The sequence below is a fragment of the Sceloporus occidentalis genome, unplaced genomic scaffold (genome assembly GCF_023333645.1).
Source record: "Sceloporus occidentalis isolate IW3139 unplaced genomic scaffold, rSceOcc1.0.p SCAF_178, whole genome shotgun sequence".
NCBI lineage: Eukaryota > Metazoa > Chordata > Lepidosauria > Squamata > Phrynosomatidae > Sceloporus > Sceloporus occidentalis.
Genome location: NW_028317158.1, coordinates 61,291 through 119,811, shown reverse-complemented (window position 1 = coordinate 119,811; position 58,521 = coordinate 61,291). Strand labels below are relative to the sequence as shown.

Below are 58,521 nucleotides of genomic sequence, written 5' to 3'. Positions count from 1 at the left end.
GTACTCGACAAATTTACAGACCTGTAACCTTTTTAACTTCTAGATGCTTTAAAAAAAAAAAAATGGAACAAAACATCACACGGCACCATCGTTTATGCTTAAAACTAAACACGGATCAGTAGAAACAGGCTGCATGTCTCCACCGTTTCACATATCAACATTTTCTAATTCCTCTGTAGGGTTTGGGACAATTTTTTTCCTTTTTTTTCCCCCATTTTCCGTTTCCCCCCCCCTTTTTCCTTCCCCCCCCCCCCCTTTTTCCTTTTTCCCCCTTTTCTCCTTTTTTCCCCTTTTCTCCTTTTTTCCTTTTTTCCCCTTTTTCCTTTTTTCCTTTTTTCCCCCTTTTTGCTATACAGCACTTGTGTAAATAGCTTCTCACAATTCAAAATGATTTTCTTCACTTTTACCCCCCACCCCACCCAAAGGATTGCGACTTCTACCTAAAACACGTTCTCTCCACCTCCCAAACACGGCTACGCTCCCGGGTTTAATGTTCTTATTTGAAAGGAAGATGGATTTTCATTACAAAATGTGTAAGAAATGGTCTTAAAGAAAACAAAAAGATCTATTTATTGGTTATATACAAGTCTTTTTTTTTTTTTTTCTCTTTTCCGGCGGGGATGCTCTGAGTTTATTTTTTTTGAACTGCTGCTACTGTAAAGTCACCAAATGAGGATGACACCCGGCTGTCGAACTGTTCTTTGCCACTGTGCCTACGCTTTGAATAAATTCACGGTTTGCTGCAAACTCAGGCGGTATCGGACATCGTGAGCCTCTTTATCGGTAGCTAGATTTTATTTAATTTTTTTATTTTTATTTACACTTCCCCTTGATACCAAAAATCCCATTGGCTGGCAATGAAATCGTGAAGATGGGCTACTGTGTATTTCGTCATTTTTGGCCAGGGTTGAGCCCTTATGTGCCCTGGTTTGGATAAACGTAACGTTGGGGTCATCACCAATATCCGCTAATGCGTCTAAATAGCTGTGGGACCCCCTGCTTGTAGAAAAAAATCATTGTGCGATTTAATTTTTATTTTTTTTTCTCAGAAAAATTTGGAACGTTTATTTTAAAGCCAAGGGGATCTTATTTTTTTTTTTTTTTTAGTTTTTTTTTTTGCTATTGTATTTTTGGTTTGCCGCGTTTATCAGTAAAAGTCTTGTAAAGTGTATCATTCTGTTTTTAATAAAACATGATGGTGTGTTTCATTTCTTTTTTTTTATTTTGATTATTTTTGCTTTAAGTGTTAATATTAGTATGGCAGGTTTTTTTGTTTCCCTCCAAAAAAAAATAAATCACCAGTATATATTGCTTTTATGGTTTGTTTTAATAATCTAGATTTTTGTGTACTTGCAGTATATACGTAAACTATCTTCTCTTTTTTTCCGTCATCGAGGTTTTGTATGGATTCTTTTATTCTCTGGACCAGCGTGGTTGGTAATTGTTTTAATGTAAGGATTTTTCTTAATGCTGTACACATAAAACTATATGTATAAGATGAGCCGCTCCATGACCGCGCTTAGCTGCCGATTGGAGTTTTGGCACTGAAATGTATATATTCTGACATTTTGTATTCATTTAAAGAAAAGAAAAAGTGTCCCTTATGATTCAAGTGTCGATAAGCTTCTAGACTCAAATGAAGCATGTTTTTCCAAAGTAGACTTTTGGGTGGAAAAGTTGTTTTTTTTCACACTTTAGGTACCTGGGTTAATCATCACATACTTTAGTTTCGTAATCTTCTTCTTCTTTTTTTTTTTTTTTTTACAAAAAATAATTGTCTTCCTGACATGGAAAACTTAAACTTTATTTTTAATTGTTCCACCGTAAGAGCCCAAAAAAAAAGAAAAATTGCATTATTATAGACACTTCATATTTATAAAAAATAGTTTGAACGGTGCATTTCCAGTGTTTTTGTTGTTTGCTGGTAATGTAGAGGTAATTGAACCAGGCAGAGAATTGTGTTCCAAATTGTGAAACTGGGAGTATTTTCATACGTGGCAGACAAAGGTAAAAAAAAAAGTTAATGTTTATCACCAAAAAAATATTTTCTGACGATGCCTTTTCCACAGCGCGGGAGGGACTGGCTTTAGAATCTTTCAGCGATTCTTATTTCCTAGAATTCTAGATTTGCTAATTGTTTAATAAAAATGGAGGATGTGTTAAACATTCTTACAGAAACATTTTTTTAATACTTTCTTTTGTCTGCTTTCACACTTCGACGTCTGTATGAGAGTGAGATACTTGATTGAGGCGCTGGTTCCGTAAGTGTGAGTGATCCCCTATCCATACAGACACAGGACAAAGGGCTCTGTAGAAACACCCTATATCCCGATTGTATTAATCATGTGCTACCATTCAAAAGTTTGGGGTCGCTGAGCTGTTTTCATGGGTCTTTCTGGCTGTAACATAATTGCAAAAGGGGGTTCTAAAGATCAATTAGCCTTTTAAACTTGGATCGGCGAACACAGCGTGCCATTGGAACACAGGAGTGATGGGAGTGATAAAGGGCCATTGGGACACAGGAGTGATGGGAGTGATAAAGGGCCATTGGGACACAGGAGTGATGGGAGTGATAAAAGTGCTATTTGAACACGGGAGTGATAAAGGGTCTCTGTACGCCTAGGAAGAGATTCCATAACAAAATCATCTGTCATTAGTCATTTACAGCATTAACCCCATCTGTGCTGGATTTCTGATCCATTTCTTGTTTTTATGGACAAAAGTTGCTTTTTTTTTTCTTTTCTTTTTTTTTCTTTTTTTTTTTCCTCTCTCTCTCTCTCTCTCTCTCAATTTCAAGTGACCCCAAACTTGTGAACAGCAGTATATATATTTGTAAATACATACATAATGGTGTAATCCAATTTTGTGCCTATGGAAAATGGTCTTTGCACCAGAGTGTAGCGATGCCCCAGCTTGGCGCGTCCCCAGCCCTCACACACACGAGCTGAAGGTGGAGAGGATGTGCGCTTATCCGATGTTAGATTAAGGAGGAAAATCCAAATTCTGAATTCTATTTCCAAATCCAGAGTTTAATTCAGGTTAGAATATATATATATATATATATATATATGGTCAGGGTAATTTCTCTTAAATAACATGAATTTGTTTATTCTTACTTTCCTCCTAAAACATAATTTTATGGCGTTAACTCATCAACCGCCACCGTTATTTATATTTGATGCCGCGTGAAAGGGTGCGTTTTAATTCTTTATACGTCACAGGGGTAAGTAAATACTCTGTGGCTCGGATCTCTCTGGCTCTCTTAAGGTTTAGTAATGGTGTCTTGCGCTGGGGTGCGTCCTCACTGCATATTAATGCCTGGAAACGAAGGATTTAGGGTGGGCATGGGATCTTATTTTATTTCTCCTCGTTTTTCCTGTACATCTGTTAAATGACTTTTTTGGTCTCAGATTTTAACAAATAAATTCTCTAAATCTTGACGTGCTCGTTGCGTCTTCCATTGACTGTTTTAGTACCGATCTTCTAGACGCGTGAGCATAAAAGAGCAGTAAGTGTGTGCGGTCCATGTGTGGCAGCGGCTTGAGCCTCCATCAAGTCTATTCTTTTTCTGCCACCCTATGCAGCCAAGTCTAGTTTCCTTCCCTTCTTCTATTTACCTCTACGTTGCAGTTGATGCCCTTCCGAGATAATTTTCCGTAGGCATTCCGACCTCGGAGCCTCTTCGACGTGGCCAGAAGATCGGACAAAGTAACGTGTCCTGGGAGTCTGGATCACAGGGATGCTCCGAACTACTGAGATAGGGAGTAGAGCGTGTTTGTGTGTGTTTGTTTATGTAAATGCTGGAGTGCGAAACTTCCATCACATGGCAATTAATAATTGGCCGTATCTTTGGCACCTTTACTGCATTTAATCATCGGGCCGATAAAACAGCTGATGTAGAACATTTGTATAAAATAGGGCATCTTCTCTTTGTAACCTATGTGTCTAACGAGGAAAGGGTAAGAACCTTTCAAACTTTTGCCACTAGTGATAAGCATGTTGAACAGAAATGCATTGCTCGTCTGATTCGTTTTAACATACGCTGGGCTTTATAAAAAGCATGGAGTTGGGGGATGCACGATACACCTCTTGGGCCGTTATTCTCATGCTGTGATATGGTGTGTGTGTGGCTGAGATGGGATGTGTCGGTGTGTGTCAGTGTGTGTGTTCGGCTCAGTGATACGTGTGCTTGGAGTGTGTGTGTGTGGCCAGTGTGATTGAGAGTCTTAATAAGCAGGGGGGGCTAAAATGAGGGTGAATTTGTTTGTTTTTTTGTTTTGTTTTTTGGGACTACAAAGATATTTTCATCGCATTAATGGCTGTATGACATTTGGCCCTGGTTTTTTTCCCCAATACATGCCTCCCTCTAGGCCCAGTGAGCAAGGACCTCCAAGCCCGGATTTGCCTTCTACCCCTACGGCTTCAATGGATGGATAAAGGAGGGGAACTTTTTTACAATCTAATTTGCTGCTGTTTCTATACACATTATCGGGGCTTTTAGGGCTGTAGAACCCTGCGATCCCCTCATAGCCAGCAAACATTCTGACCTCCTAGAAAAGAGGGGCTTGTGGCACCAGTCACGCAATTGCTTGCTTCTTCTTCAAAGAGGTAACCAATTTGACCCATACGTCACTCTAGGATGTTAGCTGATTGGTCAACAAGTTATTTCATTGTAACGAGAGGTCTTGATGTATAATGTAATGTATACTTAGAAGTGAACCTATCGACAAGCCCTCTCTGTACTCAGTGTCGCGTCTTTCGCGGCATCCCTTGTGGCCGGCCGCGGTTGCCTTGTGCTTTGACTGCCTTGACGTTCTTATTCATTGTTTTGTTTACTTTTGACGGAGGCTTTAATAATGTAAGAGATGTATCAATGCCTCCGGGCACATTGTGTGTTTGTAGCTATTCCTTGCTCCTCTCGCTGCCCCTTCCATGTCCCTTCGGCCTGCGATATCCGAACCATGGGGAACGCGTATGCGGTGTGTAAGCTCCGGATGCGGAGGGAGCGCGTACGGCAAAGGTAAGAGCGCCATGGATCCTTTCCGAATCTACAAAAGAAAGATGTTTCTTTTAAATCGATGCATGTTCGAATTTTTTCAGGGTTTTTTTTTTTTTTTTTATGTAAAAAATGATGTTTTTTAGCGTAGCGCTCGCTTTTTTTATTATCTAAAATTTATGGAGAAAGAAGACTCTAATACTAGAAAGGAATCCGTATGGGTCGCAGTAACAAAAAAAGCATTAAAGAGGCCAAGGTAGCTTCGAGCCCAGTGAGCTAGGCATCGACGTGATCTACGCCATCTTTTTGGAGACCCCGGTTATCATGGTTTGGACTTAAGAGTTAAATTGTTTGGTGTTTCCAGTGAAACAATCACTGCCCTGCGGGTAGGAGGTCGGACGACGCAATCTAATGACCTGTATTTGAAAGTGTATGCTTTGTTTGTGAACGTTCCGAGGAAATAACAGAATGGCAGCTAGATTTCCTTAACGTGCTAGAGAGGCCGTCTAAGTGGAACAGCACCTCTAACGATTTGCATGTAAAGCTCCCGACAGGAGGCTCAGGTTTGTATTTAAAAGACTTTTACTAGGAATTATAGTAGGAGAAGAAGGCTTTGTAGAAATAATATATTGTATCTGTATGAATTGCCACATTTAGTCGGAGACCAAAGAAAATACATCCATACCCCATCCAGGGGTGGATCATGGCCAGGTAGGGCTGTGGGGCTTTGTTGTTACAAGGGGCCCCTGGTGTGTGTGTGTGTGTGTGACCCATAGATATTGGGTAATGGCATAATCCACATAATGCTCCCGCTCTTACTAATAGTAACATGTGACTACAAAAGGAGCTTTTTACTGGCTGATCCCATCGCATGATAGGAAACATGAAGACCAATGTACCATCACTGATCATAGACCCTCCGTGGAATCGGTCTGTTTCTCTATAAATACCCCCGCTGCAAGGGAGCACCCACTCCACGCAACACAACCAGGGCACAGCATGAATACAAAATATATAAAATATACAAAATGTATAAAATATACAATATATCAAATATACAAAATATATAAATACTGAGCACCTTGCTCGATTTGCCCTACTGCTGTTTCGCCACTGACCGCATACCCGCTTTGTATTCTTTCATGTAGTATTTTTTAAAGCGTTATAAATTTACTTTCTCACTGTAGAAAACAGCCCTTCTCAAACGTAATTATCCTAATTGAATATAATGCTGGAGATTAGTTAAATTTAGTTTAGATTAGTTTATGGTCTTACACCTTAAAGAGGCCGTCCACTGATTTTAATACATGCAAAGCTCTTTGAATTTCTTTAGTTATTGACGTTGGAAAGTGAGACCCCTTCCTCCCCAGTACACTTCCGCTGTAGCGCATCTATTGAAATTGATGAGAAAAGTTGCATCCAATCACATGTAATCTAAATCAACACAAAAACAGCTTCCCATATGAATTAATTTTTCTTAAATGGATAGAGTGCTTTTAAATCTTGTGTGTTCTATTTTTTCCCAGTTAAGATATGTAGTATATTTTCATCTACTAGGTTCAAATAATATAACATCTTAATAAACCAGCCTAACAAGATACAGATGTGTTGCATCTACAAAAAGTTAAATTTAATTTTTAAAAAACTTCACCATTAAGACCTGAAATTGCATTGAGGAGCCACTAGAGGGCGCTCTTAGATTGTATGTTTCATATAATTTCTAAAGATTCTCTTTTTTTTTTTTTTACCTTTTGCTATTTCTTGCAAGTTTAGTAAATAGTCCACTTTCATGGATGTTCTATACTTTAAAACAAAAAAAAAAAGGTTAAAATGAATCAGTAGTTAAATGGTTACATTTGAAATAATCGTCAGTGTGGAAATGACGCTAAAAAGAGCACTGAGCTGGATCTCATGTTTGATACCCTATTTCAAAATGCAAAAGCTGAGAGCTCAGGCTGGAGGGATGTGTTTATTAAAATACTAAATAAGAAGAGAAAATTGTTTAAATAATGCTTGTTTTTTCACTTTTTGGACTTTTTGGAAAGAAACTTATTAGCGTTATTTTAAAAAATCGATCGTTTCCCTAGGTTAAACATGTATTAGAATGAATCGTTCTATTCCCTTTACAAATACCCGAAACAGAAATAGTAATGGATAGACTGTCCAGATACGCACACCTGAGTCAGCCTGTACACACACATTCACGCTTACCCTTACACACAAACATGCTAGCATAAACTCGCCTCACACTCGCTTACTTGCCCTAGCATACAAACTTTCATTCACATAAAAACTTGTAAAACTCCCTCTCTTCCCTTTATCCTTCTCCCTTCCTTTTATCTCTCTCTCTTCCCTTTCTCCTTCTCTCGCTTCCTTTTATCCTTCTCGCTTCCCTTTCTCCTTCTCGCTTCCCTTTCCCTTTCTCCTTCTCGCTTCCCTTTCTCCTTCTCGCTTCCCTTTCTCCTTTTCTCGCTTCCCTTTCTCCTCCTCTCTTCTCCTTCTCTCTTCCTTTTATCCCTCCTTTTTCTTTCTTTTATCCCTGGTGATCCTGTGGTGGGAGTCTGAGATCTGTTCCTACAGACCTTCAGACAGGATTTTTCCCCCCAAATCAGTGTTTGAATAGAAACCCCCCAGGTTTTGTTTAGCAAATAACCATTGTTAATTCCACCGTGATTTACGACGGATTGTTTGAACTGGTTAAACTGGATTGTCCGGGCCGGGTAAACAATATTAATGAAGTTAATTCTTTTCAGAGGGAGGTAATCTATTGATCCAACGAATAATATGTGACAAAGGTTATGATTAACCATTTCCTGCCTCTCAGCAGAATCATTATTTCAGTAATTAGAATTCCAATGATGGGAAACTGGAAAAGCTGGATCTCAAAGTTGTAGTAACGGCACCCGTTAGATGCGGAGGGTTAAATATACCGGGTGTGTATCGTGACGGGGTAATTGAGAAGGGGCCGTATTTGTGTAATTTTACTCCCCCGGCAGGAATGTCTTTAAGCCCCATAATTCTCGCGTTTCACCTGGAAAACCATTGTGTAAAATCTATCAACTCCCCAAGTATCCGTTCCATCTATAATCTGACATGTAGAAATATTTGCGAGGATAGCGATATGCAGATCACATGCATATTCAAATCCCCTCATTGTATTAGCCTCTACCACTTCTGCTGGGAGTCCACTCTCTCAGTAAAGTAAAACTTCCTTACATTCTATCTAAGCCTCTGATCCTCTAGTTTATGGCCGGACCTATTAAGATCCTCGGTCTTTCCAGGTCATTTTTATCCCACAAACCATTCTCCTCTGAACTCTCCCCAATGTATCCTCCTGGAGAGGGGGGACTCCAGAGCTGCCCCCAATAGTGAGGTCTGAGCAGAGATCTGTTAAGTTGCCGAACCCCCTCCCTGTTCCTGCTATTTATGCCACTGACCATACACCCCAGCACCCCGCAGCACTTTTTCTGATGCTTTGTTGCATTCGCTGCTTACCTTTAAGTCCTAAATGGTTACTCCCGAGCCCCTCTCATGCGTTGCCCCTGACAGGGCAGGGCCCCCCAATTCTATATTCTGCATTGGGATTTTTAGGAGTTGAACAGCATCTTCGTTAGACTATTACTTCAGCTAACATTTGTATTGGTTGATGGCGCATCTTTCTAATCTGTTCTTGCGAGAACATGAAATATTTCTCTGCTAAACACAAAAATTTACTTTATTTACCAAAATCTCTCTCTTTACAGTTTATAATCATTATATAAACCTCCGTCGGAAGCATAGGGGATATTGCTGGGCACAGCCCGGAATCCAGCGTGGCTGCCGGCAACTAGAAATACTTGTTCAGCATAAAGCATGATTTTTCCGGAACGCCCCATTCCTTTGACCCCCAACACATCTGTGTTCAAGCAGAGGGCACGATTCATAAACGAGGTTTACGTGCATTTTATTGTCGGTGCCATGTAGTGCCAGTTCTTTTATTACGAGGCTTGTTCCTTCTGTATTAGTTACAGTTTGTAGAGGGGGTGTTAAGGTGTCGAAATAGGAAATGTCTCTCACTAGAAAGGCGAGCATAGTGAGGGGATAGAGGGTGAGGAGTGGGTGAGGAGTGCGAGGATAGTGGGCAAGGAGTGGGGGGGAGTGGGTGAGGAGTAGGAGGATAGTGGGCAAGGAGTGGGTGAGAAGTGGGCATGGAGTGGGTAAGGAGTGGGGAGACAGTGGGGGGGGAGTGGGGGAGAGTGGGTGAGGAGTGGGGGGATAGTGGGCAAGGAGTGGGGAGACAGTGGGGGGGAGTGGGGGATAGTGGGCAAGGAGTAGGAGGATAGTGGGTGAGGAGTGGGGGGATAGTGGGCAAGGAGTGGGTGGGAAGTGGGCATTGAGTGGGTGTGGCTAAACATCAATCTTCTGCCCGGAGAAAAAAGAAACATATAATCTTCTCTAGTGAGGGTTTATTTTTCTCCACGGATCCGTCTGCGTTATTCTCGCCTCCTGAAGCACTTGCGCCTCGGAGCGGACACTCAGCATGCCCCATGGTTACAGCCTTTTCCCTCAATCTGGGGGGGGGGTGATTGTCACTTGATGTGAAAATGCTCCTGGAGGCCGGGTACCGCGGGGGGTCACCGGAGAAGAACAAAGAACGAAGACATGGAGGTTGGATAACGCAGCGGGCAGCGGAAAACAGAATTCTGAGCTCTTACCTTTGTTTTTTTCTGCTGGGGTCCCTCCTCATTTTCGTACAAATTAACAAAATTTACTTAAAGTTAACATTTGGACCAATTTGGACGAATGCTATTGCAGAAGTCTAGTAATTAGTGTAGCTGGGACCCCCCAGGCTTGCCTGGTGGCTCTGGAATCAGAGCTCACTAACCGGTCTACTGAGTGATGTCTGATCACTGCGCTCCTCACTCGGGTTCCTGACGCCATTGAATTGTAGACCGCTTCCCGGGGTCTCTGGGTCGGGTTCATCTTTCTCTGGGCAGTTGATCGCCGTTTGATCGCGCGCGCTTTCCCTTCCTCCTCGTGCTTTGATTTCTCAGAACATATTTTTCGATTGTGTTTTCACTTTGCATTTTATTTGATATTTTCGAAAGCCAGTCATGAATTTACACGAATCTTCGATAAGCGAGGCTTCACACCCTTTGCAGTTTTTGCAGTAAATTCCCTAAAAGCGTAATGAGTTAAGTGCCGATGACATCATATCAACTGCAAACATTCATAAAGTTCTAATGGGTTTTGTTATCAATGAACACGATAACCGTGATGTCATGGCGATGATAACCAGAGCTGGGAACGTATCGGGTTTCTTCTGTGGCTTTACGAGTCTCCCCCCACGCTCCTCTTTCTCCCATGCCCCCCATTTCTGGTGCCTAAATCTGGGAACCTATGTTGGGGGTGAGGTTAGTGGCAGGGATGGACATGGTCACAGCCAGTTGGGGGCTTGTTTGGGGCAGGATGACCACTCACCGTACTCAACGAGCCACCTTGCGGTGCACACCTAGTCAAGGTGGCCACCGAGGAGCTACAATGTCACTCTGCACCGCTCCCTGCAAAGGAGGCATAGTGCCTGAAAATTGGGACTGTCCTGAAAGAAACAGGACTGTTGAGAGATACATACATATATATGTTATATAATGTACATGTTTCATGAACTAGCAGTCAAAGGGCTGGAATGTTGACATATCGGTCTGTATGTAGATTACGTGTTTATTCTATGTGTGTCTTTAACATGTTTGAAGGGAAGGATCAGCCGTGTGGGAAGTGAACAAACTCTTCATGCACCAAAGTGGAATTTCCAGTTTCCCGTCACCTGTTTCTTGCCGCAGTAAACATATAAAAAATCCTCGTATTACTTGCTTTTGTCCGCACCTTCGCCCCGCGGGCGGTGTAACAGCCAACGTTCCTCCCGCCGGGGCCTTAAACCCAACTTTTTAAAGCTGATATTGGGGAAAAATGAGGTTTACATTTTTAATATTTTGAGGCAAATCCTGTATAATCGAGTAGATTATAGTCTGAACCCCCATTACTCTCAGCCAGCCACAGTGCCCTCTGTGAAGAGATATATACAGCTATGGGTGTTCTTCAGTCTCATAGATTAGAGAAGCTTTAAGAACGAAGACCAGGGTCCCCGTGATGAAGACTATTAGAAGTCTTGGAGTAGGAAGCTGAGGGTTGGGGGGTCGCTGAGTAGGGTAAAGGGCGCCATTTGCCCCTTGGGGGTGATTGGAAAATTTTGAGGCCATTAGTAGATACTCCAGGGGTCTTTGTGGCCATGTTATCCACAACATGCAGTTTTGGGCCATTTAGCTGGGCTTGTGTCCCAGGCTGGAAGTTGCCCGTTGAGAGAAGTATTTGGACGCACTTCTTCATTATTGGAATCAGGGTTTGGGCCCCTTACGTCCGGTGAAGGATAATGTTAATCTTCAGCACAAAGCGAGCTCCAGAAAGACACGGGCTGGATGAGTTTGGTGAGAAGAACTTTGCCGGCCGCACAGAGCCCCGACCTCAACCCCATCCAACACCTTTGGGATGAACCGGAACGGAGATTGCGAGCCGGGCGTCTCGTCCAACATCAGCGTCTGACCTCACAGACGCTCTACTGGATGAACGGGCAAAAATCCCACAGAAACTCCCCAAAATCTCGTGGAAATCCTTCCCAGAAGAGCGGAAGCCGTTATATCTGCAAAGGGGGGACCGACTTCATATTAATGTCTATGTATCTAGAATGTGATGTCATCAAAGTGCCTGTTGCTGTAACGGCCAGGCGTCCCAATAATTTTGTCCATGGCGTATGTTTGAATTTCCTTATATATACAGAGGCCAGAATTGTGTAAGTTTACTAAACTAAATAGTTTCATTATCTCCCGTGCATTTTTTACACTTTAATTTCTTGATGTGAGGATAAATCGTGGTGACGGCACAATGCCGGGAGGTTTCTCTCAGATCGTCGATAGCGTCTCCAGCTTGCAGCCAAAACAAGGCCAAGTAGAGATGGAGCCCATCCCCCTACAGCCAGCCCGAGGTAGACCTAGCCGGTCAAAGAGAAGGAGAGGTGGGGTGGGCAATGGAGTCAGAGCCGGGTGTTGGCCCTTCGGTGGGGTGAAGAAGCCTTTGGTCTGCAGTTCGTTTTGTAAATGAGATTCCATTCAAGATACGGCGAAGCCATGACCGCCATTTTCCGTCCTTGGGGCCGTTGGGAGGATCCACCAAGATAAAACTTTTTTTTGTATCCTGTTGCCAAAAAAAGATTTTTTTTTCTTTCACGGAAATAAAACCTGCAGAGTGGCCCAAAATGGGTAAATTGTACGAAGGGTCGAGATTGGACGGAGCCGGGACCCCTTGGGACTTCCGCCACCCACGGCACCGATATATACTTTAGGTGTTTTGTGCGCTCTGTGGAGAAATTTCAAGATCTTCACCGCCACGTTTGTGACTCCTACCAAGGCGTGAGTGTTTGGGAAATCTACCCTCCCTGAAGCAATAGCCCCCCCAGACTGCATCTCCCACCCCACCGCGGGGCGGAGGACTCGATGTCGAGAGGCTATTGATGAGCAACGAAGGTGTCCAGCAGGTTTCGAATAAGTTTGATCCTCACAGGCACCCTGAAATGAAGCGTCTCCCTTCCCCCCTTACTTCTGCCGCAGCCATTCATTTCCCCAAACAGTTTATTATTATTTAAATACTTCATTCAAGGCCTCTCCCACACGCTGAGTCTTTAAGAGAACGGCCGACGGGGTTTCCAAATTTTGAGGAATACAGTTTTGCCGGCCAGACCGCTAAAAATGACATCTGTCGAAAAATTTTTTTTTTTTTTACTAAAATTCACCTGGAATTCACATTTTTATCTTCCGTGTTCTTTGTGAACGAGAGACACAGGAGGTTGATAGAAAAGCCCAAGGGCTTAGAATAAAACGTCTTAAAATATCATTTTACTGCTAGGATTAACCCAGTAATTGCTGGCATCCTGCTTCACGTCCTTTTACAAACTGCACCTGGGTGTCAAGAATAGCCGATACATGATGTACCAACCCAGCGACCCTGTTCAGCAGGGTCAGTCCCTCTATAAGACCCAAATGCCACCATCCCCTTCCATTTAGGTTTCAATAAGAGGAGAGAGACTTGGGATGATGGGAGCTGTAAAATACACAATTACAGCCGCTCCGTAGGCAAATAAGTTGGGCTACCGTTCGTCGCGTACATTTATCACGATGATGGGATGGGCAGGTTTTACATTACTTTCTATTGATTGATTTATAGACCAGTCATTCATATTTAATACATATTACCCTTATCCTACACGCGTGTAAACACGGCTTGAGGAGTAGCGGGTTCCCTTCTCACGGTATAGGAGTCAGCGAAACACAGAGAGGTTTAAAGGTCCATTGGAAGTAGACTGTAGTTTTGTTAATACATAGCAAATAGAGCCTCTCGTGACCTCAGTGGATAACTGTTGGCTCAATCATCCTTCCCCTGCCGTTAATTAAACTCCGTAAATCTAAATTATACTGGGAAACGCTCAAAAAAAAAAATAACTGTCCTTAAATTGTGAGATCTTAAAGGTGGGTACGTGGATCACACTCCCAGCAGAAGTGGTAGAGGGTAATACAGTGAGGGTATTAAACATGCATGGGATAGACATACGGCTCCTGAATCTAATACGAGACTAAGGACTGCGGGAGATTAGACCAGCCTGTGATCCCCACCGCCAATGATCAGGAGAGTCGGACAGTTCCCGAACATCGGGGCTGTCCTGTGGAAAGCAGGACACTTGGGATGTATGCTTAAGCTATTTATATACATTGGAAACATTTTTATGTTTTATTCTTTGGATGAAGACCCTGGGGGAGGATAAACAATCATTAACGCCGTCACGCGGCAGTCTGACGCGGGTGTGAATGCTTAGCGTGTTTCCTAACCCGTATGTACGAGGCTTTCCTACCCCTCGGGCTCCGGCGAGTGTGGGGCTGGTGCCGTGCGCAGGCACACCTAATGGTATGCGAGGATTAAACACTAGAGTGACCAAAAATATACTCAACACAGGAATGAAAACACTCCCTGTATGCTGCGCCAACACCTATTATTTATTTATAGCGCCGTCATATTCCGTGGCGCTGTACAATGGGCATAACAAACAGTATGTAACATAACAATTCGACTTCCAGATACAAGAGGTAAAGAGGGGCCTGCCCAGAAGAACTTATTTACAGCCACCATATATCATACCTTCCATGTGTCCCTAGTTAGGTTGGCCAGTCCCTCTTTGCACCCAAAATCCCTGGAATTCTTAGCTAAATTCTTAACTAAGAAGGCGAGTGCTGGAGGTGGGCCAACTACACCCCCCAATCCATAGGGCCATTTCTATTGTGCAGATCGAGGGGGGTCATTTGTGGGACGGAGTTAATTTTTTTAACATAATACAATACAAACAATTTATTAAAATCTATATTTAAGTAAAAAAATTATATATTTCAGTATTTATTTTAGAATTTTAAGTGATATTAAACCGCAGTGGATTCTCACTGTATAGAAAATGTATATAGCTATTTCTTTATAATAAAATTGATTTACGGGAGCCATATGCCTATCCCTCACTCTATTAACCACTTCTGCCGGGAGGCTGTTCCACTTACCTACTACTCTCTCTCTCTCAGTAACATAAAATCATTGGAATGAGATCATGCCTTATTCAACCCTTTTCTTATTTCGCAATTCATTCTGAAGTGAGGCTTACGGGCGTCACTCAGAGGCCATGGGGCTCAATTCAGCCCCAACCTTAATTGGTGTGAATAAGTGGTTGGAAATGGATGGTGTTTGATTCGACTGTCTGTCTAAACTCAAAGATGTTGCTGCGGCCCCCAAAACAAATTGATTCATTGATAAATAACTTCTCCTAAGCCTTTCCATGGGGTGCAGGGATGTCAGTTCTAATACATTTGTAAAAAAAAACAAAAACCAAGGAAGCTCAATTGAACACCTATATAAAAAATGTTCATATTTTCAAGTGTTCTGACAGTGCTCCATTTTCTTTCTCCTTAATGTGGTTTTACTAATTGAGAACTATTCAGTTTCTGGCAGGATGCCGGCGTATTAGTAAAACTAGAACTAGAAACCAAAAAAAACAAGGAAGCTCAATTGATCACCCGTACATATAAAAAATGTTAATACTTTCACGTATTCTGACAGCACTCCATTTACTTTCTCCTTAACATGGCTTCACTAATTCCGTTTCTGGCAGGATGCCAGCGTCTTGGTAAAACCAAGTGAATTATGTTCCGAGAAGGATGAAAAAAGCTCTATTTTGTGAATTAAAAAAAAAAAAATATATATATATATATAATTGCTCATAAATTTAAATATTCATCAATTAATCTTAATGTTGGTGTTTGAGACTGGCTCCAGTATATGAAGTATATTTAATATATGATCTCCAGACAATACTTTTATTGGTCGCTTTTTAAAATTATAATAAAAAATAATTCCACATTTTCATAAATCTTACGTATTTTACAAGCCATCAATATGTAGCAACCAAGATGGTCACATGACATCATTTGATGTACATGTTTAGATAAGAAGCCGTCCCTACGAGTGACTGTAAATGTGGTAATAAATACCCCTCTGTTACGGCTATTTCAGAGGCATATCATTTAATGGGGCTGGGGGGGTTTTTTTGTTTTTTTTTACTGTCCCGTGATTGGCCGGAATGAGCTTTTAGTCTGCAATTTCACGACAAGTTTCATTTTTCGGATCCTTCATGCCTTCTGTACGCGAAGGAACTGAGAATATATCTAGAACACTTTGAACTATACATTTGGCTATACTCATGATCTATACGTTTGACTGGTAACTCTAGTCAATAGATCTAATGTTCTATTGGTCATCAGGAGGCCTGATCCTGCGCCACAAGTGAGACATGGAGAAAGAAGTTCTTCTCCGAGGGTCCAGCCGAGGGTCCACGCTTAATGCAGAATAAGCTTTCGAAGATGATGCCCCCCGTTAGTGATCGCAACCTGATGGGGAGCCAATGAGATTTTGCCTCTTCAAAATAATGAAAAAAGAAATAAAAAGATTAAAGGAAATTTAAAAATAAATACGTAAATAATAAAAAGGGGCCTGTGATGTCATTGTGATGACATCATAGGTTCCTGCTATATGTATAAAAGGCATTCCCTGGGCTCTACAAGAGTCACGTTGAACTTTTCTCTGATAAAGAAAAGTAAAAAATAATGATGTGGAAAAGTAGAAAAAAGTATCCAAACCTCCCTCCCGGCAGATGTATGAATGACAGCAAAACACCTTTAGAAGCCCCTTTTTCTTGCTCACCAGCCCAAAACATTAAAATAAAGGGTTTGTGTAAAGGAGGGTTTTTATTCTTCCTCAGAGAATAAATAAAATGGACCCCGTTATAGGAAATCCGAAGCAAAATTGCAGAGGGTGTGTGAAAAATGTACGGTTTTATTTTTTGTCACATACGGTAGACGTTGGTGAGAAAACGGCTGCATGAGAAGAGGTGGAAGGACCTTCGTGGGGCAGGTTTGGACTTTATGGCGGCTGCAATCCTACCAAACTCATGACGATAATGTATATATGTATACTGTATATATATATAAGATGTATAAATATATATTGTATTCTTGAGTTGGCGGTGGCCACACGTGACCAGGAAAAGACAGCACGGGAAGGGTTAAACACATTCCTTTCCTGGTAAAAGTTTTGCAGCGCTAAGTCACCATTTAGTGCATAACTTGGGCAAAAAATGCAACCTTTGTACAAAGAACGGGGCATTGTAAGGGGCGAGGAGAGCGAAATTACTGATTTACTGGAATGGTCCACCTGTCTTCCCCGTCGACGTATGCCCCGGAGGGAAGGGGTGGGGTGGGGTGGGGTGTGTCGGTCGGGGCAGGTAGGAGGATCAGTGCAGCTCACTCCGATCTCACCTTACAGATCTGGGAAGCTCTGTGGACGCAGGCAGGGCTGTGGTGGTGCCGCTGGAGAGATCTTACAGGTAAGAAGACAATCTTTGGGAAAATTGTTCATTTTTTTTCTTTAATTTTGTATGTTTTTGGTGATTCTGGCCCCTGAGGACCCACAACGAGCGATTTGCACCCTCGATGACTTATTCTGCCACTTCAAGTCGAAGGGGGATTTATTATATTATTATTATATCATTATTATTATTATTTTTATTATCCCCCTCATACTTGTAATATTACTGAGATTAATATAAATTTAATTAATATAAGAAGAATATTGTAAATTATCATAGTAAATGTATCATCTACGCACAAGGTGCTTCTCCTCCCTACTACCTGCACTCCTACGCAGAAAGCATAACCAAGGACCAGCTGCACTTAGTAGACACGCGCTGACACCTTGTCCACAAAGCTCACAATCTAATTTTCAAAGCCCGACGCACTTGGGAGCGGTTTCATGTTATCACCGCCGCGGGAATCGATCCGGACTCTGCGTTCTTAAAACATCCAAAAACATTCATAAAGGAACCCAATTATAGTCTTTTTATTTTAATACATTTTTGGATATTATTATGTAGCTGAATGTCATTGGCCAATAGATGCATGAAATTTAGTGATTTTGTTTATTTTGGTCTGATTTTTTTTTTTATGAAATATTTGCATTTTAAGTTACAAAGTAATCGTCAGAATAAGATAAAAGTAAAGTGCCGGGCAGGCAGGATCTGGCGATGGCAGCCCCCGGATCCTGGATGTATGGGGGGGGGGGTAATATCGCATTTGGGGGTTTCTCTGGTTTTGCGTTGTTTGTGCCGGCCGACACCCTGCGCCGCCACCCAGAAACCAGACAAGGAGCCTCCACCCTCTAACACGCAGCGCTTATACCCCCCTGGGGGCAGATTGTATTTCCACTGTGATGTAAATAGGGTAGATCAGCCAATGGGGGAGGTCGCCAGCTGTTGTTTAACAACAACTCCTATGATGCTGATTGAGCATTATATATATATATATATCTCATATATCTGGGGATCTGCCTCCTGGTTACCCCGTTATATATTCTATATATACTGTATATATATATATATATATATATATATGAAGGATTTAAAGGGACATTTTAAGGTCCCTGCTGTAAAACACCCTGAATGTATCCACATCCCCACAGGTATCCGCCAGCATGACATATTAAACATATATCATATATCATATATCATATATCATACAGAACCCCTTTCATGCGGACGGGGGTTATAATGCCCCCCATTAAAAAGGTTTTACCCGACGGGCGGATGCGGCCGCTCTGGTCAGGAAAGCTGGCAGTTTAATAAGGAAACTTGGTGACTAATGTAATGTTTGCTTTTGGCCTCTGGTGGCTTCATTTGCTTAATAACGTCTGTCAAGGGGCCAACAAGGGGCCCTTAATCACCGTGACTCCATCGCTACTTTGCTCCAGAGGAACACCACCCCTTATATCAATCCAGAAACGACCAGGAACCAAAGTCAGCCATGACTATTTCTGATTGGCTGCAGTGTGTTGATTCAGAAGGAAAATCCTCATCTCCGATTGGCTGTGGGGTTTTAATTAAGCGAGCAGGGCAAGGGAACCATTACGTCTCCTCTCTGATTGGCTGCAATGTTTTGACTTAGCGTGCCGAGAAAATCTTTTCTCCTCATCTCTGATTGGCCGTAGTGTTTTGATTTAGAGATTAGAGGGAATGTTGGTGCTCGAAAGATTGGGAAACGTCCGGTGGGTCATTTTGTGTGAAATCTCTTTATGGTCCCGTTGAGGCATCAGCCATAACCGTGTGCAGAAAACGTTGCTTTTTCCACCCCAGCAGAGTTTGGCAAAGCCAAGTTGACATTTTTTATGTGCAAACAAACGCCCCCCACCCCCACCCCCACCCACCGGCTTAACGTCGGGCCTATTCTTTGTACGGATCTAATCCATAGCAACCGTTGTCAGGAGAGGCCGATCTCAATTGAGACAGTCGGAGAAAGTGAAACCTCCTTTTTTAGTTTAAAACTTAAAAGTCGAGGCTGTAACGGCGTGAAAGGGACAGGGTAATAAGTTATGGTTTTGATTGGAAGAAACACATTTGCCATCCATAGAGATTGTAATGTAGTTACGGCGTCTGTAGGCCTTAATGAACTGCAGCCTTCCTATACAGGAAGGTGAACAATAAATACGGTATATATATATATACACGGGATATACGATATATGATATCTATACGGGATATACGATATATGAAATATATACGGGATACGTGATATATGAGATATATACGGGAGATATAATATATATCATATATACGGGATATACGATATATGATATATATACGGGATATATGATACATGATATATATATATATACGGGATATATGATATATGATATGATATCGAGTCTGCTATAGATATCTCCATGAGAAAGTCCAGCTAAATCGAGACAGGTGAATCTTTCCAAAGTGCCCCCCCCCACACCACATCGATCTCTCTCATTCTTGCTTTTTATAGGATACGAGAAGGGGTGTGTCTGCAATAAGGGGGGTGGGGCTACCCATGCATATGGGAGGAGCTAGCCCCCAGGAAACTTGTTTAAACACTCGGTATTCATGTATACCCACCAACTGTCCCAGGTTTTTGTGAAATAACCCTGTTTTATTGCCCCGCTGTCACGTCTTTGCAGGAAGTGGACACCCATTGCAGCTCCCAAGACCACCCCAAAAAACCCTAAAATTCCTGATAAACTAATAATTTGGTGAGGATGAAACAGACGGGGAACATCGCGGGCGGTTTTTATTTTTGGCTGCAGTATATGTTGTATGAAGGAGCAGCTTTTTATTCCGTGACGAGGGTTCTATAAAAGTATATATTTTTTATATTTAGTGATGGTTCCCCTTTAAGCGCTCCGACGGCTCGTGTTTGCTCTCTGTAGCTGGTTATGTTGACATTGAAACGCCGCATTTCCCCGCGGGGTGTGTCCGGAGCTCGCCGGATACATCGGCAACAACAGAAAACCGACACATGAACAAAACAATCCCGACGTTTACCCCCTCCGCCGGAATCCGCACCGGGTGGGGAGGGGTAAAGCCAGCTGTATACAGCCATATAGATGCCGGTAACCCCCTAGACATTCTGCCGGCACAGATCACGGACACACGTCACTTTTATATGTTGGGGATGTAGAGAGAAAAGGTGGGTGTTGGGACACAGAACCCTCTGCTGGGAGGCTGTTCCACTCATCTACCACCCTCTCAGTAAAGTAAAACTTCCTTCCATCCCATCTCAGTCTCTGACTCTCTAGTGTTAGATTCTGGTCTCTTGTTGTAACTTTTCTCCTCCTTCTTTGAAATAAACGTCCCTCCTGTACTTTGTTAAATCCCTTCATGTATTTAAATTAGCAGGAAGTAGAACAAACTGCGTGTATTTACACCAATATGGCCACGTATAGAAAAAAATAATCGTTTCCAATTCCAACGCACAGAACAAATTCCGTGTTCTATATTTTTGGCTGGTAACCGGTGCAGGACTCTGGGGATTCGAGACGAATCCAGGGTTTGCTGATGAAGGTCCTTACCTGTTCCGGCGGCTCGTGAAACGCGTTTCCGTCTCGTTAAACGTCCGTCTCTAATAATCTTTTATTTAATTTTTTAATTTAGAAGAATCCCCAGTGACGGACGCTGACGCCATTCTTCCTAAATATTTGATGTCACGATAAATGTATAATTATACTAAACGATCCGAAGCGGTGTAAACAATCACTACATCTAAAATATTAATGCTTTCACGCCTCGGAGAAACGGATGTCGTCGGCCAACTGCCCGGATTCTGTTTTGGGGTCTCAAGGCCGTAAAAGGATTACTTTTAATGGAGTCACCGGAATTCGTTCAATGCCCCAAAATTCAGTGAAAGCAGCTCGTCATACTTATCATACTGCCTGTGCAGGACAATAAAATGCCTCAGTCTTAATCACCCAGCCAGATACGCTGACTAATGAAAGTCAATGGAGGAACAGACTACATTAGCATGAGTGTTGCGGTGTGTTGCTTTGTGTTACATTGTGTTTCATGGCGGTGTGTTGTGTTGCGTGGCGGTGTGTTGTGTGGCGGTGTGTTGTGATGCGTGGTGGTGTGTTGTGCTGCGTTGTGTTGTGTGGCTTTGTGTTGTTCTGTGTGGTGGTGTGTTGTGCTGCGTTGTGTTGTGTGGCTTTGTGTTGTGTTGCGTGGTGGTGTGTTGTGCTGCGTTATGTGGCGTGGTGGTGTTTAGTGCTGCGTTGTGTTGTGTGGCTTTGTGTTGTGTTGCGTGGTGGTGTGTTGTGCTGCGTTATGTGGCGTGGTGTGTTGCGTGGCGGCGTGTGGCGTTGTGTGATGGTGTGGTGTGTTGCGTGGCGGTGTGGTGTGTTGTGTTGCGTGGTGGTGTGTTGTGTGGTGGTGTGTTGCGTGGCAGTGTGTTGTACTGCGTTGTGTTGCGTGCTGGTATGTTGTGTGGCGGTGTGTTGTGCTGCGTTGTGTTGCGTGGCGTTGTGTTGTGTGGCGGTGTGTTGTGCTGCGTTGTGTGGCGGTGTGGTGTGTTGCGTTGTGTTTCATTGAGTTGCGTTGTGTCAGGGTAGACACTTTGTAGCTGAATGTATCACTGTGTGGCGGCTGAATGGAGTTATTGTCACAAGAAGAGAGGAGGCAGCCGCCGGCGCGCAGAACACACCGTCTGTTTACACAGCGCGGCGTCGAGCGGTTCTGTGCCAACGCGCTTCCTTTAACCCTTCGCGGGGCAGAATCCCTGCAGCACTGCGAGACGCTAAAGATCCGCCGGCGACCTTTAACCTCCGCGGGTAACGCTGTGAAAAGCCGAAACCAACCAGAGCATTCCTCCCGTCACCCGGGTCACACTAGTCCTATGATGTCATTATCTGGATTATTCCCACTCTGACCAGGTCCTTTTTTGGGCTCCTCTTGCATTTACTAAGCAGCAGCACTCATAATGAGGTCTTCACAAAGTCAAAGTGCCCCCCTAATGTCGTGACCTTGAGGTGCTGATTGTAGTAACGATGTATCGCTTGCTTACGTGTCTCAAATTCGTCCTTTTTTTTCAGATTTGCAAGCAAAATGAGCGCCCAGCCGTTGAGTAACATCAGCAGGAAGCCCGGCCTGCAGATATGGTCCATCGAGGTAAGAGAGAGAAGATTCATACCTTGTTCCTCCCCATGACTCCCCCGTCTTCTGCTTCAGAACGTTGACGGACAGATGCAGCGCCTTACATTTTACTATGTGGGATGAGGGGGTCTATTCGCTAAAGGGAGAGCTATCTTTTCAGCTCCTCGTCCTCACTCTTCATTATGAAGGTCCAACCCCAATGAGCTTCTGCTGTGGAAAGAGTTTGGCCGACCCTGTATAATGTATAATTAAATGGGGGGGGTCTTCCAAGTCTCCCAGTCCATTGAATTATGCATTATACAGGGAGCTCCCCCCTCCTCGTGGAGAAATGATCTTCTTTTGTATGGCCCCGCGTGCCAGGGGTGGTCCTTCATAATTAATTCTGACAAGTTGAGACCACGGCTCTCGAGCAAACCCCCCTGCCAACTCTCCCTTTAGTGAATAAAGCCCTAAAGTATGAAGATAATACCCAAATCCTGGAGACGTTCTGTGACCGGAAGCTCCTGTGGGGAGTTACTGAGGAGGCTCTCGGTGGTCACTGCGGTCTTGGAGCCGTCACGGTTTGTTTATAACCCCATAAAGGGGAGAAATTACCGGAATAATAATAATAATAATTATATATATTTATACATTAATGGTTTCTTTTTTCTCTCTTTTCCAGAAAATGAAAATGGTTCCTCTCCCTGAAAAGGCTTATGGAAGCTTTTTCGAAGGCGACTGTTACATCATCTTATACGTAAGTGACATCGTGAGCAGCGATTCCTCGTTAGACGTGACGGGTCAGGCGAAAGGAATCGTTCTTTAAAATTTAGGCTGTTTTGTTGCTTTTTTTGCGATTTTTTTTTATTATGGAGAGAAGGAATTTGGCGGTTACTGTTACCCAGGATTTCCCCGCACCAGCTGATGTTAATGCCTACGGTACCCTGCGGTGATAGTGGTCACGTTGGGACCCTTATAACTAAATGGGTTAAGTTCTCCGTGTTTTGTTTTCATGTAATTCAAGGTAACTATAGATTTTTGTGAGATTGCGTTAGAAAGTAGTCCATGCGCGGGAGAAGCGGGCGTATACGTGGGAATGCGTGCGGGACGGGTTCTCATATAGATTATAGGGCGGCACGGGGGATTTCATTTATTCAGGGTCGGGTTGTGTATAGAGGAGGAAGCTTTGTATGAGATGGTTGTTTGCACAGGGCCAGTAGCAGGGAGACCGCCGTGTCGTCTCTGCTGGGATCCAGGTTGTCGGGATCGGAGGATACGGGTGACCTCGGGGATGGAATGTGTCTGTTTGCTAAAGGTGACAGTAATGCCAAAGATAAACTGAGACGCTGGCAGGCCTTGGAACTGATCCCGGAACACACAATACTGGGCACGCTTCCCCCAACGAGTGCCATCGCTGAGCACGCTTCCCCCATCGAGTGCCATCGCTGAGCACGCTTCCCCCATCGAGTGCCATCGCTGAGCCTGCTTCCCCCATCGAGTGCCATCGCTGAGCACGCTTCCCCTAAGGAGTGCCATCGCTGAGCACGCTTCCCCCATCGATTGCCATCGCTGAGCACGCTTCCCCCAACGAGTGCCATAGCTGAGCACGCTTCCCCCAACGAGTGCCGTCTCTGAGCACGCTTCCCCCGACAAGTGCCATCGCTGAGCGCGTTTCCCGCTACCTGCAATGATTCATGCCCCTGATTGGCTGCTTGATGCATAGATTTTGGCAATAAACAAACCCCGTGCGGCTGGAATGTGCACTTTCTATATCTATTTAGCGCTAGAGGGAAAATCAGAGTGACTCATCAGAGGACCCGCCTATACGAGACGTTCCCAAAATATTCCCCCCCGGCTATAAATTATCAGATATCATATACATTCGAATATAACATGTGAGCTAATGCGGGATTTCTCTAAACACTGCCAAGCCGTGATCGTGGTTTTTTGGGTTTCTCTTGTAATACTGAGCCGAAAGACCAACAATTACAGACAATTCCCGCGAAACGCGTTGGGAGGCGTGTGTTTGATTGATTGGTGGGAGAACCGCACAGAGGTTTGTATCGAGGCCACTTCACCACGTAAAAGACTGTGTTGGAAGCCATTCTCTTAGATCGGACGGCAACATATTTTCTTCTGTCCCGAGTTTTGTATAATTATCGTTTATTGTACAGATTTTGCAATCTATAATGTTTCCAGGCAGCTGCATATCAGCCATTTGTATGATTCTCTCTCTGTTATCTGATCCCCGATCTACTAAACACCCCCACTCCTTATCATACTGCCTGTGGGGAACAATAGAATGGCTCAGTCTTAATCACCCAGATGGACTCTCTGACTAATGAAAGTCTATGGAGGAACAGACTTCATTAGCATTGCCATAAATTAGTTAAATTCCGGTGGAAGAGCGACTTTCAGGACCCCTTCTCAGCGCTTTAATACCCGAGTGTTTCAGGAGCTCTTATATTTTGTCTGATCGTTTTTTCTCGAGGCGAGGGAGGGGTGGACTCGTTATTGAAGATCGTGTCGGGATCTGTAGGATAAACATCTGTATTCTTCCTTGTTTTGTGTTAAAACTACTCAAAATATAGCTTTAATTTCACGGCGCGGCTTCGACGAAGTTTCTCCCTAAATGTAAATGCTAAGGAATGGACTAATTATAGGAATGTCATTTTTTTACATAAATTCTATATAAAAGGTTTTTTTAATATATTTATATTAGTTTATATTTTAGTAATTAAACATTTTCACAATAATCTTTGGAATATGAAACATCCCACAGCGAGGCCGTCTTTCTCTTTGTCTTCTTCCAGAGTAAGCAGATTGCCAACGGCCTGTCCAGCGATATCCATTACTGGATAGGGAAGGACTCCACGCAGGATGAACAGGGGGCCGCCGCTCTCTATACCACCCAGCTGGACGAGTCCCTGGGTGGAAGTCCAATCCAGCACAGGGAGGTGCAAGGACACGAATCGGAAACCTTTAAGAGCTACTTCAAAAATGGCGTCATGTAAGTACGGGGGCCGATCAATGAAACAACGTCCTCCTCTCAGGATCTCCATGATTGTTCCTCCTTATTAAGTTATCTCTCCCCTATTGTTACATTTCTGATTGGTTAAGGCAGCCTTTGTAAGGGTGGGTGGTGTGGGGGGGTCTTAGATAATGCTGGCTCTGCCGCAGGCTGCCACCAATCTCGACTTGTGGTTCCATTGTTGGGACATCTCGAGGTGAACATTGCAGGTCCGGCCACGATCTCCTTCTCAATACAGGCAGATTATAATATGGCCGGACGGATGTAATCGCTGCCATGTCCATGCGTAACATCTCTGAGTGTCTTCCATTAGCTACAAGAAAGGAGGTATAGCCTCGGGATTCAAACACGTGGAGACCAACATGTACAACATACGACGTCTGCTCCACGTGAAAGGAAGGAAACATGTCACAGCCACGGAGGTATGTACATAAGAGCGGGCAAACAGACTTAAAGTTTCCAGGTAGCCAAGAAGGGGATGTTACCAACAAACCACCCATAACGCGGCACATCATTGTCTAGACCTACATTCCACAAAAGCCACTGATATCTGTCCCAGTGTGCTGGGAAAATGTAATTATATATTTATCGTCTTGTGGGGCGTCCATCTAGTGGCCCTTAAGGTGCGAGCTCGGTCTGCATGCAGGAACGCCAGCCCTGTACATGTCATCCAACCATCCATCCAACCATCCATCCAACCATCCATCCAACCATCCACCCATCCATCCATCCAGAGCCGGCCTTAGGCGTTGTGGCGCCCTGTGCGGACTACTCCTCTGGCGCCCCCTCACTACCCCCCCTCTCTGCCCCTTCAAACTACCCGCCCTCTTTGCCCCTTCAAACTACCGCCCCTCAAACTACCCCTTCAAACTACCCCTCCCCTCTGCCCCTTCAAACTACCCCCCCTGCCCCTTCAAACTACCCCCCCTCTGCCCCTTCAAACTACACCCCCCCTCTGCCCCTTCAAACTACACCCCCCCTGCCCCTTCAAACTACACCCCCCCTCTGCCCCTTCAAACTACACCCCCCCTCTGCCCCTTCAAACTACACCCCCCCTCTGCCCCTTCAAACTACACCCCCCCCCTGCCCCTTCAAACTACACCCCCCCCTCTGCCCCTTCAAACTACACCCCCCCCCACTTACCTTGTTGCCGGAGTCCTGCGGTGAGAGCGGGAGGCGTCCGTCTTCTTGCTCTGCCGCGGTGCCGGCATTTCATGTTGAGAGCCGGAACCGCTCGGCGCCCCTGACCGGGACTTAGATTTAAGCATCGTTTTTTTTTTTTAAACTTTATTTAACATGAATGATATTAAATAAAGTTTAAAAAAAAAACACAAAAAAAAAAACCGATGCTTTAATCTATGTCCCGGTCAGGCGCCCCTGCAACCATGGCGCCCTGTGCGGTCGCACAGGTCGCACACCCCTAAGGCCGGCCCTGCATCCATCCATCCAACCATCCATCCATACATCCATCCATCCATCCATCCATCCAACCATCCATCCAACCATCTATCCACCCATCCATCCAACCATCCATCCAACCATCAACCAACACCTACAAGGACGGCCATTAATATGATTCGGGGTGGGGGATGGGTACGGAGTCTTGTTGTTAATACAATGGCGCTGCTTTGTCACTGATATCGGAATACCTGTGCTAAAGCAGATTAAGGTATGATGTCCGTTCAGATATTTACAAACCTTCCGATAAGTCTTCGTTTATGGGATTAAATTGTTTTGTATAGAAATGCTCTGTTGCCGCCGGTTCACCCGCTTTTTGCCGCAGGTGGATTTATCATGGAACAGTTTCAATAAAGGCGACGTCTTCCTGCTGGATCTGGGGAAAGTCATCATCCAGTGGAACGGGCCGGAGAGCAATAAATCCGAGAGGATACGGGTGAGTGATCGATGCCTCCTGCGGAGGTAAATCCAGCCGGGATGAGGTTATCCGGGATAGAAGACAAAGCCAAGGACTAAATCAGATTTGAGGTGGATGGGGTGGAAGATGATTTACCTGGGGGGACAGAGAAAGGAAAGGGAGGAGAGGGCTTTGGATGTGGGTAGAGAGCAAACAACGTCGGTTAGAGTGTCCTTGGTGTGAAACCTCTTTACGGCTTTACTAAAAATATACAAGATGAACTTATAGCCAACAAAAGGCTATGAAAAACCTTGATTCCTTCTGTTGCGGGTCAGAGGTTTACACGTAATGATAGCGTAGCAGATAAGGAGAGCAGCCGCCCAGCAGAAGTGGTAGAGGGTAATACAGTGAGGGGATTAAACATGCATGGGATAGACATACGGCTCCTGAATCTAAGACGAGACCAACAACTGATTAAGGTTTGAGTCTTTACAGCAGGAGAAACGGGCGACTAGACGGGGCCGGATGGGGCCGATCTGCTGGCAGGTTCTTTGTTTCTATTGGAAGACAGGAGAAAGATGACGTATAATGCTGTGTCCTCTCTTAGGGCTGCGCTTTGGCTCAGAGCATTAGGGATGACGAACGTGGTGGCAGAGCCCAGATTGGAATCATAGACAACGAGCCGGACTCTCCTGACCTGATGCAGATCATGGCGGCCGTATTGGGCGCGAGAACCGGGGAGCTAAAAGAAGCCACGCAAGACGAGAAAGCAGATGAACAACAGAAGTCAAATGTTCGCCTGTACCAGTAAGTCACCAAACACCCGGCTCAAGGGTATAGATATCGGTGGTAATTTATCAATCAATGCCTTCAAAACCCGAGATCCGGCCACGAGTAGCCGAGGTTCAATAACCAGCTGCCCAGCTCCCTTTCCATGTCTAGTAATAGCTCTGGTCAGATGGTCCGTTTGGTCCACATTGCGTTGCTCAGGTTCTTTCACTTTATTGCAGTGTTTTCGAAAAGGATGGGGACCTGGTGGTTCAGGAGACGGCCACAAAGCCTCTGACTCAAGATCTTTTACAGCACGAGGTGAGTGGACGTTGTTGGGAACCATTTGGTTGGTGGCTCCGAGCTGACCGAGGAGATGATTGCGTATTTTAAACACTCCAATGATGCAGAGCTTGCTTTACCAACCTGTTAAGGAACCTCTGGGGGTCACCAGCTTTGGAGGGTCCTACTCAGCAGCTATTCCAGATTAAGCTGGGTTAGTGCGCTAAGAAAGCACGCTGGTCTCCAGAAGCTGTTTCTTAACCAAAACAGACATTTTTTCATCTGTAACAATGAATTTGTGACGGATATCTTTGTTCTCTATAGGATTGCCATATTCTAGATCAAGGTGGAGTGAAGATTTACGTCTGGAGAGGGAAGAACTCAAGTCCAGAGGAGAAGAAGGCAGCTTTTAGCAGAGCCGTGGTAAGTAACATCACCGATCCAACGAAAGACTTCGCCGTCCGTAGAATCTTTCACTGGCAGCTGTCTAATTGGACATAAAATAAGATGTTCTGTCCAAATTAATCTCTATCTGATGGGGTTGTGGAGGATGGTGGTACGTTCCTCTCTGGTCTAGCTTGAGAATCCTGTTGATGTCGGCCCCGTGGCCATCGATGAGTGGAACAAGTTGGCACTAAAATAACACCAGTTGGTGGAACTTGGTTGTCATTATGGTGATCACCCTGTGCCTTATTTCCTAGGGTTTCATACAAGCCAAAGGCTATCCGGCCACTACAAATGTGGAGGTAATTAATGATGGAGCAGAGTCCACCATGTTCAAGCAGCTCTTCCAGAACTGGAAAGATGTCGGAGAAACACAGGGCCTGGGGAAGGCTTACCAAGTTGGTAAAATCGGTGAGTGGTTTTGGTATTTCCGCCGGAGGCATAAAATTTACAAACTGAACTAAACAAAAAAAAGTGTTTTCCATGCGAAGATTCTATGCGTCTCTCACAGTTTGACACAGAGCTTCCGGTTTCTCTGTTGAAAGATGGTGGCACAGCCGCTGCCTATTCTAGTATTACCCATTATACACCCTGTCCTGCCCTGTTTGGGTCTCATATTATGCAGTAATCATAAGGGAAAGAGAAAGAAAGGAGGAAAGATAGAAAGGAAGATAGAAATAAAGAAAGAAAAAGAAAGAAAGGAGGAAAGGAAGAAGGAAAGAGAGAGAGAGAGGGAGAAAGAAAGAAAGAAGAGGAAAGAAAAATACAGAGGAATAAAAGAGAAAGAGGCAAAGGAGGAAAAATAGAGATAGGAGGAGGAAAGAAGAAAGGGAGGAAAGGAGAGAAAGTAAAGGTTTACAGAAAAAAGAGAAAGTATAAAATAGTTTGTGTCACGTTTCTAATCATTGATTTTACACCCCTTTTCTCTGTATTTTATTTATTTAGCACCACCAGATGTACTTAGTACTTTTCTGATATTTATCGCTTTTTGCCTTTTCCGTTTTCCTATTTCCCATTTTTTCTTTTTTTTCTGTCTTAAAACAGCCAAAGTTGATCAAGTGAAGTTTGACATCAATGAACTTTATGCAAGGCCAGAGTTAGCTGCCGAGCAGCGGATGGTGGATGACGCCTCGGGGACGGTAGAGGTGAGTGGGCGGAGCCAAATAACACGCGTGATATATATATAATATAATATATAATATATATAATAGACACCAAGTATTTTATACAAATGCTGAATTTTCTTTTTCTTTAATGAATTTATTGAAAACGATGTAGAATTTGTGATTTCTCTTCTGGACAGGTGTGGAGAATAGAAAAACTAGAACTGAAAGAAGTTGATCCTAAAACCTACGGACGTTTCTATGGCGGGGACTGCTACTTGGTGCTTTATACGTACATAAAGTCTGGAAAACCAAATTATCTCCTTTACATGTGGCTGGTAAATTTATCACAGAATTCATAGCTAACCAGATAGATTTTTATACAGGTGAAATACACACCGTGATCGATATTGGGCAAAAATATCGTATATAATATAAAATATATTAAATATCGTATATAATATAAAATATATTAAATATCGTATATAATATAAAATATATTAAATATCGTATATAATATAAAATATATTAAATATCGTATATAAATATAAAATTATGGGGGTTTTTTAAATTAAAAATCCTAAATTTTACTGGTAACAGGAATTCCATTTTGTACATTGTTTTAAAAACATGCTGACCCGGACTGATGGCTGATTTACCGATTGGCGCCATTGGAACAGTTGGGTCTTCCGATGGATACTGCGATGGGTATTTAAGTTAAAAACCCTTTAGTATTTGGAATATTCTTTCATTTTACAAGGAATCCTGAACAGTTACACACATTCTAAACATAAAACATAACGATGATGTCAGCAGGAGCTTAGAGCTTTGCGGTCTGATCTCGGGAACCGTATTAAACGTCTCCGCTGATTCGTGCCGTTAACCGAGCTACTGGCGAGTATTCAGGGGTCATCAGGCCCCCCTCTGACTGAGTCTTTGGGTTTTAAATCGGGACGCTTTTTGTTTCAGGGGCGTCACGCGACACAAGACGAGATCACGGCATGCGCGTACCAGGCCGTCCAGCTGGATCGCAAGTACCACGACCAACCGGTCCAAATCCGCGTGACCATGGGCAAAGAACCAAAGCATTTCCAGGCCATCTTTAAAGGGAAGATGATCATATATGAGGTGATACACCCTCAGCATCTAAACGTCACAGCGTTCCATTACGGAACCCCAACCAGTCCTTCCGCTTTGCTGTCGTATTCTTTAGATATTTTTTTTAATGTTATTTTTTAATTTTTTTTATGTTATTTCTTGATTTTTTTCCTCTTGCTAGTAATTATTTCAGTGGAGGCGAAACATTAAGGGCGATTGGGTTAAAATAGCGGAAGAGAGGCTAAGATGGGGTAGAAGATAGTATTTATTCGATGAGAAGGGGGTGGTTGTGTAACATAAAGCACTGAAGACCTTAGAATATCCATAATCTAAAAAAAATACATTTTTTTTAACAAAGAAGGTTTAAATCCTCAAAGTTTGAGACAACCCGTGCAGGATTAGGAAAAATATTGAACTTAAGTCAATGGACTTTAAAATATCCTTTTTTAAATAAAAAAAATCCTTTTTTTTTTTTTTTTTTTTGTCCAATACATCAAACAATTCTTAGAAAAATTCTGCGAACAGAAGTCTCTGTTTTTCCATATTTTTTTCCATCGTTTCTATATAAAAATATCATGGATTTATGTTTCTTTTCAAACCAGGGAGGAACCAGTCGAGAAAACAACAAGGAGCCGGAGCCACCAATCAGATTGTTCCAAGTCAGGGGGACCGATGAGTACAACACGAAGGCCACGGAAGTTCCAGCGAGATCTGTTTCTCTCAACTCCAACGACGTGTTTGTGTTAAAAACAGATTCCGTGTGCTATCTGTGGTGCGGAAAGGCAAGTTCGTTATCCCGCATCTCATCTGCCCTCGTTTCTGCCCTTCGTGGGGCATCACCCCGTTCCCGTTACGCCGTGGGGTACATTGTATCAAAGAGATCTATCATTACGCCAAGGTTCTGTTGCAGGGTTAACTTATATCTTTGCCCGATAGAAATTTGGAAGTAGATTCTTTTATGGATTGTGGTAGCTGGCTGAGCATGATGAGAGCGTTCCTCCCAAAAGTTTAAAGCGGGATTTGTTTTATGGAAAATGTAAGGAAATTGTGTTTTATTGTGATTTTATTGATCACCCAGGGCTGCAGTGGCGATGAGCGGGAAATGGCCAAAACCGTGGCAAATATCATCTCCAAGCAGGACAAGCAGACGGTCCTAGAGGGTCAGGAGCCGGCGGAATTCTGGGTGGCCCTCGGAGGGAAAGCTCCTTACGCCAGCGATAAAAGGTCCTTAACTTCTTTGTATCTCTCATATTGTCACGAGTTCTTTTAAAGCTGCTGCTTAGAGTTGAAATGCTTTCCGATATGCTGAACCGTCATAGGTGACATCACTGCGGGAGATTTACTAACCGTACTATTAGGAATTGAGCACAAAGGTTCGTCAAACACACACATACCATTCAAAAGTTTGGGGTCACTTAGAAATATGTCCTTGGTTTTTGAGAGAAATGCACATTTTGTCCAATAAAATAACATGAAATGGATCAGAAATCCAGCGCAGACGGGGTTAATGTATCACTCCCATCACTCCTGTGTCCCAATGGCCCTTTATCACGCCCATCACTCCTGTGTTCCAATGGCCCTTTATCCAACACGGTATCTTTGGTGTAACTAGAACAGAGACGGAACGCGGAACACGGAACACGATACTTTTCCTTATTCCAGTTCTACCCCTGGCCCCGGAACTTGATTTCTCACATTTTAGCTCCTATCATCACATTTTCATATAAGTCACAATTTCCCCACTAGATTTACTATTATTGTCTGCAGACCAAGTTCTCCAAAATCCCCACGGTTACAACTTTGAAGGCGAGCAAATCTGAATTATAAATAAAACTTTTCGGTACCTAGAACGGAGGATTTCCGTATCTCCTGTAGCCGGTTTGTTTGACGTGGCTTTTTTTTTTTCCTTCTTCAGATTCCAGGAAGCCGTGGTGCAGTACAAACCCCGGCTCTTCGAATGCTCCAATCAGACGGGTCGTTTCATCATGACAGAAGTGGTCGATTTTACCCAAAGTGACCTCGACGAAGATGACGTAATGTTACTGGATACGTGGGAAGAGGTCAGTTTGTGAGACCAGGCGTGATGTGACTAATGTCTGTAATTCAGAAGATACCATCCTTTACATGAAGACAGACAACATGTAATAACGTAACTAAAAGTAACGAGCTGGGGCAGGTAAAGCGATGGCCTCCAGCATCCACGAGAAGATGTGAGAGACCTCAAGGTCCATCGCAAAGTCTGTCGCTGTCAATCCAGTAACGAGGAAACAATTATCTGATACATCTCGTAAACTGTATCAGACAATTAAATTGTATCCTCATTACCTGATACATCTCGTAAGAGGTTGTGTTGTCTGCGATATCTCGGAAGTCTTGAAACCTTTTTGTGACTCTCATAATCTACGACTCTGGTCCACCAAATTTGGTTGAATTATCAAATCTGTGGCCAAAACAGAAATATCCACTTTTTTTTTTAAATCTCTGATTCATAAAAGACCCCAATATCATATATTTTAGAGTACGTCACCTATAAGGCCTTGGTGGTATGATATCCCCTACACATAATGCATCGACGTGGACATCGATGAGGACTCACTGGTTTTGATAACTTGTAGCAAGATCTACTTTTTTAACTTTATAAATGAGTTAAATACCCCAGTGAATCTCCGAAATACTCTATAGAGGTGACTGCAGGGCTTTCTTTGGCTAAACGTTCTCTCTCTTCTAAATTCTGGATAAGCAGAGGCCCAGCCCAAAATCAGGCATTTTTTTTTTTGGTTTTTTTTTTTTTTTATAGTAGACATCTACCTAATGGGTCAATTGATCATATTTTATTCTTATTTTCCCCCCTGAATTAGCTCTTCCTTTGGGTCGGTAAATCGGCCAATGAATATGAAAAGAATGAATCAATAAATTCAGCAAAAGAATACCTGAAGTCGCACCCCGCCGGCCGGGACTTGTCTACCCCCATTATAACCGTGAAACAAGGGTACGAGCCCCCCACCTTCACGGGCTGGTTCGACGCCTGGGACTCACACAAGTGGAGCGTAAGTAGAACCAGTTGGGATGTTACCGGAACATGAATGGTCCATGACTCCACCGGCTGGTAGGACCTGTCGGGTGGTTTTTAAGTATAGAACCAGAATTTGGGTCTTTGCCCCACTTATTTACCCCACGGATGGGCATTCCACAATCTCCTTGTTGGACGAAGACGCGTCTATTTCGTGCCATTCACACCCCAATTCTCATTCACGTTTTAGTCAGGACTGTCGTATGAAGATATGAAGAAGAATTTAGGAGACGTCTCGGCTATCTCGCAGATCAGCGTGGTGAGTTTGTTATTCCCGGGGTTATCATTTTACTGAAAATATAACTTAAAATAATATAACGGATGAAGACATCACTTATATATATATATATATATATATATATATATATATATATATATCAAATAACAGATGGAATAAGTATCTTGTGATAATACCTTTTTTATTGGACTAACAGAATTTTGGAATGACAAGATTTCGGGAGCTCTTCTCCCTATTGACACCACTGGACTAATACGGCTACAACCTCTACTCTACTATATATATATATATAGATATATATATATCTACATACTGCTCCGGTTTACTGAGACCCTTTGTAATCATTATTTATATGATTCCAACCAGCTACAGACAAAAAGGAACAATTTGCTTTTGAAATATAATTTAGCATCAGGCGTTCAAGGGTTTCAGGAGAATTTTTCGAGAAAAGTAGAATTACACAAGCGTCTCGGTCAGGGGACAGTCCCTGGGAACGAGGGACGATTGTTCACCCTATTGTACATGGGGTCTTCCTGTTTACAAGTTAAAAGTAAGGAACTCCCCGGAGCGAGAGACAATGAGGGGCTCTTTATTCTAATATGTCGGCCCCCTAGCCATGGAGGATGAGATGTCCTCCCTTGGACTCCATTGCTGGTGGCCCAGGTGGAACAGCAAGGAGATACTGTATGTTCCTCTAATTCGCCAGTAGACCCCCAAAGACTTGGGTCTCGGTGGGCGCTACAAGGATGGGCGCAAAGCTAGAAGAAAATCAATCAAGACCCGTTCTCCTGGGCTGGTTTGGTTGTCTCTGTGTCTTCCTAGTTTCAGCCGGCTCTATGTCTTGGCCGCCTTCTCCTGGGTTGGTTTGGTTGTCTCTTCCCTTCCAGTTCTCCAAACAGCCCGATGTTCCCCGTATCCAGGGAGGCCGCGATGCGCACCATAGACACGAGGGGTGAGACGTTTGGCGCTCGTAGGTTACAATGTTGCAAGATGACTTTATAGAAACAACGTTAACAAACACTCATTGTGTTTAATCGTTCACCGTGACACCAAGAACTCGTGACTCGGAACAATAACCGGATTTAACCGGCGACTGTCAGATTGCTGCTGATAATCCTGCTCCAACATAACAAGAAACCTTATGATTATTATCATTTTTTCCTCCCCAGGACCTACAAAACACCAACCTGAACAAAACCAGCACAAATAAACCCAGCGCCCCCCCCAAAACCGAAAACGCCATCTACAAGAGTCACAGCAATGGGAATCCGCAGAAGAGCAACGGTAACCTGGCGACAACCAATGGCAGCCAGTCCCCGGTCAAACAAAACGTCGGGCCGCTGCCCGAGAGCAACGGCAATCAGTGGTTTGAGAAATCCCTTATTCTTAACAAGACAGCGGAGGAACTGCCCGACGGAGTGGACCCCACCAAAAAGGAGGTAGGATCAAATATTTGAGAGGGTGGTAGATGAGTGGAAGCGCCTCCCAGCAGAAGTGGTAGAGGCTATCACAGTGAGGGAATTGACCTTTTTTTTCTTCTCCTTTGCCAGGTTTACCTCTCCGACGAAGACTTTGGCAGCATTCTGGGGATGTCCAAAGCGGATTTCTACCAGCTGCCCAAGTGGAAGCAGCAAAACCTGAAAAAACAGAGTGGCTTGTTTTAAAGAAACTTTGAAACCGATTTATTTGGACAAAAACCTCAAAAAATTCCCCAAAGAGAAAACACCAAATGTCGGCTTATTTACATTAAATTCGTCAATTTTATAATTTAGGACATTAAGACGACGTTGAGATGACATTAACCTGAATGAAAGCGTGTGAGAGGGTGAGCCCCTCATACATAATACCCCAGAGTGCGATTTTATGAATATATACATAGATATCATATATAATATATATTGCTTGTCTGTTCATATAGGAGCTATCCTTCGTAAGCAGAATTCCTGACCGAGCTTTCACATTTCAGGGTACTACACTGCGCCCCTACGCAGAGCTGAATTAAGACTCATTTGGACCCCACACGGGACCAGTTTTGGGCCCCCCCAACGCACACTCCAAACTTCCCCATTCTGTAAACCTTCCACAGAAGCAGGGTCGTATTTAGTAAACGTAAATCGAGTCTAGAGCGTTAGTGAAGTGGGTTCTAGACCAGCTTCCAAACCCAGGATCTTAGAACCCAGCATGTATTTCAAATAATGACCACTAGAGGGACCCTTTTCCTCATTCCGTATTTGTATCTATAGGGTATCTATAGGGTCCTCTCGGCATCATACACACTGACGTCATAAAATGTTACCCTATAGAGTGTGGTAGAAACAGAATCATTTATCATTTTATACACAGAGTATACAATTTTTGAGATTTTTACATATTCCGTGTTCTGTGCCGACGGCGAGGGACTCCCTCTACCGGTTCGAGAGAATATCGTGACTTTCCGCCAGGCTGCGCAGGCCTAGCGCCCTTTGCCGGTACCAATGGTCGATGACTTTGCCAAATGATAGCGTTGTCAGAAAATGTGCAGATTGTGTATTTTTAGGTCTCCAACTAACGTGAACGATGGGATTGTGGTGATAAATGTGCCACGAGCCACCTCTTATTTCAGAACGTGATCCTATAAAATCTAGAATCGTACAGAATTGTGGTTTTTTATTTAAATGTCGGTCTCTCTCTTATTTGCTTTAATGTCAGAGTTTCTTACGAGTTCCTTCAGGGGGGTTTATTCACTAAGGTAGGAGTCGGCGGAGAGCTGCCATTTCATCTCCCTGGCTTCACTCTACCTTACAAAGGATGAAAAGGCCAATGAGCTTCTCCTGTGGCAAAGGCTAAGCTGGCCCCGAGTCAAACTATTTAAAGCAACCTCCTATAGAACTATACATTCTGCAGGGCCGGTTCCCCTTTTCATGTAAAATAAATTTGGCTAGATGGACCAAATGGTTCTTAAATGCCCAAAAAGTCCATGTTTCTTTGTCAGCCCTTCACAATGCAGAGTGAAGCTGGCATGTTGAAACTGCAGCTTCCCTGCAGACGCCTGCTTCAGTTTGCAGATGGGAGGGGGGTGGATTTAGGAAATTTAACCATTAATAGAAGTGAAACTTCTGAACTAACAGCTCAAACCTGCCCTCAAGAAATGCTCCCAAACCAGGTGCCCCATCAAGTGACTGCACTGGGGTAACACGAGGTCTATAAGGTGCATTCACTAAAAGGACACCTGTGACCCGACCTTGTGAAAATTCACCCCACTTCTGAGCCATAAAGAGCTTGGCCGGCCCTGTATAATGTATATTACAATCTCTTCACCCATTAGAACATACATGATACAGGGCCGGCAAGCTCTTCTTGCTAAAACTAATCTGCCACTGTCGGCCCGTCATAATGAATACTGAAATGGGGGGGGTTTAAACTCATTTCAATGTTTTACCCCTTACAGGGTTAATTATTAATGTTTATTAGCATGAAAATGATTTAATATAAACCAATAATGGTTAAACACACACGCTGCCGTCTTTATGGTGTAAAATACCCCTTTGTCGTGAACTGCGGTTCTGTACAAAGTGGTGAAGCACTGAAAAAAGGCGTGTTTTATGTCTTATTGCCCCAATAAACATTTTTTTTTTTTTAACTGCAGACCAGGGGGTAATAAATGAAAATAAAAACATGATAAGGGAAGAAAATAAAGCTGGCTCCGAAATTTTTCCACCCCTTTTGGCCTAAATTTCACTTTTTTTTTTTTTTTATAATGTTTTCCGAAAACAACAAGCGCAAACTTTCATGTTTTTGCTATGTCTTTATTGAACTGTGGATTTCTAGCTAAGTTTAAAAGTAGGCCTGTCTTTTGAAATTATTATTTAAAAAAAAAAATAATAAGTTCCTATCAAAATAAATCTTAAAAAAAAATTATTTTTCTCAGATTTTATATTCTCTATAAAATCTGCAAACGAAAAAAAGAAAAGAATGTATAAATAAAAAAAAACAACAACCCATAGTAATTTACATGGAGCATTTTAAGACTTTCTATTTAACTATTTTTTGAGCCAATCTGTGCCAACCATTGCAGTAGAGAAAAATGTACCCCCCCCTTCTTAAAAACCACATTGCAATATTAAAAAAAACAAACCAAAAAAAAACAAAAAACACTGGTACATGCAATTAGAGAAAACTCATGATTAGTATTCATCAACTTTGTTAAATCCCTTTATGTATTTATTAAATGATTCTATCCCTTTGGACCCCAGAGATCCCCTCCCCCCACACCGCTGCCCATTGGTCATTGGTTTATAAAAAAATAAAATCACAAAGTCAGAATGAGGCTTTATAACTTTTATTTCCAGATTCGTACGGGGATTAAATCACAAGGCCTCGGGTTGAATAAACGTGAATGCATCAGAACAATCTGTTTTTGGTACAACGGAGTAAAAATCAACAACGGTTTTCTAGAACAACTAAGAGCTTCCGTGAGCATAAAACGTACGATCTCCCACCCTGAAAAAAGTAGCATAAAATAACCGTTCGCTTTTCTTTAATAAAAAAACGCAGAACCGGTAAGGAACCCCCGATGCGTTTCACGGACCAATAGAAAACAAGGACTTTCAGGTTTTTTTTTGCAATATGTAAAATTTCCTGCATTTCTAAAAGACTCAGTGATGTATATTGTGCTAGGTGAGGGGTAAAGGCACATATGGCACGATGTCGCCCGAGTAAACATCTAGAACCGACGGTATAAATATCTATTAAAGGGGAAAATATTCAGTATACTATTTACTGTATGGTTACCATGACAGCGAGTGCATAGATTATTACTTCAGACGGCTGAAGAAAGGCTTTGCCGGTTGGTTTATTCCCGAATTTTTATTTCTCAACATTTTTTTTTTTTTTTTTTTTTTTTTTTTTTACTTTAACCTATTTCTATCTAGAAAAATATATATCGCGGGACACAGAATTCAGGCGTCTGTTTATAAAGAGGGGATTCAGCCTGCAATACGGAAACCTGCCACTAGAGGGCGGCAGGGGATAAAGTGCCGATGAATACCTGAAGGTTGGGTTCTCAGCGCCAACCGACCAGAAGAAAAAGACGGACTGTTCCCTTTAAACCTGCTAGAAAAATACATCTAAAAACAACTAAAATAGAAAGTATATTTTTTTTTAAGAAAAGCTATTTAAACCTGAAAAACTCAGATGTAGGAGGAACTGCTTCTCCTTTAACTGTGATAAGCAGAATTCTGCTCAGAAAATAAAATCACAGTTTTCTGTAAAAACAAAAACACAGAACCGATACATTTAAAAAGTATTAAAATAAATGTAGAAATAACCAAAATTTTAACCGTAAATAACATTGTGATTTTTTTCTGCAATATCCTAAAAATTGCATGGTTTCGTTTCTTAATCCCCATACAGGCTTACTTATTTACGACATAAAAAAAAAAAAAAAAGAAAAGAAAAATTCAATTGACCCCCCCCCCCAAGACAATAATCCCACTAAACATGGCGGCTATATTGCACATATTGTTGTAAAGTCATTATAATCCCCAACCATCACAGACGTGCCCCGAAATTCTATTAAAGAACGTAGGGGATTTTAAGTAGGTGACAGCCCCCGCCGGTGAACGATACAGGCAAACAAAAACATAAAAAAACATTATCTCTGCCCCCTTACATCCGTTAACGTCTTACTAAACGCGAGTGATCGCACAGGAACAGCACGGATAACTATAAATAATAAAAACATGAACGATGGTAACAAGAGAGCCATAACGAGCGCAATAAAATAGCAACCAAATTAAAATAAAAAATAAAAAAAAAGGGCTTCAAAATGTATAGTAAATGTTCCCCGCTTTTGATAGGAAAAGGCACTAAACAAGCCTAACGTTGGTTTCGACCTGAATTTCTTAACTAAAAATCTTAAAAATATATATATCTAAAAAAAAATAAAAATAATAAAACGTAAGGCGTTCTTCTTCACTCCTTGCAGTCTAGGAGGGCGGTGTGTACAAATAACGTGGCGGACGGGTAGGGGTCTCCGTTCTTCGTGAGAAGGTGGATTTGTCGATAACCTAAAATACATTCAATTAATCGATATGAAAAAGTTATATATTTGTTGACATCAATGCTGAATTTTTAGAGGCAATCATTTTGGGAAAAAAATATAACAATGTATCGGCTGCTTTTACAGAATCCGGGTACTCGCTAAAATCTACCCCCCCCCCCCCCCCAATGATGAAGAACTGCCACCCCTCCTAGTGCACGGGGGCAAACGTGGTATCCAGAGGAGGACGTCCCGGTCCACCTGCCCCTGCGGTTGAGCAGCACTGGCACCAGGTGGGATGTATCTGGCCGGTCGGGGGACACGGGAGGTCTACCTGCCCCTCGTTCCCGTCTATAACAGACCTGGGGCTGTAGACGAGACCCTTGACGTTATCCCAGTAAGAAAAGCAGAGTCTATGAAGGAGAATCAGTCTCACCCATCTGTAAACTGGTAAGCGGGACGGTGAACTGGCCAACGAAGTCATTGCGCGTCGACGAATCATAATCTTCCACCACAAACCTCAGCAGCGCCAGCGACGGTACATCGATTTCAAACTGGAAACTCTCGTTCCATACGGGGTTAAAACCTGTAAAGGAAGAAGGATAAAGCAGTTCTAAACGATATGAGAAGTACATAAGCACCGGTGCGGTCCTCATCGGGGGGCTTCATCTCGTCCCGAGTGACCCCAGACCCTCCCTCCTCACCGTTATTGTTAATGACTCTCGTCTTCTTCTTGTCGTTATCCCGGGCCACGCCGTGAATCTCCACCGTTACGAACGGATCCACGATGGAGCTTTTCTTTTTGTTCACTTTTGGCAGCTGTTGGCCGGAGATCACCTGCACGAAAGCAGAAGGAGTGGGAAATAAAGCAAAAAAAATGGTTTAAAAACTCAGATTTTATGCGTCTCAAAACTGCAGAATATACAATCCGTCCGAGATAGGAACGTTAAGAATGATGTTTCATACAAATGGACATTTCTCACGGATTATCACTAATCCCCCCCAAAAATCCAAATTGTACATTAGAGATGGCTGGTTTGCCATCTAAATAGCTATAAATAATTTTTAAAGTTATATTAAATTGTTCCTTAATGATAACAAAATACCACATTATTAATAAAACCCCAAGAACCATAAGTATGGCCATCCCCTCCCCCAAACAGCTTGTCTGTTCCATTTCTTACCCCAATCTGACTGTCCCGTCTTTGCCCCCAAACAGCTTGTCTGTTCCATTTCTTACCCCAATCTGACTGTCCCATCTTTGCCCCCAAACAGCTTGTCTGTGCAATTTTTGCCCCCAAACAGCCTTCGTGTGCCATTTTGGAAAAGAGGGGTTGCTTGCACAGCCTGCAGTAAGCGGCAGACCCTCGCATGCCAACAGGCAGTCGCAGCGCGGCCCCAGTGCTGCCCCACCAGCCCCCGGACCGGCTGGACCGTGTATACGCCACGCCGACCCAGTAACGTGAAGGAGACGTTAATCGATGCTTTACCATGACATGGAGCGTTTTTGGGGTCCACCACTCCCCGTTCTGAATGGACTTTGGATTAAATTTGGACGTCCTCTGGCGCAGGAACTCCGGCTTGAGAACGTAGCCACATAACCCGTTCTCCCGGAAGCGGCCCTGGTACACATCCATCGGAGCCCCAGGGGTTTGGAAATTTAAAGCCACTGAAATGCAAAATACTGCAGGGTCATGGCCATAGACTTGCCTTTGTTAGTGTCAGACTGGGTGAATAAGACTGAGCCATTCGTTTGTTCCCCACAAGCAGTACGATAAGGAGTCATATCATAAATGAAAAGAAAAAAATTTGAGAGAGATTATTAATTGTTTTTACCAATCTGACATCCCACGTTCCACATGTCCACGGCGCTGTAGTTGGACGAGTCGGTCCTCATGCCGTCGGGGTAGACTCGCGTGAGCTGTTTGGCGTTGTGCCGAACGAAGCTCGGTCCTAACAACAGAAGGAAAGACAAAAAAACATCCCCGGAGTGTAACAGCCGCCTCACACTGAATCAAAAGGAAGAGATCGATAAAGCGAGAGCCTCACCCGAGTCCTGCGCCAGTTTCAGAGCCTTGCTCTCCGTGAGGGAGGACATCTCGTAGAAGGACTGGTGCTGAGCCGCGTAGTCGAAGCCGTGGAAATGAACGCTCTTGCAGTAAATCACGGTGTCCGACAGCTCTTTCGCCAGCTTCAGCGTCTTCTGAAAAGTAGTAAATGGTGTGGGAATTATATATAGCGCCATCATGATCCACGGCGCGGTACAACAAGTAAACAGGACATAAGCAGTCTACAACGCAACAATTTGACTTACAGAAACGACAGGTGAGGAGTCTACAGAAAAAAAAAAATAGTACATTTTGGATAAGTTATAGTTCTTACCATAAATATGCAGTATTGTGCCTATTTTTATGCGCGGTTACATAATATACTTAACAAAAAAAAGTAGACCGCTAATTTTATTACATTATTAAAAATGGCCACCCAAACCGCCTATCCTTTAGAGTGTCAGCTCCTTTGGTGTGCCCCCCCCCCCCCCCCCGTTTCCCTGATGTACTGGCCCGTCTTAGTCCGTCAGACCCTCTGAATGCAGGTAGAGCCGCTGGAATTTTTGGCGTCGTATAAATAAATAGAAAAAATGAAAAAAAAAAAAAAAATAATAATAATAATAATAATAATAATAATAATGTCGTGCATTTGGTTTTGTAAATGTTTAGTGATTGGCATAATGAGGTTATCAAGTATTTTTTTTTGTGGGGGGGGTTCAAGAATACACACCCCCTTGCCTCTAACCCCTCCTTCTAAGTGTGTCAGGACCAATCAGATTTCAATAAAACAGGTGGGCAACTTAAAGTGGGAGCGTCAATCATCCAGCAGTTATCTCTGGCAACAAAGAGCATGGGACCGGCCCAAAAGCGCCGCCGGTTGGGCCGCCGGCACGGTGCTGGCAGATATAGCGGCCACGCTTGTATCCGTTTAATCTCGGCTCGGTCTCTAAGCCGCGGGGGGTCCGCACTGACCTTGCCCTTTTTCTCTTGTACTTTTGACTTCACGGTTTCGTCCTCCATTTCCGCCGCCTCGTCTTCATCGGACACCTCCTCGGCCTCGCTGTTGCTCCCTCTTCTCAGGCCGTCTTCCAGCTTGTTCAGTTTTTTGCCTTTCACCAGCACTCTCTCTTTCAGTTCCTGAGATGAGAGGAAAGATCAGATCTGAGGATCCACGCGTTTTACACGTCTTACCGCCCCCAATACATCCCTCTACGCCTGTGGGGGTCCGGCCAATCTTAGAAAGTCTGCTCCCCGCCTGGCAGCAGTGATCTGCCGTGGAACATGCAGGTTGGTAACTGCCCGACAGCCGCGATGCATGAAAAAGACCCAATCTCCGGTTAAAGACACTGTGACATCACAGGTACCCCCCCCACACACACACACACCATCCAAGCGTTCCCCTCCCAGCTCAAACTTACAGCAATACACTGATTTCCTTTTTAACAAAAAAAAAAAAAAAATGTTTTACCAAACTACAAAATATTTCTTGCCTCCAAAACTATCCCTGCCCTCAAAACCCTGCTTTTACCCCCCCCCCCCCAAAAAAAACACACAGAAGGATCACAAATTCCACTTTTATACCAAATGTATTTATTTATCCTGTTTGGACGCTTTGGGGATTTCTCCCCAACAATGGAGACGTTACGTCCATTGTCTTCTACACACCGCCTCGCGGCGTCTGAACTCACCTCCGGGGATGGGAAGTCCTTAATCCTCCCGTTGACAGGTTCCGTTAGGAGCGCGCCCCCGAGGATGCTCCTCATGTGCTGGGTCATGGTGATCTGTTGCTCGAGGCTGCAGTGATTCTCCAGGGAAAGTATGACGGGGTAAGAGGAGGTCTGCAAGTGAACGGGCGACAAAGAGTGGGGGACAACGTTACTGCGCCCGCTGGAAAGTGTCATCATCATCATCATTATCATTATGGACATCACCTGAAATCACTAAACCGCCAGGGCAGCCACAGCACACATGGAAGCATGTGTGACCCTGGAGCTGCAGCTTCTCCTAAAGTCAAGCACTTCATTATTTTTTATTTTTTTTGAAGAATGTATATTAAAAGGACTTAAAGAGTAAGGTGATATGTATTTTTATTTTGAAGACACTGCCTGGGATACTAAACTGTCCCTTTAACTTCACAGCAGACCAATGGAGACTCTAAAAAGGTTCTAGAACACAGATATTAACACAAGTCTCTAACCTTCCGAGACTGTTCGGAGACCCTTCCCTGATATGAGAGCTCAAAAAAAAAGATAAGAGAAGCAGGCAGGAAGACGGAGACGTCGCTCCTCTCTCCATATTCATACCTCCTTCTCCTAAATGGAAAAAGGTTTGTCTGTAACAAAGTAACAGCGGCCTCCACAGACCGGCATCCCTGCTATCTATAGGGTGCGATCGTTTCCCTTTAGGTTGGAAAATTATTTGCGCCAATAAGATAAAGAACATAAAGAAGCTAAAGAAAGCAGATACATCCTGTGCTTAGAGAGCGAATCCTGTAAAAACACCGAGCCCTGATAACGGGCGACGTGATATCTGTCCCCAAAAGGGGTGGGCCCCGCTAGGGCGATTACCCTCCTAGGCGCAGATAAACCGAAACAACATTAGTAACCAGAGCGAGTCAATGTGTTCTAACTTCCTGTTCTCCAGACGATTATTCCTCCCCACTAATCATACCCTTCTAAAGGAGCTGATCCTATCAACCCTTTAACAGCCCATCGTGAAGATTCTATGTAGTGAGTTGCCAAATGTGTCACCAAAGTGGCTCTAATATGGGCTCATGGAAAATCTTGACTTGTTATTTGAAGATGTACTTAACAGAGTCACCTACATTCAAGCAGAAATATCGACCACAACATACTGGGAGCAGAAGCACCAGTAATGATCCACCCCTTCTCCCTGACAGTTGCCAGGTGTGCCATTAAGTTATCTCTCTCCTTCTGTTAAGATGCTGACTGTTAGTGATTGGTTCAGGCAGCCAACTACCCCTTAACCATTAGACATTAAGCGAGTGAACTGGTTCAAACTGGATATTATTTATTTCTTATGGCCTCTTCCTTAATAAGAGAAGCCGACTCTTTACTAACCTTAAACGCGTAGTCTTTAATCGCCGTTATGACGTCTTTGAAGAGGATTTTAGACGTCAGGGTGTAACCGTGATAAATGACAGGCTCTCCGTTCGGCCCGTCCCAACAATCAAGCTCCACGCAGCGGCAACCCCTCAGCAACGCCCTGGGTGAAATACCAAAAAAAATCCAAAATCAAGAAATAAGTTAAAAAAAAAAAACCTCAAAGCACCGACCCTTCGATATATATATTATTTCTAACATCTAATAATAATAATAATATCTAAACCCTTTAAACGGTTAAAGGGACCCCGCACCGACCTGATGTACGCCTCGGTGCTGCTCGGACCCTGGAGCTGGTCCTCCATCAGGTACGTGTTGTGGGACGAGGAGATGAAGTAGTGGGAAAGAGGCTGCGTCATGTCCTGGTAAACCTTGCGATGGGCTGGGTTGAATATATCCCCGTCCTCCGACAGCAGGTAAAGGAGGAGGCCATCTTTAGTCAGGGCATTCTGCTTTTTGGCTGTAAAGACATTCACCAGAAATATCGTGAGAAGACGGACACGCATCTTACGTGGGGCCGCTGCAGTGTCTACCCTTGTATCACATGACAATTAAGAATTCCCTGAGAAAATTGTGTTATTTAGCAGAGTGGGTGGAAAGGAAATTCGAAAAATATTTGCCCCAGTTTTTTGTTTTTTTTTATTAGCCAGCTTCCTTATATCTACAATCGGACACAAATTATTGAAAAAGCCGCACATTAATTATATTTACTAAAGTTCACCAAAGTTCAGCAGGACTCACCCTCCTCGCTCGGTTCGTATAGATGTATCAGGGATTTCACTCCCTCCAGGCTCACGTTCTGGTTCTGCTCCTTTAGGAGGAACCTGCGCAGGCTCTCGGCAGGCACGACGCCATTCCCGTCCGCGTACGCGCCGAAGAGAACGTCCACCTCCTCCCGCTCCGTCAGGATCTTGTAAAACTCTTCAATCTCGCTTTCTTCCAGCGTTCCGGTCCTGGATTTATCACATTGCTGGAAACCACGACGACACAAAGCAGTTACGGAGCGGCAGCAGCTCCCAGGACCCAGCAAGTCTTATGACGTATTATACAATGATGCACTACGCCAAGTTATCAGACAGCAGCTTCTAAACTGTATACACTAATATAACCCCCCCCAGCGCTGTATACACTAATATAACCCCCCCCCAGCGCTGTATACACTAATATAACCCCCCCAGCGCTGTATACACTAATATAACCCCCCCCAGCGCTGTATACACACACTAATATAACCCCCCCAGCGCTGTATACACTAATATAACCCCCCCCCCAGCGCTGTATACACTAATATAACCCCCCCCCAGCGCTGTATACACTAATATAACCCCCCCCAGCGCTGTATACACTAATATAACCCCCCCAGCGCTGTATACACTAATATAACCCCCCAGCGCTGTATACACTAATATAACCCCCCCCAGCGCTGTATACACACACTAATATAACCCCCCCAGCGCTGTATACACTAATATAACCCCCCCCAGCGCTGTATACACCAATATAACCCCCCCAGCGCTGTATACACTAATATAACCCCCCCAGCGCTGTATACACTAATATAACCCCCCCCAGCGCTGTATACACTAATATAACCCCCCCAGCGCTGTATACACTAATATAACCCCCCCAGCGCTGTATACACTAATATAACCCCCCCCAGCGCTGTATACACTAATATAACCCCCCCCAGCGCTGTATACACTAATATAACCCCCCCAGCGCTGTATACACTAATATAACCCCCCCCAGCGCTGTATACACTAATATAACCCCCCCCAGCGCTGTATACACTAATATAACCCCCCCAGCGCTGTATACACTAATATAACCCCCCCCAGCGCTGTATACACACACTAATATAACCCCCCCAGCGCTGTATACACTAATATAACCCCCCCAGCGCTGTATACACCAATATAACCCCCCCAGCGCTGTATACACTAATATAACCCCCCCCAGCGCTGTATACACTAATATAACCCCCCCAGCGCTGTATACACTAATATAACCCCCCCCAGCGCTGTATACACACACTAATATAACCCCCCCAGCGCTGTATACACTAATATAACCCCCCCAGCGCTGTATACACCAATATAACCCCCCAGCGCTGTATACACCAATATAACCCCCCAGCGCTGTATACACCAATATAACCCCCCAGCGCTGTATACACCAATATAACCCCCCCAGCGCTGTATACACTAATATAACCCCCCCAGCGCTGTATACACTAATATAACCCCCCCAGCGCTGTATACACCAATATAACCCCCCCAGCGCTGTATACACTAATATAACCCCCCAGCGCTTTATACACTAATATAACCCCCCCAGCGCTGTATACACTAATATAACCCCCCCAGCGCTGTATACACTAATATAACCCCCCCAGCGCTGTATACACTAATATAACCCCCCCAGCACTGTATACAGTAATATAACCCCCCCAGCGCTGTATACAGTAATATAACCCCAGCACTGTATACAGTAATATAAACTCCCTTTATCTGCAGACCTGGAGCCGCCATTGCTGTCAGTCATGTGATATTTTGGCAGGTCAAACACCACATTGAGCTGATGCTTTATGGCAATGCTAATGAAGTCCATTCCTCCATAGACTTTCATTAGTCAGAGAGTCCAACTAGGTGATTAAGACTAACAAGCAGAGATCGTACCTGGAATATGGCCTCGGCGTAGCTGTCGTCTGCCTGGATATTCACTTCTTTCAGGAAGTTTTTCAGCTCCTTTAAGCTCATTTTATTGTCTTTGTTTTTATCGGATTTTCGGAGGCAGGTGTGGATCCAGCTGGTTCCGTGGTTAAGGAGAACAATCGATTGTTACACAAAAATGGTCAACGCGGTAGAAGGACCAGAACGAGGAGAAGGTTCTAGAACGTCAGTCTAATCGCAGTGTAAGGACCAAGCCTAGAACCCGTTAGGCTGGAGCCAGTAATAAAGACTGAATGTAGATCCAGACAGTAACCACGATAATAAGGGCAGAGCCTAGAACCGGGTGCTTAGGCTGATCCCAGTAACAAGCACAGAGCCTAGAACCCACTGCTGGAGACACAAAAAAAAAAAAAAAAAAAAGGGGGCCCGAGCGGAAAACCAAGCGGGTGACCCCGGTACCGAGATGCGTTGAAGACCAGGCAGTAAGGCAGGACCAGTAATAGGGACCCACAGGAAAATATTTTAAGAGTCTTAAGGTCTAAATGTCTCAGAAACAGAGTTTAATGGCAGATCGGCCCCATTCGGCCCCCATCTAGTCGCCCGTTTCTCCTGCTGTAAAGACTCAAACCTTAATCAGTCGTTGGTCTCATCTTAGATTCAGGAGCTGTATGTCTATCCCATGCATGTTTAATACCCTTACTGTATTACCCTCTACCACTTCTGCTGGGAGGCTGATTCACAATAAAAGAAGACTGCCCTTTATTTTTATATTATATATATATATATACACACACATATACACATACACACACACACCGGTATATACATATTTATATCTAATTCCTTGCGGTGGGGCCGGCTCTCTCATCACAGTATTGGCCACTTTCAGAAACACTATGTTCCAAAATGAGGTTTTCGATTTTTTGCTTTATAAAACTTTTGTGGCAATTCTCATATTTTTTTTTTTTATTTTTTTTTTGCCGCAGTCTGGCTTGGCCGGTAACGGAATCGCCGCAGCGGCTCCTGCCAGCATTTAATTAAAAGCCTCGTCCGCCTTCTCTGTATTTTTATCTCGGAGCGTACGCCCTCTCTCTAGAAACTCCCTATAATTAAGGCCAAAAGTGTCATCTGAGGCCGAGCAAAGAACGGAGGCTCAGTAACCAAGGCGGCCCCCGTAAAATATCATAGAAACATCACCGACGGCGCCTATGGTTCTTATTTCTAATATATTTTCTATTACAGATCTGTTTCTTCTCTGTCCTCTGAGACGTTCCAGTATTTTATTATTATTAATATAATCTATTGTATCCACATTACTTACATTTTTTTTTATATACAAATATATAATATTATTAATAACCGGTATATTCACAAAAAAAATACATTAAAAATAAAATATCATTAATAATAAATTAGAAATAGTTTATTTGTTTGTCTGACTATATTCTTGGTAATCCAACCCAAAAACACGCATTAAATGGCAATATAAATATTTTTTTAGCCTGCAAGCTTCACTTTACAGCAGTTTTAAAAAGCTCTGCTCTGGGTCTCTGCCTCCTAAACGGCTGACCCTTTTAAACCTCTATGACATGTATAACGAACAGAGAAGACAGGAGGTAGATGGCTGCCCACGATGCTTCGATCCGAATGCGTCTCACCGCAGGCGAGCTGATGCTTCGCCGACCCGAAACGCCTGCTTTTTCCCCATAACATTCTTTGTGATTAACCATTAAAGTGCCGCATCGCGCACGGCCGAAAGGATACTGCTTGAGCTTCTGTTTCTTGGTCATGGCTTTGGTGTTGGTCAGGATCTTATTTAAGCCGGACACCCAGTGAGAAGCCTCCTTCTGGGTGATGGCGAATAAGTCCAGGTTCTTCCGCCGACCTTTAAAGATGATGGAAAAGCAGCGCTCTGCGGGGACGTCCGTGGCGTTCCTCTTCATCCCCTCCGTCTGGTGGCCGGGCCGGATATCTTCTATGTCATAGATGCAAACTGCGGAGAGAGGGAGGGAGACGGTGACACGCGTGTCCTACAACACGCATGGCGTGGAACAGGTCACAGGGACGGCAGCCCAAGGGGTAAGAAACCTTTTCTTTCAGGTCTGTGGCTGGCTAAGAGTTATAGGAGTTATACCCCAGACACTTCCAATGCCTGATGCTCAGAAAAACCTTTTAAAAGTAGATTTGCTGCCCTCAGCCTGTGTTAACCCTTTATTGGCAGATTTGTAAAGTTTAACCTCTTGAGAACCGCAGACGTTAATGGAGGGCCGGCGCGCGCCCTCCTCTCTGTAGTGAAGAGAACGTTGCGGATCAGACCAATCAGCAGCTTCACGTGGATTGAAACCCCACCCTGTACTGCCTCTAACCACACCCCCACCCACCTGTAGCCTCTAAATGTACCACCACATCTTAGGTGAAGCCGTGCATCCACTACGACCATCACAGAACCTTTACACATAGAAACATAGAATGTTCCGGTAGCTCAGCCGCATCGGCCCTGTTTCCTGCAGTAAAGACTCAATAATAATAATTAGAGCGTATATATACGCGGCGAGACACGAAGGGGTGCAAGGAACGTCTCTGCGGTAACGCAGCTTCAAAGGGACAGGTGCAGCTCTCAGAACTCGGCCTCCGACAGAATAACCCGTTCAGCCTCTCTGTGGCATTAAATTCTATACGATTATTATTGTTACTAAACCAGAAATATAAAATTAGAGCTCAAAACTCCAGGCCTTGAAAGACTGCAGACAGTCTAACTCACCTGTGCTCAAGCAGGGCTATTCTAATCAGCTTCGATAATATTGGTTTATTCACCTGTGATAAAGCAGGGTATGGAGGAACAAGAATAAACATTATTATTTATATTATTCTTATTAATATTATTATTATTATTAGCCAGCAGAGGGCACTGTATTCTAGTAAAGTCACTAAGCTCCCACAATACCCCACCCTGGGGTAACACCGGCAAACCACCAAGCCTTTAATGGATGTAGCTGTAACCAGAGGAGCCCCACTCTCTGTGCCCAGAGCCTGCGCGACTTATTGATCTTGGAGCAGATACAGAAGAGCCCGCTGAGGTCTCTTCTTTACTTCTGGAGCCAAAGTCCCCTCGTAAAACTTCTAAAGGGAGAGTAAACGCCGGCTGTAAAGCGATATCCGATTTCTCCGACGCACCCAGCCATTATAATACCTTCCGAGCTCGTCATCACATAGGCTTTGTCTGCTAAGCCTGCAACGCTTCACCGGCAACCAATAAGAAGATAAAGATAGCCAGCGCCGCAGATTTCCTGGGGCAAAACAGCAGATTTGAATAAATACCCCCTTTAGGGGCATTCCTTGTGACGGTGCAGCTACTCACATGTCTGCGATTCGGGGGATCGGAGGACCTTCTTGGAGTCGTGCCAGATGGTCCTGCAGTCCTCCTGCAGCTTGTAATATCGCGCCTTCCTCCATGACACCGACTTCACTTTGAACAGCGGGCTGCCCTGCAACAGGAACGTCAAATCCTCGTCTTCCTGCAGCCCTGCGAGGAGAAACAAAGACAAGGGTTAAACGCGCGGGAAACACACGTGTTCCACCAGCGAACACGCAGAACTATCCCAACCACGCAACCTGTACAGTGCGTTTTACTGCATCAGCCGCCGGGAAGAAGCGTTATTGGCGTTCATCCCTGTATACCCTTTTAACAGGGGCCGCGGGGGGATTTCACCACCTCTCAAAAGTTTGGGGTCACTGAGCTGTTTTCATGATAACAAGGAAATTTCTGGCTGTAACAAAATCACAAAAGGGGTTCTAACCATCAATTATCCTTTTACACTTAGATCAGCGAACACAACGTGCCATTGGAACACAGGAGTGATGGGAGTGATAAAGGGCCATTGGGACACAGGAGTGATGGGAGTGATAAAGGGCCATTGAAACACAGGAGTGATAGGAGTGATAAAGGGCCATTGGAAGACAGGAGTGATGGGAGTGATAAAGGGCCATTGGGACACAGGAGTGATGGGAGTGATAAAGGGCCATTGGAACACAGAAGTGATGGGAGTGATAAAGGGCCTCTGTACGCCTATGAAGAGATTCCATTAAAAATCAGCTGTTTCCAGCCTCAATAGTCATTTTCAACATTAACCCCGTCTGCTCTGGATTTCTGATCCATTTCATGTTATTTTAATGAGCAAAATGTGCTTTCCTTTCAGAAACAAGAAACTTTCTAAGTGACCCCAAACTTTTGAACGGTAGTGTATACGAGAAAATTAAGATTCCGTTAATCCGTCAGATGACGTCGGACGCTCTGCCATGAATTAGACGTTAATTAAACCAGACTGAACGAAAAAACAGGAAATCGTTCCCCGGCACAAAGCGAAGCTGCAGGAAACTCTCTGCGGTAAAATCTAGCAGGTATTTTCTCAGAATTTATTTTTTTTTAAATATAAAAAATAAAAAATAAAAAAAAACTATTTCTAGATGATCTCTCACACTCGCTCCCCGCATGCTGGGTCTTACTGTTCCAGCGTGCAGGAAGTGACATCACAGCGACATTCTGGATCGGTCTGCACACAGCATGGAGGAAGATAGACACACCCCTCCTGCAGGTGGGTGCGGCGGGGGCACAGGTAGGCTGCTTGGGGGCACAGAGGGTTTTGTGGCCCCTGGGCAATTTCTTAGCACAGGGGGCCCTGTGGTTTCTAGTTCTGCCACCGGCCGCACATATTCAGCCAAGATAACTTATTATGGCTTTTTTTTTTTATTGTTTTATTCATTTTTTTATAAACTAAATATTTAAGCAAAGTAAGAATCAGGTCACGGAGACCCGGCAGAGCTGCTCCGGTCCTGTATTCCTGGTTAGAAAGGGTTACAAGCGCTGCTTTGGTGGCATGTCGGACTACACCCTCCCATCGATAACACCCGGAGATCCCAGCCCCGAGGAAACAAACACCGCGCAGGTTCAACGGCATTTCCCTCCGGAGAAATACGCTTTCCTGACCAAGAACACGGGGTTAAAAAAAAAAAAAAAAACGAACAAAACACACCTTTTCATGGTTTCTGCGTCAACAACTAATAAGTGGCAAAAAACAAACAAACTATGAATGAGGGAGAATTTGACAAGGTGAATGAATTAGGGGCCGTTAGGCGGAACAGCAGCTTTAAAAAAAGCCGTTACGGCAGGCGATCCCCGTTAACGCGCTACGGTAGCCATACGGTAGAACGAGAGCGTGGTTCTGCGCGAGGCGTGATGTGGACGCGGGTCACATGGTCGGCCGGCAGGCTTCTTCTACAAAAAACAAGAGTTTAACGGAAACAAAAACAAGCCTGCGCATTTTTTTGACTGAAACGCTGTATTCCTAACACAGTCCGGACATCCTATACATTTAATGTATAGGGGAGCCGAGGGTCCCCTTTGAATGCATGGGGGGATTCAGCGAAGTTGCCCCTCTGCTTGCCACGGTGCGTTCGCGGCATTCTCACGGCCCTGGCTCGCGGGATAATTCCAGTAGTGGTGGAAGGGGTTAACAAGACCCCCTGTACGCGTGTGCAGAACGTGCTCCCGCTGAGTTCAGTGTGAGCGGTTTCTCGACAGTGATTGGCTGCTTCCAGCAGAGGAGTTGGATGCACTGCAGGTGTGGAGCTGCAGCTTCTCCTGAAGTCGTTATTTTTCCTCCCCGGAAGAAATGCATATTACCCACCGAGTACGTCGCTACGTGTTCTTCACTGGTGGGGCTGTATGGTAGACGGTCCCTTTTGGGGACACCCGGTCACAATATACACCGGCAGGCAGGTTGTGTCCCTTTAACAAGGCGTTCTACACAAGGAGCAGTGAAAGCCTCGCGAGACGCCCGCTAATCACCTCTCTTTACAGCCTGAACTTTGTCCGTCTCTTAAGAGAGAGCACTAAAGAAACATGAAGTCCACGGACGTCACTTTGTCAGAAGCAGCTCGCTGGTGGTCGACCCTTCATCATGCGCAGAGGAGGGGAATGGAAGCTTCCACTCTCCTGCAACCTCCCAACACGTCTCAAGAGTCTCATCGCCAAGGAGCTGTCACTTTTATCGCGTCAATACACTGACTCGCCTGAAGCTTCAGTGAACCTTTATAAAAACAGTCCCTTTAAACCCTAAATCAGCATATTATTCCTAGAATCAGATTAAAAATACATTTCCGAAGAGATTGCTCTTTTTCCTTAATCCAGTTTATAGTTTTTGCCCTTATAAATATAAAGTTTTCAGGCAGCTGCATATCAGCCATTTGTATGATTATCTGTTATCTGATCCCCGACTCCTTATCATACTGCCTGTGGGGAACAATAGAATGGCTCAGTCTTAATCACCCAGATGGACTCTCTGACTAATGAAAGTCTAGTGAGGAACGGACTTCATTAGCATCGCCATAAAGCATCAGCTCAGTGTGGTGTTTGTGCCAGGAAAGACACCCAGAATATCACATGACTGACAGCAATGAGGGTTATGTTACTGTATACAGTGCTGGGGGTTATATTACTGTATACAGCGCTGGGGGGCTATATTACTGTATATAGCGCTGGGGGGCTATATTACTGTATATAGTGCTGGGGGTTATATTACTGTATATAGCGCTGGGGTTAGATTACTGTATACAGCGCTGGGGGGGTTATATTACTGTATACAGCGTTGGGGGGTTATATTACTGTATACAGCGCTGGGGGTTATATTACTGTATACAGCGTTGGGGGGTTATATTACTGTATACAGTGCTGGGGGTTATATTACTGTATACAGCGCTGGGGGTTATATTACTGTATACAGCACTGGGGGGTATTACTGTATACAGCGCTGGGGGGTTATATTACTGTATACAGCGCTGGGGGTTATATTACTGTATACAGCGCTGGGGGGTTATATTACTGTATACAGCGCTGGGGGGTTATATTACTGTATACAGCGCTGGGGGGTTATATTACTGTATACAGCGCTGGGGGGTTATATTACTGTATACAGCGCTGGGGGGTTATATTACTGTATACAGCGCTGGGGGTTATATTACTGTATACAGCGCTGGGGGTTATATTTCTGTATACAGTGCTGGGGGGTTATATTACTGTATACAGCGCTGGGGTTTTTCCATGCCCCCCCGGTACTCTCTCGCACAGGGATATAACTTTCCATAAATGTTTTTTGGCGGTTACAGTTACAGAGCAAACAAATCAAACAAAACCATAAAAATCCGGACGCGGCTCCGTCTCCTGTTACACAAAGCGAGGACATCACGGCACAATATACACACACGCCATCTACATACACACACACACTATGCCCTGTATAATAATCACCGACTATACCGACACAAGCGGAACAGCCTCCCAGCAGAAGTGGTAGAGGTGGTAGAGTGAGGGTATTAAACATGCATGGGATAGACGAGACCAATGACTGATTAAGGAAAACAGGCAGACTAGACGGGGGCCGAATGGGGCCGATCTGCCGGCAGATACTATGTGTGTAGATGCCAGCTCAATGCCTTCTTCCCCCAAGAGGGTAAGTAGAACGACTCCCGTCACCCTGCACACCGTCAGCAGCCGGTAGAATATTACATTCAAACGATAGTCAGCGAGGTCTTTAAACACACTTGCCCACGGCGCACTCTCTAATTACCCCCAGCGCACTCTCTAATTACCCCCAGGGTGAGGCAGGTCATGTGTCTGGGGTGAGAAAAGCCGCAGTGTCTCCGTCCCAGGTCACCAACGCTGCGCTAAATACCCCATCATATATACCCCCCCCCCCCCCCGAGTGTACAGACCGGTCCAGGTCGCCTAGGAGATTTGCCCCTCTCGGAGGAGAAACTCGCCCTGGGGCGACCCTCGTTCATAGTTATGTCAATGAGATGAAAGTGAATCTGACGGCAAATAAGAACTAACTTGCCAAATGCTCAGACGTAAGTCTTGCCATGTAAGAGGCGCTGTCCATACGTGTAACAGGTGGCCCCCTTTACGTGGGACATTTCGGTAGAAAATACATTAAATTGCAATTAAACAGATCTTTATATGCGGCCCCTCTAAAAGCTGCCAGCTGCCCCCTAAATATACCCAGGAAGTCTCCTTCATGCAGGTTGCAGGGCCCGGGATGTTGGGCTGATCTGAGAAGATCTGAGCTTCTTGGGCTAATGATGGCAGCACTTTAAAGGGTTAAGGAGGAGGTATAGAAACTTATTACCCCTCCCACACCCCAGAGAACACGAAGCACCCGGTAAAGCAGGTCCCGGGGCAATAGGGCGCTAGACATGCACCGGCAACCGCAGATTAACCCACTAAGTGCCAGAGGAGGTGGTAACGGTAACAGGGGGGGGGGGTCTGTATCTGCCCCCCGGCAGGGAAGGGGTTATGCGGTGGGGCAGGGTGCCTCTTACCCAGCCGGGAGCAGTTTTTCCGGAACTCCTCCTTTCTGCCCTCCTGGAGGATCTGCTCCTCCGACCTGCTGCGGGAGGGCTGCCTGCGGACGCACTGCATGGCTGGGGGGCCCCGACAATCTGCAGCCTACTGGGGGTGACAGGGACCCAGCACAGCCCGGGAGAGGAGGGGCGGAGGGCGGAGCAGGCGTGGGGCTGGGGCGGGGACTGACTCAATGGACACTTATAGCCTCAGGACTGCCACTCCCATCATGCTTCTAGATAATAGGACAGCTGGCCCTATCCCCGCCCATACAGTTATATATATAATTCTTCATGTTTTTGCCCCATATGTCTCTGATCTCAGATCATTTAATCTGCTTTTAGTCTCCTTTTTTACCCCAGCAGTCCCTTCTAGTCAGAGTGAGATGTGGAGGTCTGTATTCTCCATTTACTTACAGTCACACATTGTACAGCGCTATGGAATTTGATGGCGCTATATAAAACAATAAGTAACTCTCCAGCTATTATTTGTACTTTAATGTATGTGATTGTGGAGAGGCCCACATTTTCTAGGTGCCCCCAATTTGCCCCCAACACATTTGCCTATTTTGCCTGCCCCCACTCCATTTTCCCAACCACTAGATGTGTTTCCAGTGGGGGCCCTAAAAAGCTGTACCCCCACCTTCCAGCAGTGACCCTCCCACCTTTTTTTTTTTTTTAAGCCCCCAGGTCATCGATGAACAATAACCGAGTGAAAAGGGTGTTGGTGTCCTGTAAGGGCCACAACAGGCTCCAGATCCCAATCTTCGTCTTTGGGGCCCCAAATGTAATATGCGGCCCCTTCCTTCCCGCCTGGCAGCTGCCCCACTTGCCCCATTTAAGATATGGCTCTGCGGCGTGCACAAATCATCCAGCGACACACCACTGATATTTGGGGCGAAATATGACATTTTCAGGTCTCAGAAGAGTTTAAAACTTACTGGAGCGGATTACCCGCTGATGACAAGGTGCATGCTGATGAATGAGCGCCGAATACAACTCCCAATACCCTCAGGAGACGAGTTAACTCTTCGTTCCCCCCCGAGGCACCCGATGTTAAGGAGTTTGTCATTATTATTATTATTTATATATATTTTTAATTGACGCTGCCATTTATGACCCAATTTACACCAATTCCCCGCTTTGTACAAAGGTTTGAGAAGTGGTCCGGTTACTATAGAAACCAATGAAATCATCTAATCGAACGCCGAGTTGGTTGCTATGGCATCTGCAGCCCGTTACATAGGGGGCATCTTTATATTGGTTGCTATGGCGATAAGACAACTTTGAGTTAACTTTCAGACACGGCCCAAGATAACCCAGCATCCCCGGGGCTGCGCATGTTTAAAGGCCATGGAACACCCGCTGGGAAGAGGATAACCTTCTTCATCCTGTAATAACAGGCAGGGCTTTAACGCCTGGACAGACGCCAGGAGAGCCGGAAGCCGGGCCAGGGAGCGGCTATACAGATCTGGATCCAATGTCACATATGAATCATATAAATCGGGGAGGAAAAATTTAAGTCACAACAACGATTGCATCTTCTGCTCCGCGTGGCGGTAATTATTCGCTCGTCCATGTGGCAGGATCTACATATTGGATTACTTCAGGGTTAGTATCTCGGGGTCAGGCCACTGGGCCGGGATGGCCACCCCAGCTAAAAGCCACCAGCCCTCCCCTGGGTATCTCTGCCACACACCGCAAGTTACCAGACGGGGTTAATGGGGTATTTTGGAAAGGCGTCTCAAAGCAGCAATTATGCCTCAAAATTACACCCTTTAAGAGACGGTCCCTGAGCGGTCTGTCTGGGCTACACGCAGACGCCATGTAAATGGACAGGGGGCGCTACAGTGCGATGTTCTTCTATAGGGACAGTTTAATGTCACCGTCCCCCCAGGGAAACCTCTCAGCCAATGAGACGCGGTTTCTCATCGATCCCGCCGATTTATAGACCGGATCGTTAATAGTCTTAATGAATAAAGAGCCTGACGTGACGCAGGAGCTGGCCGTAGCGAGCATGTGACCGCAGCACGCAGGCAACGGGAAATGAAACCAATGGCTAGACACGTCTCCGTAGCGCGACGCCGCTGTATCATACCTCCAAGCTGTCCCTTCTTAATGAGGACAGTCCTTCTTCGGGCAGAAATAAAATGCATTATTCTTCTTCTGAATATTATTATTTATGAAAAAAAGGTCACAAAATTACATAAAAAGTCTAATTTAACTGTATGAAAAGTCAGGAGGTCAGCAAGTTGCCCGGATACTGTAACTGGGGCAAAAAAAAAAAAA

The 58,521-nt window shown here is 44.4% G+C and overlaps 2 protein-coding genes across 2 annotated transcripts; one reads left to right on the top strand and one right to left on the bottom strand.

Annotated features, from left to right (window-relative positions):
- Window positions 1–22,061: 22,061 nt before the first annotated feature.
- On the top strand, window positions 22,062–35,641 carry LOC149278850 (villin-1-like). The gene is made up of 19 exons (XM_089501644.1): window positions 22,062–22,124; window positions 22,771–22,845; window positions 24,902–25,098; window positions 25,433–25,541; window positions 26,903–27,013; window positions 27,582–27,781; window positions 27,985–28,063; window positions 28,349–28,447; window positions 28,726–28,879; window positions 29,513–29,613; window positions 29,772–29,909; window positions 30,541–30,699; window positions 31,272–31,451; window positions 31,748–31,893; window positions 32,585–32,729; window positions 33,528–33,716; window positions 33,930–33,998; window positions 35,147–35,416; window positions 35,528–35,641. Exons 1-19 carry the CDS (start codon window positions 22,062–22,064, stop codon window positions 35,639–35,641), a joined length of 2,598 nt encoding a protein of 865 aa, XP_089357770.1.
- Window positions 35,642–39,929: 4,288 nt separating this feature from the next.
- On the bottom strand, window positions 39,930–56,311 carry LOC149278849 (1-phosphatidylinositol 4,5-bisphosphate phosphodiesterase delta-1-like). Its single transcript, XM_089501664.1, has 15 exons — window positions 56,212–56,311; window positions 51,197–51,361; window positions 49,603–49,831; window positions 47,845–47,974; window positions 45,908–46,136; window positions 45,425–45,626; window positions 45,125–45,269; window positions 43,733–43,882; window positions 43,017–43,181; window positions 42,046–42,199; window positions 41,833–41,949; window positions 41,487–41,665; window positions 40,701–40,833; window positions 40,433–40,582; window positions 39,930–40,024 (listed from the first exon to the last, which is right to left on the bottom strand). Exons 1-15 carry the CDS (start codon window positions 56,309–56,311, stop codon window positions 39,930–39,932), a joined length of 2,343 nt encoding a protein of 780 aa, XP_089357790.1.
- Between the last annotated feature and the right edge of the window lie 2,210 nt (window positions 56,312–58,521).

Excerpts from the sequence above, each read along its gene's own strand:
- LOC149278850 (XM_089501644.1), top strand. The coding sequence starts at position 22,062 with ATGAGCGCCCAGCCGTTGAGTAACATCAGCAGGAAGCCCGGCCTGCAG. Across the intron at positions 27,014-27,581 it reads ATAAATCCGAGAGGATACGG|GGCTGCGCTTTGGCTCAGAG; the intron begins GTGAGTGATCGA and ends GTCCTCTCTTAG. Across the intron at positions 30,700-31,271 it reads GGAAGATGATCATATATGAG|GGAGGAACCAGTCGAGAAAA; the intron begins GTGATACACCCT and ends TTTTCAAACCAG.
- LOC149278849 (XM_089501664.1), bottom strand. The coding sequence starts at position 56,311 with ATGCAGTGCGTCCGCAGGCAGCCCTCCCGCAGCAGGTCGGAGGAGCAG. Across the intron at positions 45,270-45,424 it reads AGCACCGAGGCGTACATCAG|GGCGTTGCTGAGGGGTTGCC; the intron begins GTCGGTGCGGGG and ends TATTTCACCCAG. Across the intron at positions 42,200-43,016 it reads TACAAGAGAAAAAGGGCAAG|AAGACGCTGAAGCTGGCGAA; the intron begins GTCAGTGCGGAC and ends ACTACTTTTCAG.